Source organism: Castor canadensis, chromosome 14 (genome assembly GCF_047511655.1).
Source record: "Castor canadensis chromosome 14, mCasCan1.hap1v2, whole genome shotgun sequence".
Lineage (NCBI taxonomy): Eukaryota > Metazoa > Chordata > Mammalia > Rodentia > Castoridae > Castor > Castor canadensis.
Genome location: NC_133399.1, coordinates 36,475,831 through 36,547,919, shown reverse-complemented (window position 1 = coordinate 36,547,919; position 72,089 = coordinate 36,475,831). Strand labels below are relative to the sequence as shown.

The following is a 72,089-nucleotide window of genomic DNA, read 5'->3' as shown; positions in this document are numbered from 1 at the left end:
TCAAGTAGTTGGGATTGCAGGCATGAGCCACTGGAATCTGCATTGCTCAGGTCTCCTTTATCATGGTTTATCTTGTGTTGAGAAATTGTATCTTTCACAGAAATGTGCTCTAGAGGATATGTATTCACTGGTCACCTCCAAATGTGCATGTTCATCATGAATTCCTGCCTTATTATCATGCTGGTTCTGGTGTCAGTGTTCATTAGCATAGTGACTATTATGCACCACAGTAGATGGCATTGTGACTGCCCTTAATAGATCCACAAATTCTACACCTCTTCTGTGACCTTGCTAAAGATAATCAGCTAGCCTGTCTTAAGACCCACATTAGTGACTTTTTGGTTCACTTTTGCCTGCCATATTGGATAACAGTACTCCCACATTCAAATTGTTTCTTCTCTTTTGATAATGCCTCAACTGACAGAAAATATGAAGTCTTTCCACTTGTGGAACTCATCCCTAAGTTGTTTTCTTATTAGGAAGGACAGGTTTTGCCTCGTCTGTTAATGATTCATCCAGGAAGACTGAAATGACTTCAATGATGTAATCTGTGGTCCTTCAGATGATTAGCCTCTTAATCTACAGACTGAGGAACAGAGATATGAAGGAATCAGCCATAAAAATGAAATATTGCTGTTGAAAACATGGATGGACCTAGAGGATGCTATGTTAAATGAATATTATGAGCATAGAAAGACCAAAATAGTATTATCTCACTCACATTTCTTACACTGCTTGGGATTGAACCTGGAGCCTTGCACATACAAGAGTTGTGCTGTACCAGTTCAGTTATGTCCTAGTTCTCATTATTTTGCTTTTGAGACAGTGTCTTGCCACTACTGTGCTGGACTCAAACTCATGATCCTCCTGCCTCCACCTTCCAAGTAGCCGAGATTACAGCCATCAGCCAAAACAGCCATGAATCTAAAGCATTTTAATCTCACTTACAGATATTCCATTTAAATAATAGAAATAATATGATTTCTATAAATTTCTTATTATATAAATGTGCATTCAAACTTAAGAATGAATTTTGAATTTTGTGTTTTCATATTCTTACCTGGTGCATCATAATTAATTGAGTTTACCAGGAATTTATAATTTTTTTCACTTCCATATGTTTTTATGTTGCTCATGATATTAAATATAAGGAGCATATCTGATGGTATTGAAATTTTGATTAGTATTTTTTTAATTCTGGGAGTAATACTGTTTCAGTATTCTCATCCATGTCTTCTGAAGAAATTAAAAGTTCGTTTTGTATGTGTGATAGAATTACTGGCTATAATAGAGTGTATTATCTCTGTTTAATGCTTCCAAAGAACTTCCTAAATGGCTTAAACATTTTACTTTCCTGTTAGTTATGGTGTTTACTATCATCTGTAAGACACTATCACATACTGACAGTCTCATGAGTATAAAATGGTATTTTATTAATCCACATTTCTCTCATTCTGAGGTTGGGAAGCATTTTACATAATACATTCCACTTTTCTTTCTTGAGATAAATTCATATATGATATTTCCATTGATATATTGATAGATTGTTTTAAAAAATTATTTCATAGGAGATTTTTAAAAAGTTAATCGAATAGTTACCTTTTAATTTTGTATAGTTAAGTTACTCTATGCTATTATCCTTACTGGATATAGAATACTGGGTCCATGGGTCAGATGTTCTTGATCTCCTCAGAGAAAGAGTTCCAGGATAGACATGGAGGACATTTAAGCAGAGTAGGTTTGTTAATGCAAAGCAAAGTGAAAGCAAAAGGAAAAGGAAAATACAACTTTCATATTTTCAAGTTGGAAAGGCTCAAGAAGGAGTATTGTGCTGGGTCCCAAAATTGAAGCACTAATTGGGGCATGCCACCATGGAAGCTGTCAGTCCTAGAGATCTGGGTTAATGTTTAATTAACTTCCAAAGACTGGTGTCTTATCAATCCCTATCATAGGTTGGACAGAGGAGTTCTTGGCCTTAAATGGTCAGCCAGGTCCTGCCATTTTCAAGGAAATAGGAGATGTCATTTTCCAAGGGACACAGCAGATGTGGGTCAACAAGCCCTTTCTGTATTTCTTGAGTTGTTCCACTAATGGTAATGTTTTAATCAACATCTAAGCCATCATTCTCAGACATTGTGTTTCCTAGTTCCCAAACTAACTCATTATTGCTACACAGAAAAAAATTCTTAGTGAGACTGGAAAACAGAATATGAAGTATATGACATTTTAAAATAAATTAGACTATACATAAGCAGATTAATATATATTTATAAACACATATATGCATATATAAATATATTGTGGATACTATGTAAACAAGAAAATGGTTGGTGCATAAACAATCTTCATCTGTTTTCTATGCATTTGAGAATACTACCCTCATCCATAGACCATTACCCCATGAATGTAACAACTATAAAAGCATGTAAGGGATATAAGAAACTTTGAATGTTTACTATGACATAACTCAAACAATGAGGTGTAATTTTACAATCACATCTGTGGATCAAATGTTCAGGTGTTTATAAACTCATAATGTATAAATTTGTCAAGTGTTATCAATACAAAACAGAAATAACTAACTTTATAGTTTCAGCAAGTGTCATATGGAGGTTCACCTGAAATGTCAAATGGTATAATCTAAGAAATTCTGTAAGTCAATATAAGATTCATGGTTAATGTTCTCAATACAAACCAGAAAAAAACACAAAACAGCATATGATTCCTTCAACAAGCAATTGACAAATTTAAATATTCCAGGAAATCCATGGCTCTGACTTACTTCATTTCATAAAAGAAAAAAATGAGTTTAGTTCCTCTATTCTGACATAAGTTTCATGGCACAATGGTTCTGCATCTTGTTTATACAAATAAAAACCAAAATACCACCTCCCAGCACACCATAAGCTGCAAACACATAACTATTTTTTGTGTCAGTATATACTTAAACCTGTGAATACATCACATTGTATCAGAAGCCACAGAAACATGAGCTTATAAATCCTACTGGATGGAATCCCCTCACCTGAGACTATAAAAGAAGGAGCTCCAAAGACTGAAACATGGACGTCACACTGACCTGTCACACAGTCACCTGTCATAAGCCTTGTCCAGGAAAATTGCCACAGCAAAGGACATCATCTCTGTCCCCCAGCTCCTGATCATGTGTGATTTCTGCTCCCCATGACACACAACCAAATTAAAAGTGACACTTGAAACTTCTGCCACCCTGCCTTGCATGTCGTAACTTAGAATCATGAACATCCATATGCCAGTGGTGCATAAAATTGTAAAATCTATTATTTTATCCTGCATAGGAGCTTTTCTTTGCATCTTTATTACGTCACTCATTTGTATTCAGTGCAACCTCTTTGATCTTTGAACTCTGCTGCCCACTTTACCCTATGGTAGCTACTTTTATCTTTTTTGTTTGTGTGAATGCACAGAATACAAGTATATTATACATTAAAATATATTACATATAACAGTGTGAAGTGCAATCTGTGATCTGAACATTAATACTAGTAATTAAGATTACAATAAAAGAACCTGTGATTGTTGATATCTGTGACTCCAAGTGCAATTAGGAGAACTTAGTGAATTACATCCAATGAAATTGACGTGGCTCTTGAAATAATTGCTATTCAGCAAATTCTAAGACTGTGGATAAACATAAATGTGTTCATCTGTTTTTGTGACATAGCCAACTACAACATAAAGCAAGATATGAAATGACTGTAAAAGATATAATACAGGGGTAAGGAGAGGTTGATCACTAGAGTCCTTGTCAGGTGCTTTGGAATCTGGAAAGTATATGAAAAGTATAGTTGTAAGGCTGATAAGAAGCCACTTTGAGCAGGGTTATTACATGATCAGAATTGTCTTTAGTAGAGCCAGTTAGGTGCAAGCAACTGCATGCAGATTATGTCTGAATAGAGACAAGATAAATGCTATCTGTGAGCTCTAACAGTGAGTTAGGGCAACCTAGACTCTTGAGGTTTGCAAAGGATAACAAAGCTATTTGGTGGATGAGTGGATGGTTAAATTGTTACTTCAGTGATTCATGCATTTTGGTACACAAATATTTGAAGATTTTTGGTATAACTGGCTATGAATGTAATGCTCTAAGAAGAAAAGTATTCACTGGTGTTTTATGTCATTAGTAAAAGACACATGTGCATAACTGGGTCTGCTCCACAGCACACTCACTCACACGTACACACACACACACACACACAATATAAGGTTGCATTAATTTCTTTCTATTTTATGACCAAATTATAATCCACTGTGTATATTTACCTTATTTTCTTTGTTCATTCATTTGTTGATGGGCAGCTACACAGACTGTATGACCTGGCTGTTGTGAATAGTGCCAAAATAAGCGTGGGTCACAGGCATCTCTATTGTAGGCTTTGATTTCTTTGGGTATATTCCCAGGACTGGTACAGCAGGATCATATATTAGTTCTACTCTTAGTTTTTTGAGGAACCACCATTCTTATTTCCATGGTGTCTATACAATTTATATCCTCCCCCAACAGTGTCCAAGGGTTTACCTGTCTTCACAATGACACAATATTTGTGTTTTGGTTTGTCGATAATAACACTCTAACTGGTAAGATTGAGTCTCAGTGTAGTTTTGATTAGCATTAATTTATGGATAAAGAATGGGCGAACAGTTTTCATGTATTAATTGCCTGTTTGTATTCATTTCTTTGAATTAAAATTAAAATTGCCCATTAAAATTACTTGTCCATTTACTGATTAGATTATTTATTCTGTTGTTGTTTCAGTAATTCTTTTTAGTTATTTACAAATATACTCATATATTTGTATTTTTCTTCCTAATTCCTGTCACCACATAATGAAATTCACCACTAAGACTTTCTAATCACCTAAAAGAGTACCCAATAATTAAGGTCTCAAAAATATTTAGCCTCTTTTTATTGTTATAGATCCAATAAAATGCAGAGATACCCAGAGTTGGGAAGGAAGATGTCTATACATAAATCTTGGAGTGAATTTTGCAGAAACAAATTTGAGTAAAATAGCTCCAGGCTATTGTTTAGAATTCCTGGCACAGCTACATAAACCTTGAGTAGTACACAGAACTTCCTTTTCACCCTATACTTATTTGTCAGCAGTTTTCAGACTAGTCATAAATGTGAGGGGGGAAAACAAGAAAGGGAAGTTGGTTAAAAAGAAGATAAATAATACTCAACATTTTCTTTAACTTTAGAGTAGGAAACAAATCTGTGACACTTGTAATGTTATAAGCAGAAATTGCAAGTTCTTGTTCAATTGCAGACCCAGAAAATCATCATTAAATAAGGAGTGGGAAAATTACATGCTATTTTAAAGCCATTCATTTCTGAATGATTTACATATTTTGGAAATTAAATTCTTGTCAGATGAAGAAGTGTATAGATTTTTCTATTCCCAGTAGTCTGTCTCTTTCCTAAGGTAATTGTTTCCTTTTTTGTGAATTTTTTTAAATTGATACGAGCATATTTACAATTTGTACTCAACTATTGGGGTCTTTTTCAGAAAGTTATTGTGGATGTCTATATTTTAAAGTATTTTCCCAAAGTATTTCTATCTGTCAGGTCAAAGATTGTCATCTGATCCATTTTAAAATGTGTTTTGTACAGAGTCAGAGAAGGGATCTAGTTTCATTCTTCTACATGTAGATTTCCAGTTTTATCAGCAACAGTTACTTAAGAGTCTGTCTTTTCTCCAAGATATATTTTGGCAGCATCGTGTAGACCTAGATGGCTGTAATTGCATGATGTTATTTCTTGGTCCTCTTTTCTGTTCAGTTCATCTACCTGTCTATTTAGTGTCAGTAACATACTCTTTTTTTATGATAGCACTGCAGTCAGGATCTGTGATACTTCTACCACTGCTCTTTGTGCTCAGGATTGCCTGGGATATTTAGGGTGTTTTGTGATTTTATTTAAATTTTGAACCCTTTTTCTATGGACATTCTATCTTGCAGTGTGTTTCCTGATCTCTTCATAACAAACTCTATCTACTTCTCTTATTTTGGCCCATATTACATGAATTCTATTGCATGAAATAAAATTATATACATGTATGATTGATCAATTCTCTGACTGATCAGTTCCTTCAATCCATATTGCCTTCCCATTGATGAGGAAGATAGGAATACTGGGAATACTTTCTTCTACTTCTGACATAGATACTGGAAGTCTAGTATCTGCAAGTTCAACTACTACAGATAATAATGTGTTACTGGAACCTACCTGTAAATTCACCAATGTTGCAAATACTTTTCACTTCCTTTCTCTAAGGATTTGATTTATTCACACCCTTACTATATACAATTGACTCTTTTCCCTTCTTATATTCTTTGTGATTTGTTTCTCTTATTCTTTATTTCCTCTACTACTTCTATCTTCCCTATCTCCTAAGTATTTTTCAGTTATGAGTATATCTGAAATGGAACTATAATTCAGCTTCTTTACTTACATTCTCACTGTAAGCTGCTGTTCAAAGTTTAGAAGATATACAACTTGTTTGCATTTCAAACCTCTTTTACCTTACCACTCATTTAGTATGTACGTTAGCTATTAGTATACATCAGTGTTCATGTTTTTAAAGAAACATTGTCACATGCCTTTAAAAAATTCTTACCTTCTCTTTCTTCTTCTGATTCTGGTTCTAGTTCTTCTGATTCATATACAGCCCCAGGTAACCGAAAACCACATTTCTGTATTATATGCTCAGCAATTCCCTGTCAAAATTAATATCAATAAAGAGTTGCAAAGTTTCCTTAAACATTTTACAAATGTTTTATATATATAAATACTCAATTTTGAAAGCAACTTGACTTTCAAACACTAATTCAATAGAAAGCTCAAACATGGACTCTAGATTAATCCAATCTTTCACCTTCATGTGGCTACTGTTTCTTGAAATAAACTGGAACATGACAGGAAACATACAAGAAAAAAATATTTATTTGGACATTTTAATAAAGAAACCCACTTCAGAATACTCATTATGGTAATTAATTCAAAGAATAAGATGGTGTTTTACAAAAATACATATGTGAACACGTTCTGAATAGTACAATTACTTTAATAAAGTATTGGACAATAGAGGCAAATGTGGATTCAAAGCATCCACTGTTTTAAACTCTAAACAAGAAGAGTTGAGTATAACACAGGAGAGAGTATATTCTGAAGAGCAAGAGAGGAAGAGCATTGGGAATCACAAATGAAGAGGCAGGATGGCAGAGAAGCATAGAGAACCCAAGGAAACAGAGAAAAGTAGCAGAGTTCCAAGCCCATCCCAAGCTTCCTCAAAAGAAGAGGGGAAAACATAATCACAGGGTAAGCTACAAAGTCCCAGTGACAGACTGGAAAGCCTAGTTGTGAGATAAGATGTCATTTCCTGCAATCCTCAACTCAGTGCAGAATTTGGTCAGATTATTGACTGCTTTGGTGTGGAAGACTAACCTTGATGAAGGAAACCATTCTGTCACTTCCCTTATCTCACAGGGGTATAGTACGATGCCATCTAGACTGAGGGCCTACTTTTTCAGATTCAGTTTCAGATGCAGTTCATCTGGGGGCTTGCAAACAAGGAAAGATCAGGGCTGATTGAGCATTAGTACAACCTGCCACAGGGTCTGGGTAAGAGACAGCTATGAGAGGTGGTTGTAGAGATTGAAAGGGTCTGACATGGTCCTGCAGTGATGTTCAAGGAGTAGGGAATACTGTGAGAAAAGAACACAGCTGTCAGAACCCCTACCTTACCTTACAAAGAGCACTTCCATTGCATGAGGATCATAGCTGAAATAGAGAACAAAGCTTGTGTGGGACACATTCCTTGGCTTCCAGGACCTTCCACCTGGCTGCTTGTGCTGGCTACTAGGTATGTTAGAGGACCTTGAGCCCAAACCCTCCAAATCACATGATATCCAAAGCCTCCTTCACCACACACACACACACACACACACACACACACAAGTGGGGAGATAAACTGCTGTGCAGGATCTGAAATCATTTCACTCTGGCATGTGTTTCCCAGTTGAAGCTGAGGGACACAGACATTAGGCCTTCCAACTCATGTGATTTCCATAGTCTTGACTCTCAAATAGGGAGGTTTACTGCTGGGAAGGGTATGAAAGCATCAAGACCCACCTTCAGAACTGCAAAGCAGTATATAATAGAAGGCACTCTGGGTGAAGTGCCCAAGCCCACAGACTCTGAATCATATAACTCTCACAGACTTTTAGGTGAAAGGCTAGATGGGATGTGTAAGCCTTGGGAACAGCAGGCAGAATGATTCAGTTCCTGAATTCTCCCCTAGGCAGTGCACAACTCAGTCCTTTGTTTGCTACCCCCACTCTCTGCTGCATTTAGGGGTGACATCAAGGTGTGGATGCTTGATAGCCCTGGGGACACAAAGTAGGTGAGGAGGCTATGGAGCCATTGGGAACCTGAATGCTCCTCAATATGTAAAACTCTCTTCAGCCAGCAATAGTTCTCATAACACAAAGAAGGGACACTTCTATAGTGTAGTGAGAAATAGCACCTCATCCTGACTTCTATACTGTCCTTCAAGAGGACTGACAATATTTCTACTGGACTACTATTGTTCATTCAAACTTAAAATCCAATGACTTGGTCTATGATGTACAAATATCTATGCAAAACCACAAGAAATAGGAAAAATAAATTCAAGGCAGTAAAAACCCCTTCCAAATGTTATAATTCCATTATAACAAACACTTATGTCAATGTAATGAAAGAAATTTCAAAGAATTAAAATAAATGTCTGTAAGAATGATCAATGAAATTAAAGGGGAAAGAATTAATTCCTAACAGATTTCAAGAAAGCTAAAAGAATGAGGTGAATGAAATAAGAAAGAAAATGCAGGCATGAAAGAAGGATTCAATAAAATATAGAAATTCTGTAAAAAAATGAAATTGACATTCTGGAATTAAACTCATGAAGTCAAATAAAAATCTCAGTTGAAAGTCTCTTCAGTAGACTGAATCAAATCAAAGATGATATCAGAACTTGAAGAAAATGTAGATGTGTTAGAACATGCACATGAAGATGGAAGAAATAACCTAAAGTAAGAATGGATCATGCAAAACCATTGATACATCATTAAAAGAGCAAATCTATAAATCATGGGCAAAGAAGGAGGAGAAAATGTGTACGCTAAAAGCATAGAATATATATTCAATAAAAAATAGCAGAAAACTTCCCAAACTTTGAGAAACTAAGTATAGGAGGCTTTTGTCATTCAAAACAGACAAGACTAGAAATGAAAGTCCCACATTATATTATATTTAAAACATTAGGCACAGAAAACAAAGGGAGACTATTTAAAGCTGCAAGAGAAAATCCTCAATGGCAATCCTAACAGCAAAACCATAAGAATAACAGCAAATTTCTCAAGAGAAACTTTGAAAGCATGGAGGGCATAGAATGATGTGTTTCAAGATCTGAAAGAAAGTAACTGCCAGCCTCAACTACCCAGAAGAGTGTTCCTTTGTAAATGAAGACCATTTCATGATAAACAAAACTAAAGAAACTACTAACCATTGTACCAGCACTGCAGAAGAATCTAAAAGCATCCTACAAAGAGAAATGAAACCCTGATAATTACAGAAAGGAACCTCACTGTACAGGTCAATAAGCAAATGACAGGTAAGGAAGAATCAAGCACCACAAAACCAATAAAATTCCAGGAATAATTACACACATTTCAATGATAACTCTGAATGTAAATTATCCCAATTTGTCAATCAAAAGACACAGACTGGCAGGGGGATTGCAAAAAAGTATTTATTGTTTGTTTTCTGGAAGAAATTGAGGTACACAAACATAGACTTAGAGGGAAAGTATGTGGAAAAAAATTTTCCAAGCAAATTGAGCCCAGAAGTAATCAGGAATAGCCATATTCATATCTGATAAAGCAAATATCAAATAAAAATCAGTCAAAGGAGCTACATCATATTGATGAAAGGTCAATTCAGCAGGAGATAACAACTGTAAATATATCTGTATCAAAGTCTCCAGACCCAATTTCAAAAAGCAAGCATGGGTGGACAAAAAAAAAAACACAGACAGACTCCAGCACAGCAATTGTGGGTGATTTTAATGCTCCATTATCTCCAATAGACAGGTCATTCAGACAAAAAAAATCAACAAGGACACTTCAGAATTAAATGATGTTACAGATGAAATGACCTTAACAGACATCCACAGAATGCTACAGACAGCAGCCACAAAACTGACATATCTCTCAGCAGCCCATGTGACTTTCCCCAAAATAGATCACATCCCAGGACCTAATGCAAGTCTTCCCAAATATAATAAAATTGAAATAAATTTCTGAATTTTATCAGACAACAGGGAAATAAAACCAAAAATAAATAACAAGAAAAGCTACACAAAACACTGAAACATATGAGACTGAGTGACTCACTTTTACGTGATCACCTGGTCATCAGAGAAATGGGGGAGATATAAAAAACATCCTAGAATCAAATGAAAATTGAAACACAAATTATCAGAAACTGAAGGATACATCAAAGGCATAGCAATAATGAATTTTATAACTATAATTTCTTTCATAAAATAAGAGCAATATGAAAAATATCCTAAGACACACCTTAATCTCTGAAAAATAAAGAGCTAAACCAAAAATAATAAGCTAAGCCAAAAACCAATAAAGGGAAAGAAATGATAAAGATTTAGTCAGACATTGATAAAACTGAGACTAACTGACATACAAAGAATCAATAAAACAAAATGATAGTTCCTTGAAATGACAAAAAAAAGTTTGAGGAGGGATTCCAAGATGGCAACTAGAGGGAGGAAGCAGAAAACGTGCTTCCTAAAGTAAACTCTTGGAGAGATGCTGCAGATACACCTGGCAGGAAAACCACCAAGAAGAGGCAAAACTCCGACACCTCCACACCCCGAGCCTGCACATAGCATCCCCACGCCACATTAAATGGAGAAACCACGAGGGCTCCTGCATTGCCAGACACCAGCTCCTACCCTGCTTGAGAGAAGCAGACCACGAGGTGAGCAAATTAGTGGCACACAGTACTCCCTGAGACAAATCAGCATAGCCCACTGGACAGACAGAAACCAATCCAGGGAAAAAAAACTGAATAATAAACAAGCAACTGGAAAACAAAGACACATAACAAAGAGAGTGGGGCACCCTGAGTTCTGGAGACAGGGGGAGGGGCACTCCTTCACGCAAACTGTAAATAAACAAGCAAGTCAGAGAAGGCAGGAGTGGCAGCACCCGCCAGCAACCTTGGAGTGGGGAAAGCTTGTACAGTGGCTGTCTTGAGGAAAGCTCCACCAGAGAGGGGGGAGGGGTACTCCCCCACATGAACTGTAAATAAACAAGCCAGCCTGAGAAGACAGGTGTGGCACCACCTCCCCCAGTGTGCTTGGAGAGGAGAAGGCGTCGAACAGCACCTAAAGTGTGGCATGCTCCACCGCAGAGTGGAGGAGAGGCACCTCCCCAAATGAACACTAAATAAAAAAGGACTTCAATTGCAACAGGCGAGTAGGGCTGTATACTGGAGCAAACAAAAGGGGCATGCATCCAAGAGAACTCTAAATAAACAAAGCCTGCAGGGCTAGGTGGGTGTAAAGCTCATTCCTGAGATCTGCAATAAATAAAGCCTGCAGCAGCAGCTGGCTGACAGTAGCTGGCAGGGGAACCACAGCCTCAGACAGACATTCACAAAGCTGTCTCCAGACTCCATTTTCTTCCTTTGATGAGACTGAAACTGTATTACATTTGAACTTCATATTTTTTCCCCTTTGATGAGACAACGACAGAACTACTACTCAGACACCAACACCAGGACTGGATGCTGAAGAACTAACACCAAAACTATTAAGACTGAAACTATATTGGATTTGAACTTGGGAAATTTTATTTATTTGTTTGTTTATTAATTTATTTATTTATTTTATCCTCTCTCTGTCTCTCTAATGCCTGTTTAGCTCACTGTGGATTAGTACACTATCTATCCCTGCTTACTTCTTTGGCTCTGTTTTTTGTTTTCTTTTATTTGTTTTTCTCCCTTTCTCTTTACCTTCTTTGCTTTCCATCTACTCTCACCTTATATTCTAGATATCATCATCATTACTACTATAAACTAGACAATACTGAATTACACACACTACAGGAACAGTAACAGTAGCAAGGGCAAGGATGGGGAGACAGAAAACAGAGGGAAAACAATTTCCCCCCAATAATAAATTAGTACAGGAACAAGAGGGAAAAGAAAAAAACAGATACTCAGGTCCAGACTCCAACAAAATGAAGATAAACTATGCCAAAGAACCCAATGAAGCCCACACGTACTATCTGAAAGAAGAAATCCTGCAAGTAATGAGAATTTTATAGAGATGATACTGGATATGGTCAACCGAAATGTACAGGAGACACTCCAGAAATTCCAAGACAACAAAAATAGAGAATTTGAGAAAGCACAAGAACAAATAAAAGAAACTATAAAAGCACTGTATAAACACCAAAGTGAAACAAAGAACACCATAAATTAAGAGACAAATGAACTCAGGACAAAAATAGACATTATCAAACAGGAAGAAACTCAGGATATGGAAAACCTCAGAAAAAGCAATGAAACAGAAATGCAAAACTAAATGGAAGGCCAATCGAGCAGACTAAAGCAAGCAGAAGACAGAATCCAGGAACTTGAAGATGAAATGCTAATTAAAGGAAAAACCGAAGAACTATTAGTTAAACAACTCAAAACCTGTGAAAAGAAAATAAGAGAATTTACTGACTCCGTAAAAAGATCAAACCTGAGAATCATGGGCATTAAAAAAGAAGAGGCGAAAGCAAAAGGAATGCATAATATATTCAACAAAATAATAACAGAAAATTTCCCAAATCTAGAGAAAGATATTCCCATACAGATGCAAGAGGCCTCCAGAACACCAAAGAGACCAAATCAAAATAGAACTACCCCACGGCATATCATCATTACAACAACAAGTACAGAAACTAGGGAAAGAATATTGAAGGCTGTAAGAGAGAAAAAACAAATAGCATACAAAGGTAAACCCACCAAAATCACAGCAAACTTCTAAAGAGAAACGTTAAAATCAAGAAGAGCGTGGGGTGAGGTCTTCTGGGTACTGAATGAAAATAACTTCAACCGAAGGAATAAAAGGAATACAAATAGGTAAATAAACTGTCAAAATATCCCTATTTGCAGACTACATGATCCCATACCTTAAAGACCCAAAAAACTCTACTCAAAAGCTTCTGGACATCATCAATAGCTATAGCAAGGTAGCAGGATATAAAATCAACATAGAAAAATCATTAGCATTTCTATACACTAACAATGAGCAAATGGAAAAAGAATGTATGAAAACAATTCCATTTACAATAGCCTCAAACAAAATCAAATACCTAGGTGTAAACCTAACAAAAGATGTGAAAGACCTCTACAAGGAAAACTATACACTTCAGAAGAAAGAGATTGAGGAAGACTATAGAAAGTGGAGAGATCTCCCATGCTCATGGATTGGTAGAATTAACATAGTAAAAATGTTGATACTCCCAAAAGTAATCTACATGTTTAATGCAATTCCCATCAAAATTCCAATGACATTCATTAAAGAGATTGAAAAATCTACTGTGAAATTTATATGGAAACACAAGAGGCCACAAATAGCCAAGGCAATACTCAGTCAAAAGAACAATGCAGGAGGTATCACAATACCTGACTTCAAACTATATTACAAAGCAATAACAATAAAAACAGCATGGTACTGGCACAAAAACAGACGTGAAGACCAGTGGAACAGAATAGAGGACCCAGATATGAAGCCACACAACTATAAGCAACTTATCTTTGACAAAGGAGCTAAAAATATACGATGGAGAAATAGCAGCCTCTTCAACAAAAACTGCTGGGAAAACTGGTTAGCAGTCTGCAAAACACTGAAACTAGATCCATGTATATCACCCTATACCAAGATTAACTCAAAATGGATCAAGGATCTTAATATCAGACCCCAAACTCTTAAGTTAATACAAGAAAGAGTAGGAAATACTCTGGAGTTAGTAGGTATAGGTAAGAACTTTCTCAATGAAATCCCAGCAGCATAGCAACTAAGAGATAGCATAGATAAATGGGACCTCATAAAACTAAAAAGCTTCTGTTCATCAAAAGAAATGGTCTCTAAACTGAAGAGAACACCCACAGAGTGGGAGAAAATATTTGCCAACTATACATCAGACAAAGGACTGATAACCAGAATATACAGGGAACTTAAAAAACTAAATTCTCCCAAAACTAATGAACCAATAAAGAAATGGGCACGTGAACTAAACAGAACTTTCTCAAAAGAAGAAATTCAAATGGCCAGAAAACACATGAAAAAAATGCTCACCATCTCTAGCAATAAAGGAAATGCAAATTAAAACCACGCTAAGATTCCACCTCACCCCTGTTAGAATAGCCATCATCAGCAACACCACCAACAACAGGTGTTGGTGACAATGCGGGGTAAAAAGGAACCCTCTTACACTGTTGGTGGGAATGTAGACTAGTACAACCACTCTGGAAAAAAATTTGGAGGCTACTTAAAAAGCTAGACATCGATCTACCATTTGATCCAGCAATACCATTCTTGGGGATATACCCAAAAGACTGTTACTCCAGAGGCACCTGCACATCCATGTTTATTGCGGCACTATTCACAATAGCCAAGTTATGGAAACAGCCAAGATGCCCCAGCACTGACGAATGGATTAAGAAAATGTGGTATCTATACACAATGGAATTTTATGCAGCCATGAAGAAGAACGAAATGTTATCATTCGCTGGTAAATGGATGGAATTGGAGAACATCATTCTGAGTGAGGTTAGCCTGGCTCAAAAAACCAAAAATCGTATGTTCTCCCTCATATGTGGACATTAGATCAAGGGCAAACACAACAAGGGGATTGGACTATGAGCACATGATAAAAGCGAGAGCACACAAGGGAGGGGTGAGGATAGGTAAGACACCTAAAAAACTAGCTAGCATTTGTTGCCCTTAACGCAGAGAAACTAAAGCAGATACCTTAAAGCAACTGAGGCCAATAGGAAAAGGGGACCAGGTACTAGAGAAAAGGTTAGATCAAACAGAATTAACCTAGAAGGTAACACCCACGCACAGGAAATCAATGTGAGTCAATGCCCTGTATAGCTATCCTTATCTCAACCAGCAAAAACCCTTGTTCCTTCCTATTATTGCTTATACTCTCTCTACAACAAAATTAGAAATAAGGGCAAAATAGTTTCTGCTGGGTATTGGGAGGGGAGAGGGAGGGGGTGGAGTGGGTGGTAACGGAGGGGGTGGGGGCAGGGGGGAGAAATGAACCAAGCCTTGTATGTACATATGAATAATAAAAGAAAAATGAAAAAAAAAAAGAAAATAACTTCAACCCTACAATACTTTACCCAAAAAACTATCACTCAAAATAAATGGAGCAATAAAAGTCTTCAATGAGAAGTAGAAACTAAAACAACATATGACCACAAAGCCACCACTGCAAAAGATTCTTCAAGGAATTCTGCACACAGAAAGTGAAACCCAACATAACCAAAAAGGGCAGGCAGTACCAAACTACAAGAAAACAAAAAACAACAAGTAGAGAGTAACATCGATTTAGGTACACACAATCAAACCCTAAAACAACTAAGACAACTAAAAGTCAGAAATCACCACATACCTATCAGTACTAATACTTAATGTTAATGGACTTAATTCTCCCATCAAAGAGGATTAAAAATGAAGATCCAACAATTTGTTGCTTACAGGATACCCATCTCATCAATAGAAATAAGTGTAGGCTTAGGATGAAAGATTGGAAGAAGACTTACCAAGACAATGCTCCCCCAAAATAGCCAGGAGTGGCAATAAGTATCTCAGAGAAAGTACACTTCAACCTTACATTGATCAAACGAGATAAAGAAGGACATTCCATACTAATAAAAGGGGAAATAGACCAAAAGGAAATAATAATCATCAATCAGTATGCACCCAATGTCAATGCACCCAATTTCATCAAACATACCCTGAAAGACCTAAAAGCATATATAAACACCAACACAGTGGTTGTGGGAGACTTTAACACCCCATTATCATCAATAGATAGGTCATCCAAGCAAAAAATCAATAAAGAAATCCAAGATCTAAAATATGCAATAGATCAAATGGACCTAGTAGATGTCTACAGAACATTTCATCCAACCTCTACACAATATACATTCTTCTCAGCAGCCCATGGAACCTTCTCCAAAATAGATCATATCCTAGGGCACAAAGCAAGCCTCAGCAAATATAAGAAAATAGAAATAATACCGTGCATACTATCTGATCACAATGCAGTAAAAGTAGAACTCAACAACAAAAGTAAAGACAAAAAACATGCAAACAGCTGGAAACTAAATAACTCATTACTTAATGAAGAAAGTTTATAGCCATGAGTGCATATATTAAAAAGACTGAAAGATCCCAAATCAATGACCTAATGATACATCTCAAACTCCTAGAAAAATAAGAACAAGCAAATCCCAAAACAAATGGGAGAGAAATAATAAAAATAAGAGCTGAAATCAACGAAATAGAAACCAAAAAATCCATACAAAGAAGTAATGAAACAAAAAGTTGGTTCTTTGAAAAAATAAACAAGAACGATAGACCCCTGGCAAACCTGACTAAAATGAGGAGAGAAAAAACCCAAATTAGTAGAATCAGGAATGCAAAAGGGGAGATAACAACAAACACCATGGAAGTCCAGGAAATCATCAGAGACCACTTTGAGAACCTATATTCAAATAAATTTGAAAATCTAAAAGGACAGATTTCTAGATACATATGATCATCCAAAACTGAACCAAGAGGAAATTAATCACCTGAATAGACCTATAACACAAAATGAAATTGAAGCAGCAATCAAGAGTCTCCCCAAAAAGAAAAGTCCAACCCTGATGGATTCTCTGCTGAATTCTATCAGACCTTTAAAGAAGAACTGATACCTACCCTCCTTAAACTGTTCCACGAAATAGAATGGGAAGTAAAACTGCCAAACACATTTTATGAAGCCAGTATTACACTTATCCCAAAACCAGGCAAAGACACCTCCAAAAAGGAGAACTATAGGCCAATCAACTTAATGAAAACTGATGCAAAAATCCTCAACAAAATAATGGCAAACCGAATTCAACAACACATCAAAAACATTATTCACCACGACCAAGTAGGCTTCATCCCAGGAATGCAGGGGTGGTTCAACATACGAAAATCAATAAATGTAATAAACCACATTAACAGAAGCAAAGACAAAAACCACTTGATATCTTAATAGATGCAGAAAAAGCCTTTGGTAAGATCCAACCTCATTTCATGATAAAAGCTCTATGAAAACTAGGAATAGAAGGCAAGTTCCTCAACATTATAAAAGCTATATATGACAAACCTACAGCCAGCATTATACTTAATGGAGAAAAACTGAAACCATTCCCACTAAAATCAGGAACCAGACAAGGATGCCACTATCTCCACTCCTATTCAACATAGTACTGGAATTCCTAGCCAGAGCAATTAGGCAAGAAGAAGGAATAAAAGGAATACAAATAGGTAAATAAACTGTCAAAATATCCCTATTTGCAGACATGATCCCATACCTTAAAGACCCAAAAAACTCTACTCAGAAGCTTCTAGACATCATCAATAGCTATAGCAAGGTAGCAGGATATAAAATCAACATAGAAAAATCATTAGCATTTCTATACACTAACAATGAGCAAACGGAAAAAGAATGTATGAAAACAATTCCATTTACAATAGCCTCAAACAAAATCAAATACCTAGGTGTAAACCTAACAAAAGATGTGAAAGACCTCTACAAGGAAAGCTATACACTTCTGAAGAAAGAGATTGAGGAAGACTATAGAAAGTGGAGAGATCTCCCATGCTCATGGATTGGTAGAATCAACATAGTAAAAATGTCAATACTCCCAAAAGTAATCTACATGTTTAATGCAATTCCCATCAAAATTCCAATGACATTCATCAAAGAGATTGAAAAATCTACTGTGAATTTTATATGGAAACACAAGAGGCCACAAATAGCCAAGGCAATACTCAGTCAAAAGAACAATGCAGGAGGTATCACAATACCTGACTTCAAACTATATTACAAAGCAATAACAATAAAAACAGCATGGTACTGGCACAAAAACAGACATGAAGATCAGTGGAACACAATAGAGGACCCAGATATGAAACCACACAACTATAACCAACTTATTTTTGACAAAGGAGCTAAAAATATACGATGGAGAAATAGCAGCCTCTTCAACAAAAACTGTTGGAAAAACTGGTTAGCAGTCTGCAAAAAACTGAAACTAGATTCAGGTTTACCACGCTATATTAACTCAAAATGGATCAAGGATCTTAATATCAGACCCCAAACTCTAAAGTTGGTACAGGAAAAAGTAGGAAATACTTTGGAACTAATAGGTGTAGGTAAGAACTTTCTCAATGGAACCCCAGCAGCACAGCAACTAAGAAACAGAATAGACAAATGGGACTTCATAAAACTAAAAAGCTTCTGTTCAACAAAAGAAGTGGTCTCTAAACTGAAGAGTGGGAGAAATATTTGCCAGCTACACATCAGACAAAGACCTGATAACCAGAATATATAGGGAACTTAAAAAAATAAATTCACCCATAACTAATGAACCATTAAAGAAATGGGCAAGTGAACTAAACAGAACTTTTTCAAAAAAAAGAAACTCAAATGGCCAAAAAACACATGAAAAAAAGCTCACCATCTCTGGCCATTAAGGAAACGCAAATTAAAACCACACTAAGATTCCACCTCACCCTGTTAGAATAGCCATCATTAGAAACACCACCAATATCAGGTGTTGGTGAGGATGTGGGGGAAAAGAAACCTTCATATACTGCTGGTGGGAATGAAAACTAGTGCAATCACTCCAGAAAAAAATTTGGAGGCTTCTTAAAAATCTAAACATAGGGAGGATTCCAACATGGCAGCTAGAAAAAGGGAGCAGAAAGCATGCCTCCTAAAGTAAAATCATGGAGAGACACTGGAGACACACCTTACAGGCAAAACCATGGAGAAGAGGCAAAACTTTGACCTCTCCATACCCCCAGCCTGCACAGAGTATCTCCACTTCACATTAAACAGAGAAACCAGGAGGGCTCCTGGGCCACCGCAAGACACCGGCACCCAGATGGCTTGGGAAGACGCAGACCACAAGATGAGCTAAGTGGTATGTGGTACTCCCACAGACAACCCTGGGCCAGATCAGCATAGCCCCCGAACAGATTGACCCCCAGCCGGGTGAAAAAAGAGAAACTGAGTAATAAGCAATAAGAGCAATAAAGACACATACCAAAGAGGGTGGGGCACTCTGAGCACTGAAGGGGGTGGAGTGAAACCCCTCACAGAACTGTAAATAAAATAGATCAAAATAGAACTACCCAACGGCATATCATCATTAAAACAACAAATATAGAAACTAGGGAAAGAATATTGAAGGCTGTAAGAGAGAAAGAACAAGTAACATACACAGGTAAACCCATCAGAATCACAGCAGACTTCTCAACAGAAACATTAAAAGCAAGAAGAGCTTGGGGAGAGATCTTCTGGGCACTGAATGAAACTAATTTCAATCCCAGGATACTCTACCCAGCAAAACTATCATTCAAAATAGATGGAGCAATAAAAGTCTTCCAAGATAAGCAGAAACTAAAACAGTATATGAACACAAAGCCACCACTACAAAAGATTCTTCAAGGGATTCTGCACACAGAAAGTGAAACCCAACATAACCATGAAAGGACAGGCAGCACCAAACTACAGGAAAAGAAAAGGCAAGAAAGTAGAGAGTAACCTCAACTTAGGTACACACAATCAAATCTTCAAACAACTAAGACAAATAAAGGACAGGAATTACCACATACCTATCAGTACTAACACTTAATGTTAACGGACTTAATTCACCCATCAAAAGGCACCGTTTGATGAAATGGATTAAAAAGGAAGATCCAACAATTTGTTGCTTACAGGAGACCCATCTCACCGACAGAAATAAGCATAGGCTTAGGATGAACGGCTGGAAGAAGATTTACCAATCCAATGGCCCCCAAAATCAGGCAGGAGTAGCAATACTTATCTCTGCCAAAGTAGACTTCAAACCTACATTGATCAAATGAGATAAAGAAAGACATTCCATACTAATAAAAGGGGAAATAGACCAAAAGGAAATAACAATTATCAACCTATATGCACCCAATGTCAACGCACCCAATTTCATCAACTCCATACCCTGAAAGACCTAAAAGCATATATTAACTCCAACACAGTGGTTGTGGGAGACTTTAACACCCCATCAATAGATAGTAAAGAAATCCAAGATCTAAAATATACAATAAAGGGAATTCCAAGATGGTGGCTAGAGGGAGGAAGCAGAAAGCGTGCCTCCTATAGTGAAATCTTGGAGAGATGCTGGAGACACACCTTGCAGGCAAAACCACCAAGAAGAGGCAAAACTTTGACCCCTCCACACCTCCAGCTGGCACAGAGAATCTCCACTTCACATTAAATGGAGAAACCAGGAGGGCCCCCAGACCACCAGTCACCTACGCCCAGATGGCTTGGGAAGACGAGGACAAGGTGAGCTTTGTGGTACCGCGGTACTCCCACAGACAAGCCTGGGCTAGAGCAGCATAACCCCCTGGACAGGCCAACATCCACCTGGGCAAAAAAGAGAAAGTGAGTAATAAGCAAAAGAACAATAAAGACACGTGGCAAAGAGGGTGGGGTGTCCTGAGCGCTGAAGGTGGGGGGAGGGGAATCCTTCCCAGAACTGTAAATAAAAAAGCGGGGCCTGGCTAGAGAGGCTCCGGCAGGAGCGGGAGCGTGCGCCCAGAAACAGGAGCGGGAAAGCTTGTGAGAGTGGTGGAGGGAGGAAAACTCCACAGGAGAGGAGGGAAGACCCACTTCCTACGTGAGCTGTAAACAAACATGGCGGCTGGCAGGAGCAACAGCACCACCCAGCAATCAGGAGCGTGAAAGCTTGTAAAAGTGGAGGTGGGAGGAAAATGCACAGGAGAACGGGGAAGACCCACTTCCCAACTGAGCTGCAAATAAACAAACGGGCCAGGGAAAGCGGGTGCAGTGTCACCTACTCCAGTGTGCTTGGAAAGGGGAAAGCTTGTAGCAGCGGCTCACGCACAGTAGAACAAAGCCTACAGGGACAGGTGAGTGCTAAGCTCACGCCTGAGATCTGCATAAATAACGCCTCCAGCAACAGCAGGCTGACAGCAGCGGGCAGGCAAGCCACAGCCACAGATACCATTCTCAGAACTGTCTCCAGACTCTTTTTCTTCTCTCTTCCTACTTTTGATGAGAAAAAAACCAAACTACACTTGCATGCTGAAAAACTTACTGAAACTGTATTGCATTTGAACTTGGGACACTTTGTGGGGTTTTTTTTGTGTTTATGTGTGCAGTTTTGTTCTACTTTACACATCCCCTTTGATGAGACAACTACAGAACAACATCTGAGGCACCATCTCCAGGACTGGAGACTGAGAGACACCAAAATTATTAAGACTGAAAATTCATTGCATTTGAACTTGGAGGGTTTTTTTCTATTTTTCATTTTGTTTAATTTCATGTATGTATATATATATATTTCTTTCATTTACTTATTTTTTATTTTTATTCTTATCTTTATTTTTTATTTATTTTCAATCCTCTGTCTCTCTAATGCCTGTTCAGCTTACTGTCGATTAGAACACTAACGCTCCCTGTTTATATCTTCAAAACTTTTCTGTTTGATTCTTTGTTTTGTTTTCTCCTACTTGTCTGTTTATTTGTTTTTCCCTTTTTCTTTCACTTCTTTGGTTTCAATCTCCTCTCACCCTTCCATTCTAAATATTACCATTGTTATTATTACAAGTTAGAAAACATAATTGCACACAGTACAGGGACAGTAACAACACCAAGGGCAATGACGGAAAGACAGAAAAAACAGGGAAACCAGTTTCCCCACAGCAAAAAATTAGTACAGAAACCAGTGGGAAATGAAGAAAACAGATACTCTGATCCAGACTCCAAAAAAATGAAGATAAACTATGCAAAAGAACCCAATGAAGCCCACAAGAATAATTTAAAAGAAGACATACTACAGGTACTCAATGAGAATTTTAAAGAGATGATACTGGATAGGGTCAACTAAAATCTACAGGAGACACTCAAGAAACGGCAAGACAACAAAAATAGAGAATTTGAAAAAGCACAAGAAGAAATAAAAGAAACCATAGAAGCACTGTATAAACACCAAAGTGAAACAAAGAACACAATTAATAAAGAGATAAATGAACTCAGGACAAAAATAGACAACATTAAAGAGGAAACCACCCAGGATATGGAAAACCTCAGAAAAAGGAACAAAACAGAACTGAAAAACAAAACGGAAGGCCAATCCAGCAGAATAGAACAAACAGAAGACAGAATCTCAGAACTTGAAGATGAAATGGTAATTAAAGGAAAACCCGAAGAACTATTAATTTAACAACTCAAGACCTGTGAAAAGAAAATGCAAGAACTCACCGACTCCATCAAAAGACCAAACTTGAGAATCATGGGCATCGAAGAAGGAGAAGAGGTGCAAGCGAAGGGAATGCATAATATATTCAACAAAATAATAATGGGAAATTTCCCAAATCTAGAGAAAGGTATTCCCATACAGATGCAAGAGGCCTCCAGGACACCAAACAGACCAGATCAAAATAGAACTACCCCATGACATATCATCATTAAAACAACAAGTTCAGAAACTAGGGAAAGAATATTGAAGGGTGTAAAAGAGAAAAAACAAGTAACATACAAAGGTAAACCCATCAAAATCACAGCAGACTTCTCAACAGAAACATTAAAAGCAAGAAGAGCATGGGGTGAGATCTTCCAGGCACTGAATGAAAATAACTTCAACCCCAGGATACTCTACCCAGCAAAACTATCATTCAAAATAGATGGAGCAATAAAAGTCTTCCAAGATAAGCAGAAACTAAAACAATATGTAACTACAAAGCCACCACTACAAAGGATTCTTCAAGGGATTCTGCACACAGAAAGTGAAACTCAACTTAACCATGAAAAGACAGGCAGCACCAAACCACAGGAAAAGAAAAAGCAAGAAAATAGAGAGTAACCTCAACTAAGGTACACACAATCAAATCTTCAAACAACTAAGACAACTAAAGGACAGGAATCACCACATACCTATCAGTACTAACACTTAATGTTAACAGACTTAATTCACCCATCAAAAGGCACCGATGATGAAATGGATTAAAAAGGAAGATCCAACAATTTGTTGCTTACAGGAGACCCATCTCACCGATAGAAATAAGCCTATGCTTAGGATGAAAGGCTGGAAGATTTACCAAGCCAATGGCCCCCAAAAGCAGGCAGGAGTAGCAATATTAATCTCTGACAAAGTAGACTTCAAACCTACTTTGATCAAACGAGATAAAGAAGGACATTCCATACTAATAAAAGGGGAAATAGACCAAAAGGAAATAATAATCATCAACCTATATGCACCCAATGTCAAAGCACCCAATTTCATCAAACATACCCTGAAAGACCTAAAAGCATATATTAACTCCAACACAGTGATTGTGGGAGACTTTAACACCCCATTATCATCAATAGATAGGTCATTCAAACAAAAAATCAATAAAGAAATCCAAGATCTAAAATATACAATAGATCAAATGGACCTGCTTGATGTCTAAAGAACATTTCATCCAACTTCTACAAAATATACATTCTTCTCAGCAGCCCATGGAACCTTCTCCAAAATAGATCATATCCTATGGCACAAAGAAAGCCTCAGCATATACAAGAAAATAGAAATTATACTGTGCATACTATCTGATCACAATGCAGTAAAAGTAGAACTCAACAACAAAAGTAAAGACAAAAAACATGCAAACAGCTGGAAACTAAATAACTCATTACTTAGTGAACAATGGATCATTGATGAAATAAAAGAGGAAATTAAAAAGTTCCTGGAAGTCAATGAAAATGAAAACACAACATACTGGAACCTATGGGACACAGAAAAGGCAGTCCTGAGAGGAAAGTTTACAGCCATGAGTGCATATATTAAAAAGACTGAAAGATCCCAAATCAATGACCTAATGATACATCTCAAACTCCTAGAAAAACAAGAACAAGCAAATCCCAAAACAGATAGAAGGAGAGAAATAATAAAAGTAAGAGCTGAAATCAATGAAATAGAAACAAAAAAATCATACAAAGAATTAATGAAACAAAAAGTTGGTTCTTTGAAAAAATAAACAAGATTGACAGACCCCTGGCAAACCTGACTCAAATGAGAAGAGAAAAAAACCCAAATTAGTAGAATCAGGAATACAAAAGGAGAGATAACAACAAACACCATAGAAGTCCAGGAAATCACCAGAGACTACTTTGAGAGCCTATATTCAAATAAATTCAAAAATCTTAAAAGAAATGGACAGATTTCTAGATACATATGATCATCCAAAACTGAACCAAGAGGATATTAATCACCTGAATAGATCTATAACACAAAATGAAATTGAAGCAGCAATCAAGAGTCTCCCCAAAAAGAAAAGTCCAGGACCTGATGGATTCTCTGCTGAATTGTATCAGACTTTTAAAGAAGAACTCATACCAACCCTCCTTAAACTGTTCCACGAAATAGCAAGGGAAGGAAAACTGCCTAACACAGTTTATGAAGCCAGTTATCCCAAAAAGGAGAAAGATAGGCCAATCTCTTTAATGAACATTGATGAAAAAATCCTCAATAAAATAATGGCAAACCGAATTCAACAACACATCAAAAAGATCATTCACCATGACCAAGTAGGCTTGATCCCAGGAATGCAGGTGTGGTTCAACATATGAAAATCAATAAACATAATAAACCACATTAATAGAAGAAAAGACAAAAATCACTTTATCATCTCAATAGATGCAGAAAAAGCCTTTGATAAGATCCAACATCATTTCATAACTAAAGCTCTAAGAAAACTAGGAATAGAAGGAAAGTACTTCAACATTATAAAAGCTATATATAACAAACCTACAGCCAACATTATACTTAACGGAGAAAAACTGAAACCATTCCCTCTAAAATCAGGAACTAGACAAGGATGCCCACTATCTCCACTCCTATTCAACACAGTACTGGAATTCCTAGCCAGAGCAATTAGGCAAGAAGAAGGAATAAAAGGAATACAAATAGGTAAAGAAGCTGTCAAAATATCCCTATTTGCAGACGATATGATCCTATACCTTAAAGACCCAAAAACTCTACTCAAAAGCTCCTAGACACCATCAATAGTTATAGCAAGGTAGCAAAATGGATCAAGGATCAAAGTTGGTACAAGAAAGAGTAGAAAATACTCTGGAATTAATAAGTACAGGTAAGAACTTTCTCAATGGAACCCCAGCAGCTCAGCAACTAAGAGATAGCATAGGTAAGTGGGACTTCATAAAACTAAAAAGCTTCTGCTCAACAAAAGAAATGGTCTCTAAACTGAAGAGAACACCCACAGAGTGGGAGAAAATATTTGCCAGCTGCACATCAGACAAAGGACCGATAACCAGAATATATAGGGAACTTAAAAACTAAATTCTCCCAAAATTAATGAACCAATAAAGACATGGGCAAGTGAACTAAACAGAACTTTCTTAAAAGAAGAAATTCAAATGGACAAAAAACACATAAAAAAATGCTCACCATCTCTAGCAATAAAGGAAATGCAAATTAAAACCACACTAAGATTCCACCTCACCCTTGTTAGAATAGCCATCATTAGCAACACCACTAACAACAGGTGTTGGTGAGGATGCAGGGGAAAAGGAACCCTCTTACACTGCTGGTGGGAATGTAAACTAGTATAGCCTTCAATATTCTTTCCCTAGTTTCTGAACTTATTTTAATGATGATATGCCATAGGGTAGTTCTATTTTGATCTGGTCTGTTTGGTGTTCTGGAGTTCTTTTGCATCTGTATGGGAATAGATTTCTCTAGATTTGGGGAATTTTCTGTTATTATTTTGTTGAATATATTACACATTCCCTTTGCTTTCACCTCTTCTTCTTCGATGCCCATGATTCTCAGGTTTGGTCTTTTGATGGAGTCAGTGAGTTCTTGCATTTTCTTTTCACAGGTCTTGAGTTGTTTAATTAATAGTTCTTTGGTTTTTCCTTTAATTATCATTTCATCTTCGAGTTCTGAGATTCTGTCTTCTGTTTGCTCTGTTCTGCTAGATTGGCCTTCCATTTTGTTTTGCAATTCTTTTTTGTTCTTTTTTCTGAGGTTTTCCATATCCTGAGTCCCTTCTTCTTCAATATTGTCTATTTTTGTCCTGAGTTCATTTATCTCTTTATTAATCATGTTCTTTGTTTCACTTTGGTGTTTATACAGTGCTTCTATGGTTTCTTTTATTTCTTCTTGTGCTTTTTCAAATTCTCTATTTTTTTTCTTGGAATTTCTTGAGTGTCTCCTGTACGTTTTGGTTGACCATATTCAGTATCATCTCTACAAAATTCTCATTGATTACCTGTAGTATTTCTTCTTTTAGATTGTTCTTGTGGGCTTCATTGGGTTCTTTGGCATAATTTATCTTCATTTTGTTGGAGTCTGGATCTGAATATCTGTTTTCTTCATTTCTCTTTGGCTTCTGTACTAATTTTTTGCTGTGGGGAAACTGGTTTCCCTGTTTTTTCTGTCTTCCCATCATTGCCCTTGGTGTTGTTATTGTCCCTGTACTGTGTGCAATTAAGTATTTTCTAGCTTGTAATAACAATGGTGATATTTAGAATGGAAGGGTGAGAGGAGATGGAAAGCAAAGAAGTGAAAGAAAAAGGGAAAAACAAATAAACAAACAAGTAGAAAAAAGCAAAACAAACAGACAACAAAAAAGTTTCAAAGATATAAACAGGGAGATATAGTGTACTAATCAACAGTAAACTGAACAGGTATTAGAGAGACAGAGAGAGGATTGAAAATAAAAAATAAATAAATGAAAAATATAGTAATGAAAAAATAAAAAATATGTATATAAAAAAATCTCCAAGTTCAAATGCAATAAAGTTTCACTCTTAATAATTTTGGTGTTCATCCCTCAGAAGTAGTCCTATCCTGGAGATGGTGTCTCAGAAGTAGTTCTATCGTTGTCTCATCAAAGGGGAAAAACACTAAAAAAAAACAAAAACAAAAACAAAAACCAGCACAAAACAAAAAAAACCCACAAAGTGTCCCAAGTTCAAATGCAATACAGTTTCAGTAGGTTTTTCAGCATGCAAGTGTAGTTCTGTTGTTGTCTCATCAAAGGAAGAGAGAAAAAAAAAAGAGTCTGGAGACAGTTCTTTGAATGGCTCTCTGGGGCTGTTGCTCACCTGGCCACTGCTGTCAGCCAGCTGTTGCTGGAGGCTTTATTTGTGCAAATCTCAGGACTGAGCTTAACACTCCCCTGGCCCCTCAGGCTTTGTTTACTCAGAGTTTTCCTGGGCTTGACCACCACTGCTATAAGCTTTCCCTTTCCAAGCACACTGGGGGAGGTGACACTGCACCAGCTTTCTCAGGCCAGCGTGTTTATTTACAATTCACATGGGAAGTGGGTCTTCCCCCCTCTCCTGTGGGGTTTTCCTCCCACTGCCACTTTTACAAGCTTTCCTGCTCCTGGTTGCTGGGCAGTGCAACTGCTCCTGCCTTCTCTGGCTGGCTTGTTTATTTACACCTCACGTGGGAAGTGGGTCTTCCCCCCTGTCCTGTGGAGTTTTCCTCCCACTGCCACTTTTACAAGCTTTCCCATTCCTGGTTGCTGGGCATATGCCACCACTCCTGCCTTCTCCAGCCCGCTTGTGAAGGATTTTCCTTCCCCCCTTCTTCACCACTCAGAGCACCCCGCCCTCTTTGCTACGTGACTTTTTTGTTGTTATTGTTTATTATTCAGTTTCTCTTTTTTCCCTGGGAGGGGGTCGGTCTGTCCAGGAGTCTATGCTGATCTGGCCCAGGATTGTCTGTGGGAGTACCACGTACCACTTAGCTCACCTTGTGGTCCGTGTCTTCCCAAGCCATCTGGGCACTGGCATCTGGCGGCAGTGCGGGAGCCTTCCTGGTTTCTCCATTTAACATGAAGTGGAGATGCTATGCGCAGGCTGGAGGTGTGGAGGAGTCAAAGTTTTGCCTCTTCTGGGTGGTTTTTCCTCCACCCAGCGTCTCTCCAAGATTTTACTTTAGGAGGCATGCTTTCTGCTTCCTCCCTCTAGCTGCCATCTTGGAATTCCCCTAAAAATTCTTAACAAAATATTTGCAAACCAAATTCAGCAACAAATTTAAAAGATCATGCACCATGATCAAGTAAGTGTCATTCCAAGAATGTTTCAACATATGCAAATTAATGCAAATAATATAGCACATAAATAGAATAAATGAAAAACTCTCATGAACATCTCAATAGATACAAGAAAAGCCTTTGACAAAATTCAACATTGCTTCATGATAAAAGCCGTGAAGAAGCTATAAGAACAGAATGGTTTCACCTCAATATAGGAAAGATTATATATAAAAAGCCTACAGTCAACACCATCTTAAATGGGCAAAAACTGAAATCATTTCCTCAAGTCAGGAACGAGACCATGGTGTCCACTTTCCACACTCTTATTAAATATAGTTCTGGGATTCCTAGCCAGAGCAATAAGAAAAGAGAAAGAAATAAATGGACTCAAATAGGGAAAGAAGTCCCTGTTTGCCAATGATGTGACCTTATGCTTAAAAGATCATAAAGACTCCACCTAAAAATGGCAGTATTTGAAAAAACACTTTCAGCAAAGTCACAGAATATAAAATTAACATACAAAAATCAGTAGCTTTCATACATCCAACAATGAAAGGGATGAGAAAGAAACCAGGAAACCATTCCATTCAAAAATAAAATACATAGGAATAAGCTTAACTGAGGAGGTGAAAGACCTCAACAGCAACAACTATAAAACCTTGAAGACAGCAGAAGATGGAAAGACCTGCATGCTCATACATTGGCAAAATTAATATTGTGAAAATGGCTATACTTTTGAAAGCAATTGACAGATTCACTGTAATTCCCACCAGTGTCATATCTTCACAGAAATAGAAAAGCAATGCAAAAAAAATTAAAATTAAAACTGAAGTATAAAAGACCCTGAACAGCCAAAGCAATCCTAAGCAAACAAGCAATGCTGGAGGTATCACAATACCAGACTTGAAATTATACTACAGAGCCATAGTAAAACCAGTAAGGTACTGGCACTATATATATCTATAGATATATATAGATATAGATATAGATATATAGATATATAATAGAAGACCTACAAATAAAAACACACAGCTATAGCCAATTGATTTCTGAAAAAAACTGTTTATCTACAGTAACTCTGCTCACCCCTCAGGGCTCTATCTCAAGGCTTCCCCACTCACTGTGTTCCAGCACACAAGCAGTTTGGTGGAGGAGGGCAGTAGGAAAGACGCCCCTCAGAGCCCAGGGACCTTGGGCCTTGGTGCTTAAAGAGCCTGCACCCCTTTTCAGCCACAGGATGGTGATTTCCATTTGTCACAAGTTTTGCAACTTTCACAGGACTCTGCCCAGCACAATGAGCTGTGTTCTCTCTGGGCCTCACATCGGGATCTGCTGGAGGGTTGGCAGCTGCTGCTTCTGCAGCAGGACCCAGGACCTCCAAGCATGCCTCAAGGCCTCACTCCTGTTATATAGGCCCAGTAGACTCCAACTAGTGGAGGCATCATGGTGCCACCCACTCTGCACAGCCTGCGGGGGCTGTCTCTGCTGACAGTGGGTGCTGGGTCCTGCCCAGCCCAGACCAGCAGACTGTGCGGCTGTTGCTGGAAGTTGTCCAGCACCCAAATGGGTGACCCCTTGGACATGGGCATGGCAACCACAACTCCCATGGCCCAGGGATCCAGCACAGTAGGGACCATTCATGTCTTGGGGACTTTTCAGAAACCTGCAAGATCTATGAGTGTGCCTCAGTGGCTGTTATAACAAATGACCACTGACACAGTGGCTCCCCCAACACATTTGTTTTCTTGTGGCTCTGGAGGTCAGATGGCTGCAATAAGTGCCATGGGGCCAAAGTTACAGCATTGATAGCAACAGCTGATTCCTCTAGATATTTCTAGGAGAATCCACTGCCTGAGTTTTCCCAGCTTCAAGAGGCAGCCTCATGGTGACCTATGCTGCATCCTTACAGCAAGCTTTCTGACCCTCAGCTTCCTGTCACCTTCTCAGGAGGAACCTGTGACAACACTGGGCCTGGAAGATCCAGGTGGTCCCCATCTCTTAACCCTATCTTCCAGATCCTTTTTCCCTGAGAGGTGACATACCAATAGGAACCAGGATACAGGACAGAGCCATCTTCAAGGGACTGATGTTCCGCTTCCATGATCCTTTGGCAGTCCCCTTCTCCCCCCTCCTCTGCTTTACCTCTCAGGCAAAAGGACCAACACACACACAGCAGTTCCTCCCTGACCCCACCTTCTCTTCCGAACAAGATTTTTTTTCCTTTTCTATTACATTTGTATTAGCATATATTACATTTTTATTAGTATATAGTACAGGGAGATTTCATTATTACATTTGCATATGTGCTTACAATGTATTTTAATCGGACATAAATTCTTTTTTTCATTGTTGTACTGGGAGTCACTTTCTGTGTGCAGGATCCCTTGCAGAATCTTTTGTAATGGTGGCTTTGTGGTCACATATCGTTTTAGTTTCTGCTTATCATGGAAGACTTTTATTGCTCCATCTATTTTGAATGATAGCCTTGCTGGGTAGAGTATCCTGGGGTTGAAGTTATTTTCATTCAGTGCCCGGAAGATCTCAACCCACGCTCTTCTTGCTTTTAATGTTTCTGTTGAGAAGTCTGCTGTGATTTTGATGGGTTTACCTTTGTATGTTACTTGTTTTTTCTCTCTTACAGCCTTCAATATTCTTTCCTTAGTTTCTGAACTTGTTGTTTTAATGATGATATGTCGTGGGGTAGTTCTATTTTGATCTGGTCTGTTTGGTGTCCTGGGGGCCTCTTGCATTTGTATGGGAATACCTTTCTCTAGATTTGGGAAATTTTCCGTTATTATTTTGTTGAATATATTACGCATTCCTTTCGCTTGCACCTCTTCTCCTTCTTCAATGCCCATGATTCTCAAGTTTGGTCTTTTGATGGAGTCGGTGAGTTCTTGCATTTTCTTTTCACAAGTCTTGAGTTGTTTAATTAATAGTTCTTCAGTTTTTCCTTTAATTACCATTTCATCTTCAAGTTCTGAGATTCTGTCTTCTGTTTGTTCTATTCTGCTGGATTGGCCTTCCATTTTGTTTTGCAGTTCTGTTTCGTTCTTTTTTCTGAGGTTTTCCATATCCTGGCAGTTTTCTTCTTTATTGTTGTCTATTTTTGTCCTGAGTTCATTTATCCATTTATTCATTGTGTTCTCTCTTTCACTTTGGTGTTTATACAGTGCTTCTATGGTTTCCTTTATTTCTTCTTTTGCTTTTTCAAATTCTCTATTTTTATTGTCTTGGAATTTCTTGAGTGTCTCCTGTACATTTTGGTTGACCCTATCCAGTATCATCTCTATAAAATTCTCATTGAGTACTTGTAGTATGTCTTCTTTTAAATTATTCTTGTGGGCTTCATTGGGTCCTTTGGCATAGTTTATCTTCATTTTGTTGGAGTCTGGATCTGAGTTTCTGTTCTCTTCATTCCCCTCTGGTTCCTGTACTAAGTTTTTGCTGTGGGGAAACTGGTTTCCCTGTTTTTTCTGTCTTCCTGTCATTGTCCTTGGTGTTGTTACTGTCCTTGTACTGTGTGTAATTAAGTATTTTCTAGCTTGTAATAATAACAATGGTAATATTTAGAATGGAAGAGTGAGATGAGATGGAAAGCAAGAAGTTAAAGAAAAGGGGAAAACAAATACACAGACAAGAGGGAGAAAGCAGAACAAGGTATCAGACAAGAGAGTTTCAAAGGTATAAACAGAGAGTGTTAGTGTACTAATCGACAGTAAGCTGAACAGACATTAGAGAGACAGAGAGAGGATTGAAAATCAAAGAGAAAAAAATAAAAAAATAAGTAAATGAAAGTAATATCTATATATAAAAATGAATTAAAATAAAATGGAAAATAGAAAATTAAAAAAAAAAAAACCAAAAAACTTCCAAGTTTATATGCAATGCAGTTTCAGTCTTAATAATTTGGGTGTCCGTCTCAATCTCCAGTCCTGGAGTTGGTGCCTCAGATGTTGTTCTGTAGTTGTCTTATCAAAGGGTATGCATAAAGTAGAACAAAACTATACACCACACACACACACACACACACACACACACACACAAAAGCCCCACCAAGTGTCCCCAGTTCAAATGCAATACAGTTTCAGTAAGTTTTTTGGCTTGCAGGTGTAATTCGGTTGTTCTCTCATCAAAGGTAGGGAGAAAAATAAAAAAAAGCATCTGGAGACAGTTCTGAGAATGGTATCTGCAACTGTGGCTTGCCTACCTGCTGCTCTCAGCCTGTAGCTGGCGGCGTTATTTATGCAGATCTCTGGGGTGAGCTAGCACTCACCTGGTCCCACAGGCTTTGTTTGCTCAGAGTTCTCCTGTGCGGGAGCCTCTGCTACAGGCTTTCCCCTTTCCAAGCACTGGGAAAGGTGACACTGTCGCCACGTTGTCAGGTCTGTGTGTTTATTTACAGTTCGTGTGGGAGGTGGGTCTTCCCCCCTCTCCTGTGCAGTTCTCCTCCCAGTGCCACTTTCACAAGCTTTCCTGCTCCTGCTTACTGGGCGGTGCTGCTGCTCCTGCCAGCCGCCATGTTTGTTTACAGTTCACGTGGGAAGTGGGTCTTCCCTCCTCTCACAAGCTTCCCCGCTCCTGGTTGCTGGGCGTGCACCCCGCTCCCGCCAGAGGCTCTCCAGCCTGCCCGGCTTGTTTATTTACAGTCCCGGGAAGGATTCCCTTCCCCCAATCTTCAGCGCTCAGGGCGCCCCACCCTCTTTCCAGCGTGTCTTAACTGTTCTTATTGCTTAGTACTCAGTTTCTCTTTTTTTTCCCAGGTGGAGGTCAGTCTGTCCAGGGGGCTATGCTGCTCTGGCCCAGGCTTGTCTGTGGGGCTACCATGGTACCGCAAAGCTCACCTGGTCCGCGTCTTCCCACACCGTATGGGCGCCGGCCACTGGCAGCCCCAGGGGCCCTCCTTGGTTCTCCGTTTAACGTGAAGTGGAGATTCTCTGCACCGGCTGGAGATGTGGAGGGGTCAAAGTTATGCCTTTTCTCAGTGATTATGCCTGCAAAGTGTGTCTCCAGCATCTCTCCAAGATTTCACTATAGGAGGGTCGCTTTCTGCTTCCTACCTCTAGCCGCCATCTTGGAATCTCACTGTACTGGGAATACATTATGACATTTACCAAAGTTCTTGCAATATATGATAGTTGAATTCACCCACTCTTTGAGTCTCCTGTTCCTTCCCCCCCATTCCTGGAATAGTTTTTCCATTTTCATACGTGAGTATAATATTTCCACCATTTTTATTGGCCCTGTTTCCTGTGCCCTATAGTCTCCTGCAGCCAGGACCTTAAGCAAAATGAAACCACAGTGCCCTCTGTTTTCAGATTGCAAAGGATGTCAATGTGGGCCTGTGAAGCAGGGAACTGGGTGCAGGGCCTTCTGGTCTTACTAGAGTTTTCCCTGCATCCAGTCATCTCCACAGAGTGAGCTAGGGCACACTCTGACACACAGGGAACAAGGGAACAGGGACCTTAGCTCCTTTCTTACAGCCACATTGCAGCTTCCCACCCAGCCTCAGCTAAGGCTCCTGGCCTGGCCTCCATTGGCCTCTCCTCTCCTCCCTCTGCCTGTGGCTTACCCTCTAAGAGGCCCAGGCTCTGACCTTGTGGCCTCTGTACACTCTGCAGTCAACCACTGAAGAGGGGGCCTTTGTCCAGAATCCTCATGCCACCTACTGAAGACTCACAGTGCTGTCATGGTGGCTACTACCACCACCACTGAATCTGGGCCCCACATGACATCCTGAGGAGCTGGTCTTCAGCTGTTGGCCCAGCCACTGAAGACTTTTTCTACTGAAAAAGTTCCATGCATTCACCATAACTAAATAAAATATGCTTTTAAATCATTTAATGTATTTATCTGCTCATTTATGTCTTTGGCAAAATTGTTGAGGCTGTTTTTTAGATTTATTCTATCATGTGTACCTTAGAATTGTAGAATTGGTTTGTCATGTGCTGTAATAAATGTTCAGTAACTCAGGCTGACAATGTATTGAATTAGTAGGTAAATTCGAGGGGAGAAACAGTGATGACCAATAGCAAGTTTTCCTTTCCATGTTCAGGTACACCTTTCCACCTATGCTATCTCACCTATATTAATCCTCTGTTCAACAGACAGGTATATATCCTACTTTGATATGTTAGATACAAACAGAATATAATGTCAATAAATGTCACACTTTTCCCTGGGTATCTTATATAATATATAAAATAAAACTGAGAGATAGAAGGAAAATTGCCTTCTCTCCCAAGTTATTTCTTCTGTGTAAGAAAAGCATAATTTCTTGTATCGAACTTGAGTTAACTTGCCGGTTCTTATATTTAGGTTGTTGGATTTTTAGGACAATTCAAGCATGTGATCTTGTAATGGCCTCTTATAATCATATTTTTCAGTCTTTTTTCATCTCCCTTCTTTTTATCTTAAGTTGCTAATATGTTGTGATTACATAGCTGACCATGGGCTGCCTCTGTTACCTCTGTATCAGGTGGGAAAGCTGCAAAGATTTTACCATCAAAAATGATGTACATGTTATACTTTGGGCCACAGTCTTTATTTAATGAAAACATTTCCTAGGAAGTAGGCACTCAGAATGTGCTGGAGAAAGAGTGTGCCCAGAAAAGTAACAGCAGCTAATTATTGAGCAAGGTTCAGGTAACTGTCCACTGACATCTGACCAAGAAAGCTTGCCTAGCTGCAGAATGAAGTGTGAGTCAGACATAAGGAATACTTCTTCTAGAACCAAATTGGTTTTAAACCACGGAGAGGAGTGGAAGACACTGCCAACCTGGGCAAGGCTCTGGGAAGAGGAGATCAGGAGGTCACAGCCTGCAAGGATAGAGTCCATGGAACAGTGGTAACCACTACCCCCCATCTCCAGCATCAGACCTTACAGGTAGAAATCTTACGTTCTGCACTATCCATTTCTGCCAAGTAATAACCACTACCCTACCCCAGAGAAGAAGCCCTCTGGTGAATGACACAAAGAAAAATAGGAAGCCAAACCAACAAACTTTTTCCACTTGGCAGCAGGCTGCTGAATCAGCCACAGAAAGAAAACTCAATGGACAATTTATACTGAAACCTCACTGTTGACATTTAGAGGATGGGAAACCATCTCTTTGATTATTTTATTTTTGTGTTTTAGTTTTAGTTTTCCCTTGTATTATTTTTCCATTTTCCTCTTTTCTTTGACAGATCACTTTTTAGGGAAACTTTTTAAACCACACTGGTTGGTTTAAGTGTTTACAAATAATTTTTTATCTTCTTATACAATTTTCTTTTTGTTGCTATAATTTGCTTGTGTTATTTATTCAATTAGAAACTCATTTCCTTGATCTCCTTTGACTTATTTTTTTTCCATTTTTTATTGTTGTGCTGAGTGGGGGCACATTGTGGCATTTACAATAATTCTTTCAATATATCAACTATATCATACTTGAATTCACTCCCTCTATCATTCTCCTTTACTTCCCCTTCCCCCATTCCTGGAATAGTTCCAACAGGTATCATTTACATTTACAGATATATATATATATATATACACACACACACACAGTAGTTATACTATATTCACCCTCCTCCACCCTTTCCCCACATCCTCCTCCCTCCCACTGGTACCAACTCCCCCAGACAGGACCTGTTCCACCCTCCTGTTCCCCAATTTTGTAAAAGAAAAAACAATCTTTTTGCTTATTTAAGATAGCTACACAGGGAGTTTCCTTGTGGCACTTCCACGTATATGTATGTATTGTAGCCCAAATTGTTTCATCTCCTCTATTTTTCTTCTTTCTTCCTTAGTCCCTTTCTTATGGTGGTTTCAACAGGTGTAAAAATTCATTTTCTATAGAGAGTAAATCAACTATATTACCTTCTTAATGTCCTTCTTTTACCCTCCCTCTCTCATATGTGACCTCCCTTTAGTGTGACCTGTTTTTCATAATATTGCTATATTTGTATTAGGTGTATATTTCATATATGAGAGAAAACATGTGGCTTTTGGCTTTCTGAACCTGGCTAACTTCACTTAAGTTGATGTTCTCCAATTCCATCCATTTGCCTGCGAATGACAGCATTTCATTCTTCTTTGTGGGTGAATAAAATTCCATTGTATATAATACCATATTTTCCTAATCTATTCCTCAGTAGTGGAGAACCTTGGCTGTTTCCATAGTTTAGCTATTGTGCATAGGGCTTCAGGTGCCTTTATTGTAACCTGACTTACATTCCTTCAGGTATATCCCTATAAGTGGTATTCCTGGATCATATGGCAGTTCTATTTTTAGTTTATTGAAGAGCCTTCATACTGTTTTTCATAGCGCTTGTACTAATTTGCATTCCCACCAACAGCGTATAAGGGTTCCTTTTTCTCCACATCCTTGCCAACATTTTTTGATGCTTGTGTTCTTGATGATAGCCATTCTAACAGGAGTGAGGTAGAATCTTAATGTGGTTTTGATTTGAATCTCCTTTATGGCCATGGATATTGAGCAATTTCTTCATGCATTTTAGCCATTTGGACTTCTTCCCTTGAAAAATCTCTGTTCAGATTTAGGTCACTGAGTATAGTTTTTTAAGCTGCCTGTATATTCTGGTTATCAAATCCTTGTCAGTTGTATACCTGGCAAAGGTTTTCTCCCATTCTATGGACAGCCTCTTCAATTTAGAAATCACATATCTTTTGTTGTGCAGAAGCTTTTTTATTTCATGTACTTGGCCTATTTTTTACCTATTATTCTAGCTGTCATTTTTATTATTGTTATTTTATCTTTTAATGTATTTTTACACAGGCTTAGAGACAGGCTTTCCCCACATGGTCCCGCCTGGCCTGCCATTTACACTATCCCTGACTCAACATCCAGAATACAGTGCTTGTAGATGTGACCCAGCAGATCCAATTTTTAATGCTTAATTTTTAGCCACCACTTCTTCTCTGTCCTTATTTCCTAATTTTTATTCTCTCTCTGTCCTCAATTAGATTAGTTTGCTAGCGCTCTTAATTTGTGTTCTTTCTCCATTAATCTTTGTACAAATTTTCATTATTATTGTTTTTAACTGGTTGTTTGCTACATTTTATTAATATTGTTATTGTTATTATTTGCTGTTATTAATATGATTGTATTTATCATTCTCACATCATCCTTAGTTGGATTCCATCTATCTATTCCCATCCTCTTTCTCATTCTCCCCAATTTTCTTTTTCCTCTTCTCATTCCATTTTGATTATCTCTATATCTCTTGTAATATTCACCAGTACTATGCCTCTTTATTTTTTTATTCCTGTTCATATTTAAAAGTATCTTCTAAGTTCACATAGTAGTATCTTTCTCCCTATCTTTATTAGAGTTGTGGTAAAATTTTTAATTAGTTATTACTATATTTTCATGGTGGGCATATCTAGCAATTGTGGTTGCCTTTGTAGATAGTTTAATCCTCTTTAAGCATTGCTATGAGATAGGACCAGTACATTAGGCAGGTCCAGTGAATGAGCTATTTCCCCAGTCCAGTGGTGAGAAACTGCACATCAATTTTGCCATTAAACAGTTCCATCTGAATATTGCAAATTCTTCTACTGAAAGAATACAGGATATTAAAACCCTCCAGCCATTAACTTGGTCACAGATGTGCAAATCCCAACATAGAATGCAGCATGAAAAAGCAAGGCAACATGACTCCTTCAAAAGTCAACAATCCCACAATAATGGATGGTAATGACAGTGAAGGGGATGAAATCCTAGATAAGGAATTCTAAAGAATAAGACTGATCAATGAACTCAAAAAGACATGAATAAACACTTGTATGAATTCAAGTGGAATAAATATAAACAATTTGATGAAATAGGAAAAACAATGTAAGATATGAAAGAGAAATTCAGTGAAGAACAAGAGAAATAGACTATTGCAGAGGCAAGATGACAGCTCAGTAACATCCCCTGGCATCTTTCCTCACAAGCACACCCAAGTGAACAGTTACTCTCATACCAGACTTCCTCCTGAATAGGCAAAGAAATGAGGACTGGCTGAAAATTAGATGTGATTACACCAGTATCTCATGAACATGCTGGCATGTGCTGAATGGTGGACACAAATGAATGGTGGACACAAAATGGTGGGTGTTAGTAGGCATAGAATGATCATAGAGTCTGGCCAGGAGGGAGTCCAGTGAGTGCAGCCATGATGATTGGTACCCCAAGCCATACTGGATAGCTCTGATATGGAAACCATGGGACTGCACCACATCATCACAGAAACCCCCTATGCATCTAAAGATAGAGTCTTGAAGTCAGTACAGTCCTGCCATTCTGACAGGTGCATCTAGGAAATCAATGTAGGGTTAAGCCCTGTGACAGCGGTGAGAAGGTCAGGAAACCGAGAGTCCAGCTCTGCAGTCTCAGGGTGGAGAACCATATAGGTGGGGAATTGCAGAGTCTGCGAGTTGGCAGGGCCTGGGAGACAGAGAACACACAGGTCAAGTAGAGAGATAAACAAAAGTCTGAGAAGTTAGGAGCCCAGGCCCTGGGCACCAGCACAGGAAACTGAAATCAGAATTCTGGGATCTATATTTCTATACTGTTGCCCCAGTTCAGGACCCTGAGCACATTCTCCCACTAGTCAAAATCCCCAAACCAGACAGCCCCTACTGCCCTAACCAGCCTTTTTGGCTGAAAAAAAAAACTCTTCTGGGGAGGAAAGGCAGCCAAATTCCAATAACAAAGAAAAAATTTACATTTTTTTCGTTTGTCTTTATGGGGTTTTGGTTTGTTTGTTTTTGACTACTTTTGTTCTTTCTTTCTGGCTTTCTTGTCTTGTTCTTTTTCTTCCTTGATTTTTTTTTTTTTTGCAGTCACTAAAGGTAAGCCACAACACCCACATTTTAATACTCAATTTTATTCCCTGTGTATTCCTTCCCTTCCTAATCACCCTGTCCACTTATACTTTATTTCTGGCAACAATTAGAGTAGTTTGCCCTCTTATTATTTTTTTCTTTCTCTAGTCCCTATGCCACAATCATTCTTTGTTGTCAATATTTTGGCAGATATTTATACTGCCAGATTATTTTAGTTCATTCTTTTTCTCTTTTCTTTCTCACTCTAACTTTCATCCCAATCTTTTTTATCTCCTTCTTTCTCAATACATCCTTCTATTAATTTTAGCCACCTCCCCTTCCATGCTTATTACATCATACATCTTGTACTATTCACTAATATTATCCCTCTATCTTCTTTTCTTTACTACCCATATTAACTATGCTTTCATAGTTCATGAAGTATTATCTTTGCTTGTTTATTCCTCTACAGATCCTACAGCAGTAGCAGTGACTGTGTTTAATAAAGGATTGCTGTATCTTCATACTTGATGTGTTTATCAAATGTGACTGCTTCTTAGCTAATTTTCTTTTCTTTGACTGGAGTAGGGGTCTGGAGCCAGTGTCTTCATCACTGTGGACAAAATGTTTGACTATGGAGCCACACCCTCAGTCCGGTGGTAAATACACCATAACCATGCCATGACCTAGACCTGCATAAACATTGTGGATGGGAACTCACAGAAGAGAGACAGGTGAATGGAGTGGGGGGTGAAAATGATCAAGGTATTTCACATTTATGTATAAAGGTAGAATAAACAAACCCATTAAAACTTGATTTTAAAAAAGAAGAGGGGGAGAAGAAAGTAATAAGGTGAATCTGATGAAAGTATGTTATATACATGAAATATAACAATGAAATCCCTTTGTACAATTAATATATGCCAATAAAAAAATCAGAGAGCTCTCAAACAAATTAGTAAACAAGAACCAATCTTACAATTACTGGGTGAATAGAAATAATAAATATTCCAGGTGAAATTAATGACATAGACACTAAAGAAACAACACAAATAACCAATGGAAAAAAAAGTTGAGAGAGAATTCCAAGATGGCGGCTAGAGGTAGGAAGCAGAAAGCGACCCTCCTATAGTGAAATCTTGGAGAGACGTTGGAGACACACTTTGCAGGCATAATCACCGAGAAAAGGCATAACTTTGACTCCTCCACATCTCCAGCCGGCGCAGAGAATCTCCACTTCACGTTAAACGGAGAACCGAGGAGGCCCCCGGGCCGCCAGTGGCCGGCGCCCATACGGCTTGGGAAGACGCGGACCAGGTGAGCTTCGTGGTACCGCAGTTCCCCCACAGACAAGCCTGGGCCAGAGCAGCATAGCCCCCTGGACAGACTGACGTCCACCCGGGAAAAAAAGAGAAACTGAGTACTAAGCAATAAGAACAGTTAAGACACGCTGGAAAGAGGGTGGGGCGCCCTGAGCGCTGAAGATTGGGGGAAGGGACTCCTTCCCGGGACTGTAAATAAACAAGCCGGGTGGGCCGGAGAGGCTCTGGCGGGAGCGGGGCGCGCCAGCAACCAGGAGCGGGGACGCTTGTGAGAGGAGGAAAGACCCACTTCCCACGTGAACTGTAAATAAACACGCAGGCCTGACAACGCGGGGCAGTGTCGCCTTTCCCAGTGCTTGGAAAGGGAAAAGCCTGTAGCAGAGGCCCCCCTCCCCCGCACAGGAGAACTCTGAGCAAACAAAGCCTGTGGGACCAGGTGAGTGCTAAGCTCACCCCAGAGATCTGCATAAATAACGCCGCCAGCTACAGGCTGAGAGCAGCAGACAGGCAAGCCACAGTTGCAGATACCACTCTCAGAACTGCCTCCAGACGCTTTTTTTTTCTTTTTCTCCCTACCTTTGATGAGAGAACAACCGAATTACACCTGCAACCCGAAAAACTTACTGAAACTGTATTGCATTTGAACTGGGGACACTTGGTGGGGCTTTTTTTTTTTTTCTCTTCTGTGTGTGTGTGAGTGTAGTTTTGTTCTACTTTATGCATCCCCTTTGATGAGACAACTACAGAACAACATCTGAGGCACCAACTCCAGGACTGGAGATTGAGACGGACATCCAAATTATTAAGACTGAAATTGCATTGCATATAAACTTGGAAGTTTTTTGGTTTTTTGGTTTTTTTTGTTTTTTTTAATTTTCTATTTTCCATTTTATTTTAATTCATTTTTATAAATAGATATTACTTTCATATACTTATTTTTTATTTTTTTTATCTTTGATTTTCAATCCTCTCTCTGTCACTCTATTCTCTGTTCAGCTTACTGTCGATTAGTACACTAACACTCCCTGTTTATACCTTTGAAACTCTCTTGTCTGATACCTTGTTCTGCTTTCTCCCTCTTGTCTGTATATTTGTTTTCCCCTTTTCTTTAACTTCTTGCTTTCCATCTCAGCTCACTCTTCCATTCTCAATATTACCATTGTTATTATTACAAGCTAGAAAATACTTAATTACACACAGTACAAGGACAGTAACAACACCAAGGACAATGACAGGAAGACAGAAAAAACAAGGAAACCAGTTTCCCCACAGCAAAAAATTAGTACAGGAACCAGAGGGGAATGAAGAGAACAGAAACTCAGAGCCAGACTCCAACAAAATGAAGATAAACTATGACAAAGGACCCAATGAAGCCTACAAGAATAATTTAAAAGAAGACATACTACAAGTACTCAATGAGAATTTTATAGAGATGATACTGGATAGGGTCAACCAAAATGTACAGGAGACACTCAAGAAATTCCAAGACAATAAAAATAGAGAATTTGAAAAAGCAAAAGAAGAAATAAAGGAAACCATAGAAGCACTGTATAAACACCAAAATGAAAGAGAGAACACAATGAATAAATGGATAAATGAACTCAGGACAAAAATAGACAACAATAAAGAAGAAAACAGCCAGGATATGGAAAACCTCAGAAAAAAGAACGAAACAGAACTGCAAAACAAAACGGAAGGCCAATCCAGCAGAATAGAACAAACAGAAGACAGAATCTCAGAACTTGAAGATGAAATGGTAATTAAAGGAAAAACTGAAGAACTACTAATTAAACAACTCAAGACCTGTGAAAAGAAAATGCAAGAACTCACCGACTCCATCAAAAGACCAAACTTGAGAATCATGGGCATCGAAGAAGGAGAAGAGGTGCAAGCGAAGGGAATGCGTAATATATTCAACAAAATAATAACGGAAAATTTCCCAAATCTAGAGAAAGATATTCCCATACAAATGCAAGAGGCCTCCAGGACACCAAACAGACCAGATCAAAATAGAACTACTCCACGACATATCATCATTAAAACAAGTTCAGAAACTAAGGAAAGAATATTGAAGGCTGCAAGAGAGAAAAAACAAGTAACATACAAAGGTAAACCCATCAAAATCACAGCAGACTTCTCAACAGAAACATTAAAAGCAAGAAGAGCGTGGGTTGAGATCTTCCGGGCACTGAATGAAAATAACTTCAACCCCAGGATACTCTACCCAGCAAAGCTATCATTCAAAATAGATGGAGCAATAAAAGTCTTCCATGATAAGCAGAAACTAAAACAATATGTGACCACAAAGCCACCATTACAAAAGATTCTGCAAGGGATCCTGCACACAGAAAGTGACACCCAACTTAACCATGAAAAGGCAGGCAGCACCAAACCACAGGATAAGAAAAAGCAAGACAGTAGAGAGTAACATCAAGTTAGGTACACACAATCAAACCTTCAAACAACTAAGATAACTAAATGGCAGGAATCACCACATACCTATCAGTACTAACACTTAATGTTAATGGACTTAATTCACCCATCAAAAGACACCGTTTGACAAAATGGATTAAAAAAGAAGATCCAACAATTTGTTGCTTACAGGAGACTCATCTCACCGACAGAAACAAGCATATGCTTAGGATGAAAGGCTGGAAGAAGATTTACCAAGCCAATGGCCCCCGAAAACAAGCAGGAGTAGCAATACTTATCTCTGACAAAGTAGACTTCAAACCTACATTGATCAAACGAGATAAAGAAGGACATTCCATACTACTAAAAGGGGAAATAGACCAAAAGGAAATAATAATCATCAATCTGTACACACCCAATGTCAACGCACCCAATTTCATCAAACATACCCTGAAAGACCTAAAAGCATATATAAATGCCAACACAGTGGTTGTGGGAGACTTTAACACTCCATTATCATCAATAGATAGGTCATCCAAACAAAAACTCAATAAAGAAATCCAAGATCTAAAATATGCAATAGATCAAGTGGACCTAGTAGATGTCTACAGAACATTTCATCCAACCTCTACACAATATACATTCTTCTCAGCAGCCCATGGAACCTTCTCCAAAATAGATCATATCCTAGGGCACAAAGCAAGCCTCAGCAAATATAAGAAAATAGAAATAATACCATGCATACTATCTGACCACAATGCAGTAAAAGTAGAACTCAACAACAAAAGTAAAGACAAAAAACATGCAAACAGCTGGAAACTAAATAACTCATTACTTAATGAAAAATGGATCATCGATGCAATAAAAGAGGAAATTAAAAAGTTCCTAGAAGTCAATGAAAATGAAAACACAACCTACCGGAACCTATGGGACACAGCTAAGGCAGTCTTGAGAGGAAAGTTTATAGCCATGAGTGCATATATTAAAAAGATTTAAAGATCCCAAATCAATGACCTAATGATACATCTCAAACTCCTAGAAAAACAAGAACAAGCAAATCCCAAAACAAATAGAAGGAGAGAAATAATAAAAATAAGAGCTGAAATCAACGAAATAGAAACCAAAAAAACCATACAAAGAATTAATGAAACAAAAAGTTGGTTCTTTGAAAAAATAAACAAGATCGATAGACCCCTGGCAAACCTGACTAAAATGAGGAGAGAAAAAACCCAAATTAGTAGAATGAGGAATGCAAAAGGGGAGATAACAACAAACACCATGGAAGTCCAGGAAATCATCAGAGACTACTTTGAGAACCTATATTCAAATAAATTTGAAAATCTAAAAGAAATGGACAGATTTCTAGATACATATGATCATCCAAAACTGAACCAAGAGGAAATTAATCACCTGAATAGACCTATAACACAAAATGAAATTGAAGCAGCAATCAAGAGTCTCCCCAAAAAGAAAAGTCCAGGACCTGATGGATTCTCTGCTGAATTCTATCAGACCTTTAAAGAAGAACTGATACCAACCCTCCTTAAACTGTTCCATGAAATAGAAAGGGAAGGAAAACTGCCAAACACATTTTATGAAGCCACTATTACACTTATCCCAAAACCAGGCAAAGACACCTCCAAAAAGGAGAACTATAGGCCAATCTCCTTAATGAACATTGATGCAAAAATCCTCAACAAAATAATGGCAAATTGAATTCAGCAACACATCAAAAAGATTATTCACCACGACCAGGTAGGCTTCATCCCAGGGATGCAGGGGTGGTTCAACATACGAAAATCAATAAACGTAATAAACCACATTAACAGAAGCAAAGACAAAAACCACTTGATCATCTCAATAGATGCAGAAAAAGCCTTTGATAAGATCCAACATCATTTCATGATAAAAGCTCTAAGAAAACTAGGAATAGAAGGAAAGTTCCTCAACATTATAAAAGCTATATATGACAAACCTACAGCCAGCATTATACTTAACGGAGAAAAATTAAAACCATTCCCTCTAAAATCAGGAACCAGACAAGGATGCCCACTATCTCCACTCCTATTCAACATAGTACTGGAATTCCTAGCCAGAGCAATTAGGCAAGAAGAAGGAATAAAAGGAATACAAATAGGTAAAGAAACTGTCAAAATATCCCTATTTGCAGACGACATGATCCTATACCTTAAAGACCCAAAAAACTCTACTCAGAAGCTTCTAGACATCATCAATAGCTATAGCAAGGTAGCAGGATATAAAATCAACATAGAAAAATCGTTAGCATTTCTATACACTAACAATGAGCAAACGGAAAAAGAATGTATGAAAACAATTCCATTTACAATAGCCTCAAAAAAAATCAAATACCTAGGTGTAAACCTAACAAAAGATGTGAAAGACCTCTACAAGGAAAACTATACACTTCTGAAGAAAGAGATTGAGGAAGACTATAGAAAGTGGAGAGATCTCCCATGCTCATGGATTGGTAGAATCAACATAGTAAAAATGTCTATACTCCCAAAAGTAATCTACATGTTTAATGCAATTCCCATCAAAATTCCAATGACATTCATCAAAGAGATTGAAAAATCTACTGTTAAATTTATATGGAAACACAAGAGGCCACGAATAGCCAAGGCAATACTCAGTCAAAAGAACAATGCAGGAGGTATCACAATACCTGACTTCAAACTATATTACAAAGCAATAATAATAAAAACAGCATGGTACTGGCACAAAAACAGACATGAAGACCAGTGGAACAGAATAGAGGATCCAGATATGAAGCCACACAACTATAAGCAACTTATCTTTGACAAAGGAGCTAAAAATATACGATGGAGAAATAGCAGCCTCTTCAACAAAAACTGCTGGGAAAACTGGTTAGCAGTCTGCAAAAAACTGAAACTAGATCCATGTATATCACCCTATACCAAGATTAACTCAAAATGGATCAAGGATCTGAATATCAGACCCCAAACTCTTAAGTTGATACAAGAAAGAGTAGGAAATACTCTGGAGTTAGTAGGTATAGGTAAGAACTTTCTCAATGAAACCCCAGCAGCACAGCAACTAAGAGATAGCATAGATAAATGGGACCTCATAAAACTAAAAAGCTTCTGTTCATCAAAAGAAATGGTCTCTAAACTGAAGAGAACACCCACAGAGTGGGAGAAAATATTTGCCAACTATACATCAGACAAAGGACTGATAACCAGAATATACAGGGAACTTAAAAAAATAAATTCTCCCAAAACTAATGAACCAATAAAGAAATGGGCACGTGAACTAAACAGAACTTTCTCAAAAGAAGAAATTCAAATGGCCAGAAAACACATGAAAAAATGCTCACCATCTCTAGCAATAAAGGAAATGCAAATTAAAACCACACTAAGATTCCACCTCACCCCTGTTAGAATAGCCATCATCAGCAACACCACCAACAACAGGTGTTGGCGAGGATGCGGGGAAAAAGGAACCCTCTTACACTGTTGGTGGGAATGTAGACTAGTACAACCACTCTGGAAAAAAATTTGGAGGCTACTTAAAAAGCTGGACATCGATCTACCATTTGATCCAGCAATACCACTCTTGGGGATATACCCAAAAGACTGTTACTCCAGAGGCACCTGCACATCCATGTTTATTGCGGCACTATTCACAATAGCCAAGTTATGGAAACAGCCAAGATGCCCCAGCACTGACGAATGGATTAAGAAAATGTGGTATCTATACACAATGGAATTTTATGCAGCCATGAAGAAGAACGAAATGTTATCATTCGCTGGTAAATGGATGGAATTGGAGAACATCATTCTGAGTGAGGTTAGCCTGGCTCAAAAGACCAAAAATCGTATGTTCTCCCTCATATGTGTACATTAGATCAAGGGCAAACACAACAAGGGGATTGGACTATGAGCACATGATAAAAGCGAGAGCACACAAGGGAGGGGTGAGGATAGGTAAGACACCTAAAAAACTAGCTAGCATTTGTTGCCCTTAACGCAGAGAAACTAAAGCAGATACCTTAAAGCAACTGAGGCCAATAGGAGAAGGGGACCAGGAACTAGAGAAAAGGTTAGATTAAAAAGAATTAACCTAGAAGGTAACACCCATGCACAGGAAATCAATGTGAGTCAATGCCCTGTATAGCTATCCTTATCTCAACCAGCAAAACCCCTTGTTCCTTCCTATTATTGCTTATACTCTCTCTACAACAAAATTAGAGATAAGGGCAAAATAGTTTCTGCTGGGTATTGAGGGGGGGAGCGGGAGGGGGTGGAGTGGGTGGTAAGGGAGGGGGTGGGGGCAGGGGGGAGAAATAAACCAAGCCTTGTATGCACATATGAATAATAAAAGAAAAATGAAAAAAAAATATGTTAAAAAAAAAAGAAAAAAAAATAAATAAAAGGAGTCCACATATATTGGGAAAAGAGATATAAAAAATAAAAAAAAAAGAAAAAAAAAAAAAAAAGAAAAAAAGTTGACTCGTTGGAAAGATAAGGTTGATAAACCCTGACTTAAACTAAGCAAAAGAAGAATGGAGAAGGCTCAATTTAGTAAAATTAGAGATGAAAAGGGGGTATCAAAATACCAATGAAATCGAGAGTATTTGAAAAGTTAAATTCTAATGAAAAATAATTTGAAAAGTTATGTTCTAATGAACTGGAAAATCTAGAAGCAAAGAATCAGTATCTACATGCATTTGACCTACCAAAATTAAAACAAGGATGTAAAGCACATAAACAGATCTACAACAAACAATGAGGTTGAAACATAATAAAAAGTCTCTTCCCGGGTGCAGGTGGCTCATGCCTGTAATCCTAGCTACTCAGAATGCAGAGATCAGTAGAATTTTGGTTCAAAGTCAGCACAGACAAACAGTTTCTGAAACCCTATCTCAAACCCATCACAAAAAAGGGCTGGCCAAGTGACTCAAGTAGTAGAGCAACTGCCTAGCAAGTGTGAGGGCATGAGGCCCTGAGTTAAAACCCCAGTGCTATATACAGAGAGAGAAATCTCCCAACAAAAGCCCAGGATCAGAACAATTCACTGCTAAATTCTACCTGACCTGTAGGAAAGAACTAACACCAATGTGCCTCAATCTATCCCATTAAAAGGAAGGAACACTACCAAATTCATTCATAAAACCAGAATTACCATGATACCAAGACTTTATAAAGGAGCAAGGAGGGGAAGGGGAAGGGGAAATTAAGGGGAATGGGCAAGGGAAAGGGAAGAGAAGGGAAGGGGTAAGGAAAAGGAAAGGCAAGGAATGGAAAGAAAAGATAAGTAAGTATGGGAAAAGAAAGGAAAGGAAGGAGAAAAAACAAAAGAAAATTACAGATTTCCCTGATGAGCAAAAACTCAATTCCCAATGAAAACCTTGCAAAATGAATTAAACAACACATTAAAAAGTACATACATCATGATCAAGTTGGTTTCATTCCAAAATACAATGGATGGCTCAACATAAGCAAATTGATTAACATATAAACAGAATCAAGGGCAAAAAAAATACATAATCATCTCTTTAGATGCACAAAAAAACCTTTGACAAAACTCAACATCATTTCATGTTAAAATATAGGAAAAATAAAGAATAGAAGGAAGATGCCTCAACATAATAAGGTATAATGAGTCCACATTATAGCTAACACCGTAACAGAGAAAAACTGAAACCATTTCCTCTAAAGTAAGGAACGACACAAGTGTGTTTACCCTCCCTACTCTTATATTCAATATAGTGCCAGAACCCCTAACCAGACCAACCATGCAAGAGAAATAAAGAGGAAACAAATAAGGAAGGAAGAATTCAAATTATCCCATTTTCAGATGATATGAGCTTATAATCCAAAGACTCTAATAAGTCTACCAAAAACAACTCCTAGATCTTATTTTCCTATTCTATATATCAGAAATGAATGAGCGGAGAAATAAATCAGTAAAACAATCCCACTCACAATAGCCTCAAAAAATTGAATACAAAGAAAGTTAGCTAAGAAGGTGAAAGAGTTCAGCTACATTCCCAGTCCTGCTGTCCTTCACCCAACTGCCCACCCCCTTCTACCTATACTGGAAGCCCTTGCCTGTATCCCAAGGGCTCCCTCTTACCAGTAGGGAACAAGGAAAAGTTCCAGGAGAGAAGGCAGAACCCCTCCCCCATATATGAGACTACAGAGTGAAAACCAGGGAACGATCCCAGGAAAGGGAGGGACAACTGAGGTCAAATGTGACAATTTTCTACTTGGCAAGAAGGGCACATGGAGAGTGATTCAGGCAAGAGGGAAAAGAGTAGGCAAAAGTCTTAGGATAGGATGCCTGTTCTCCCTCTTCTCCCTTACCCATACATAAGGCCTCTCATTCCTGCTGGAAATCAGAAAGCCAGATTGAATGGTTACCTTCTGATTGATATTTTCAGGACACATGACAAGGTACTAGAGAAGGACTCCTGGGTCTTGGCTGTCTGTGCTGAGTGGTAGATAATGATGTGCACTTGAGATTCTGTGTGCGTGGAACATGGGAGGGGTTCTGCAATCAGTGAGCTGAGTCACAGGTCCCTACTCCCTCTCCAAATTTGGCACTTTGGAGATAATCCTGAATAGATGGGGCCCTGAGGTAGGGAGAGAGTCCTGCTCTCCCTTTGCATTGTGAGGTCTTCAGAAGACTGAGACTGGTGGGGTAATGTCATAAACCACTGGCCTACCCCTTTCCCTCTCTGCCCTGACAGGGCCTCTTCTCCCCTGATTCCCCCCACCCCAGTGAAAAGTGGTCAGCCTTGCTGAACAGCCTCACCAGGCCACCTGCAGTCATGGATGTAAATGACCCCAAGCTCCAGGAACCCCAGCCTTCCCCAGAAACCCCCAGGCCTGACCTGAAACCCAGCTCAATCCTGGTGAACAAGAGTCTGCCGCAAGACTCCCCCAGCATGGTGGGCAACAGGGTGCTGCCAAAGACAGGAGCTGTGGTTATTGACATGGGCACCGGTATCTGTAAGGTGGGCTTCGCTGGACAGTCCCTACCCACCTACACCGTGGCCACCATTGTGGGCTGCCAGCCCAAGAAACAAACCACTGAGGGACAGCCAGAGCTGGAAACATTTATTGGAAAGGCAGCCCACTCACACTCGGAGCTGAAGCTGGTGCAGCCTGTCCGCAATGGCATAGTGGTGGACTGGGAAGCAGCCGAACTCATCTGGCGCCACATGCTGGAGCATGACCTCCAAGTGGCCACCCAGGACCACCCGCTGCTCTTCTCTGATCCACCCTTCAGCCCCACCACCAACCGCGAGAAGTTGGTGGAAGTGGCCTTTGAGTCACTGTGCTCACCAGCCATGTATGTAGCATCCCAGTCAGTGTTGTCAGTCTATGCCCATGGATGTGTCAGTGGGCTAGTGGTGGACACTGGCCATGGAGTCAGCTGTACGGTGCCTGTCTATCAGGGATACAACCTGCCCCAGGCCATTGAGCGCCTGGACCTGGCCGGCACCCACCTGACCGCCTTCTTAGCAGAGATGCTGCTGGGATCTGGCTTCCAGTTGCAACAGCAGGACCTGGACACTGCGGAGAACATCAAGCACCGTTACTGCTACGTGGCTTCAGATTTCCAGAAGAAGCAGGCACAGATGGACCAAGACTGCCAGAAGTCCCTGAAGCTACCAGATGGACGTACTGTCACACTGGGAAAGGAGCTGTTCCAGTGTCCAGAGCTGCTTTTCCATCCCCCAGAGATCCCAGGGCTGTCACCCGTGGGCCTCCCCACCATGGCGGAACAGAGCCTCTGCAAGGTGCCCCAGATTCTGCGACCTGACATTGCCCAGAACGTGCTGCTGTGCGGAGGCTCCTCACTTTTTACTGGGTTTGAAAGTCGCTTCAGGGCGGAGCTGCTGCTCTCTCTGCCCCCGGAGACCCACGTGGTGGTGGCCGCCCAGCCCACCAGAAACTTCTCGGTGTGGATCGGAGGGTCCATCCTGGCCTCCCTGCGCGCCTTCCAGTCCTGCTGGGTCCTGCGGGAAGAGTATGAGGAACAGGGTCCCCACATCGTGTACCGCAAATGCTACTGACCAGCGATAGGGTGGGAAGGGGTGTGGACAGTAAAGCCTCCCAACCTACTCAGCTCTGATCTGTTGTCCTCTGAGCTACTCCATCTACCTAATCCCACCCACACACTTCTTAGGTTCTGACCCTACCCAAAGACCCACCCAACTGAGATTCCCCTAAAAACATCTGGCCTAAAGTATTTCCCGTGATCTATTCCTTGAGAGACCTCAGTTTTGACCTCTAAACCTACCTCCCCCATAACCAACCTTTAACACAACACCCTCTTCTAATCCTGTCAATCAGGAATCTTTAGGCCACACACACATCCAAGACACCCTCAGGTTAGAAAGACACACATTGGCCAGCCCCCAGACATCCTCAGATACTGACCCCTAGTCCCACCCCCATAACAGGTCACTTTGGATAAAAACTTCCAAGAGTCCCCTGGTCTCTAAATCCCCAATCCACACTTCTGATAGTTTCCTCAAACGCATCCCCCCTACCCCCCATAGGGTGCTCCACAAACCCTTCCAGAATTCTTCCATGACTCTCCAACCCCTAAGTGTAATCCCATGATCTGAACCCTATTTTCTAATCTTCCCAAGTCACCCTTTAGGTTCCACTGGTTCTCAAAACCCTATCCTAGTTCACCCACAGACTCTGCACAGAAGTGTTGAGTCTTCATCTGCCACAGAGACCCATGTTCAGACCTCAAGGGTCTCCCATACAATGACCACTAAAGGATCCCTGGTATCCAAAACTCATGGCTGAAACTCTCCCCTCCCCACCTCGTGATTTGTTTCCTCAAACCTCCCTCACAGGAGGCCCTTTCATTGATTTTCCTGTAACGCATCTCCTGTCCAGACCTCACAAAGGACACCAAGTTCAAGACCTCAAAACCAGGATTGATTCCATTACTGTAAGCTCACACCCTTACTCTGTTTCCCCCAGAAATATTTACACCATCTATATCCCCAGGCACCATCTGACTCCACTCATCCCATAGACTCCACACACAAGTGCTGAGTCTCCATCTACCCCAGAGACCCATGTTCTAACTTCAAGGCTCTCCCATACAATGACCACTAAAGAATACCTAGTATCCAAAGTTCATCTCTGAAACTCTCCCCTCTCCCCCTCATGACTTATTCCCCCAAACCATCCACACATTTGCCCCATCATCAGTGTTCCCATAAACCATCTCCAATCCATACTGTACAAAGAACACCAAGTTCAAGACCCCAAAACCTAGGATGGCCCCTTTTACTGTAAGCTCACTGTTTCCCTCAGAAATACTCCCATACTGTATCACAGGACCCAATCTGACCCTACTCACTAGCCCCTCAAATCCTCGCAAGAAAGCTCTGGGCTTCCCAAATTTAGACCCTACTCTCAACCTCAGGAACTTCCTATGTTGACACCATTAACATAAGCCTTCCTCCATGTTGTGACTTCCCAATTCCCCCCACAGAATCTCTTCAAAGACACATTTCCAGAGTCATACCACGTTGAACTCCAGGACGTACCACTCTGGATCTTTCACAGACTTCCTACAGCCCACCCCAGGAACAGTCCCCAGGCCCTCTCCTATCAGTCCAGACTAGGATACCTAATGATGTTCTGAGAGCTTCCCAGTCCTCTGTGACACTTAGGCAAATACTCTAGTGAGAGCTCCTATCTGACACAGTCTCCCTCCACCTGCTCCCACACAGGTCCCCAGGGCCAATTGTCTCAGACGCTCCAGCCTCATTTCCTTCCATTCTGTTACAAGTTTATTCAGAGCCAAGGACCATCTCCACCTACATCTCATATCCTATTTCTGAGACTTACGCCCTCCATCCCACCTGAGGAACATCTGCCCAGTTTATCGGTACTATAAACACATACTGCCAGAGTTTACCCAAGTCCTCATAAGGTCCCCAGGTCCCCAGTTCCCCCAGGAATCATTTATTCCCTCATCAGTCATTACACAGCATCTGTCTACGTTGCCCAGGCTGGTATCAATATTCCCACTTCAACCTCCCCTCCCATGTAGCTGGGACTACAGGTGTACAGGTGTGTGCTGCACACAATTCCTAACTTTTTAGACCTTGCCTTCTTGCTGTGTTTTTTTTCTTTTTTAATTATGTGTGTCTCTACTGCTGTCTGGTTCTCTATATCTTTCTCTCTCTCTCTCTCTCTCTCTCTCTCTCTCTCTCTCTCTCTCTCTCTCTCTTTCTCTGTCTCCCCCATTTCCCCATGAACCCATCTGACCTGCTCCCCCAAGTTTTCCATCAGAAAACAGTAATGGGTGAGGGTCCTGCTACCCAACCCATTCACTTCCACTGGAGCCTGGGGACTGGGCTAATTTGAGTCCTCCATTTGGGGAAGGGCAGACAGGCCAAGATCCTCAGATCACAGTCCTGCTGAGTTGGAAACACACACACACACACACACACGCACACACACTGTCATGGGGTCCCCTTCCCTTAAAGCAGCTTCAAGCTATGGATATACAAGAACTCTCCCCCTCTCTGCACCTGCTTGTTTAAGGATATAAGCAGATACTTATTCTTCTTCCCACCAGGAGGCAGCACATCCAAGTTCAAGATTCCAAGGACTGCATTGAATTTAGTACAAGGTCTGAAACAAGCCAGTTACCCAGACCTGAAGCAAAAACCACCACAAGTGAGAGGGGAATGGGTAGGGAAGAAGAGTGAGGGGAATGGGAGGTAAAGAGAAAGAGATAGAAGAATTAGGAGAAGAGAGCTAGTGGGAGAGACAGAGAGGGAGAGAAACAAGGGAATAGGAGAAGGGAAAGAGGAATAGCTTGAATCTCAAATATAACAGGCAGTGGGGGTGCAGAAAATCACCCCTAAGCCCCCAGCCTACTAACAAATCCACAGGGCCCTCATTTAAACCAAGCCACACTTCCCTGAGCTCTAATCCTTACCTTGGCCATAAATGTCATATATAACCCTGCTGACAGGAGCATTTACACACTCCCAGTGAGAAAGAGGTGATTATTGCAAAGCTATTAGAAATCTCACCTCCTCCTATGAATCACAGGTAAGGCTCTACCCAACACCCATCCCTAGCTCTGAGAACTGAGAACCCCCAAGATCCTGACACCCATCATGCCCGCCATCCCCTAGAGTCTTCATTCTCCCAAGCTCAGTGTCCCCACTTTCCTCAATTTCTGGTTAAAGTCATTCACACATCCATTCCTCAAACATTCATTGATCACACACTGTGCTGAAATCTATGGAAAGCACCATTATGAAGACCTGGGTTCTCTGTCCACCAGATTCTCTGGGAAGAGACTGACCAAACAAAGTAAGTCAGTCGCTTCTCTGTTTTATACACATTTCTTCCAACTCCCAACAAGCTGGAATCTATTCTTTGCACTGATCCTGGAGTCCTTTCTTTCCAAATACCCCTGAAACAATCTACCTTTCTCCATGCTCTGTCCCCAGCTCTGCCCTCTTTATTGATTGCCTGGATATTATAGGAACCTCTTCTTGGGTATCCTGGTCACCCTCCAGAGAACCTATGTAGAGGACTTTTGTAGAGAACATATTATCCCCTGCTTTGAACATGCTGGCGGATTTTCATCCCTTGCAAAGAAAACCAAGTTCTTTCTATACCCCGAGCTTCACTGATCTTTCCAGCCCTCTCCTAGGCTGTTTTCCCATCCCTTTTACCATAGTCCTTTTCTTCCAGTCATGGACCACAGAGTGCCCCTGACGTCAGGTAATGTTGAAACCCTAACCCCCGGGACTACAGTTTGTGAGTGTGTGTAGAGACAAGGCAAGGTCTTTCTAGAGGAAATTAAAGTTAACTGAGAGCATCAGGGTGGGCTCTAATCCAGTCTGACCTGCATCCTCATAAGAGGAAGACATTAGGACACAGATATGTGCATAGAGACAACTATATGGGGACACAGTAGATGATGGCCATCTAAATTCAAGAAAAGGAGCCTCAGGAGGAATACACCCTGCTGGTAGCTTGATATTGGATTCTTTTTCTTTTACTATTTTCTGCTGGTTTTTTTTTTCACAGAATCTCACGTGTAGCCCAGGTTGGCCTCAAACTTGAGATCCTCCTATTTCAGCCACCAGAGTGCTGAGATTACAGGCGTGTGCCACCACACCCAGTTTGATCTTCAATTTCCAACCTCCACAACTATGAAAAGATAAATTCTGTGGTTTAAGTCACCCAGTACTTTGTTAGAGGAACCTGAGAAAACTAATCCAGATTTTGGTGCCAAGAGTGATTCTAAAGGTACTTACAAATATCAGTCACAACCATAAGACCAGTTACAGAACTGAGAGCTAAAATAATTGTCACAAGTATCTCTCCCTTGATTGTTACACACATGTATGAGTATAAAATACTTTCTTCTACTCTCCTCTCCTACTCCCTTATCACATAAAATGTACCAATATTCAATTATAGTTTTTAAGTATTGTGAACTTCACATGGTACTATTTGGGTTGTGAGAGATCAAGGGGAGAGTAAGACATCACCTAAAAATGATACACCCTCTTCTAGGGAAAGGATTTGTTAGTTTCTGGTTGACACAAGATGGTTGTATCATGTTTTTTTTTTTTGTTTTTTTTTTTTTCAGTATTTGAGAATGTTTTATTTTTCACATATCTTACAGAATAATACATACTTATAATACATACTTGTGATCATATTACAAAATTACATACTTGTAATCATTGTACAGAAACGTTTTGCACTATTTTTTTCCACCTACATAGAAAACATAGCTTCTTTTTTTTTTTTTTAATAGTTCTTTTTTTTTTTTTTTTTTTTTCATTTTTCTTTTATTATTCATATGTGCATACAAGGCTTGGTTCATTTCTCCCCCCTGCCCCCCCCCCTTACCACCCACTCCACCCCCTCCCGCTCCCCCCCTCAATACCCAGCAGAAACTATTTTGCCCTTATCTCTAATTTTGTTGTAGAGAGAGTATAAGCAATAATAGGAAGGAACAAGGGGTTTTGCTGGTTGAGATAAGGATAGCTATACAGGGCATTGACTCACATTGATTTCCTGTGTGTGGGTGTTACCTTCTAGGTTAATTCTTTTTGATCTAACCTTTTCTCTAGTTCCTGGTCCCCTTTTCCTATTGGCCTCAGTTGCTTTAAGGTATCTGCTTTAGTTTCTCTGCGTTAAGGGCAACAAATGCTAGCTAGTTTTTTAGGTGTCTTACCTATCCTCACCCCTCCCTTGTGTGCTCTCGCTTTTATCATGTGCTCATAGTCCAATCCCCTTGTTGTGTTTGCCCTTGATCTAATGTCCACATATGAGGGAGAACATACGATTTTTGGTCTTTTGAGCCAGGCTAACCTCACTCAGAATGATGTTCTCCAATTCCATCCATTTACCAGCGAATGATAACATTTCGTTCTTCTTCATGGCTGCATAAAATTCCATTGTGTATAGATACCACATTTTCTTAATCCATTCGTCAGTGCTGGGACATCTTGGCTGTTTCCATAACTTGGCTATTGTGAATAGTGCCGCAATAAACATGGATGTGCAGGTGAAGATGGTTGTATCATGTTAAGTGGAAGTGTGACCTTACCACTGCTTTGATTTGGAGATTAAGCAAGGCTTAAGAAAACGCATTTGGGTGCCAAGTTGACAAGATATAGGTGTATACTGCTGAATTTTGTGTGCCAATCTGACTAGCCCGTGGTACCCAGTAATTTTGTCAATTAGTATTCTAGATGTCTCTGTGAAGGTATTTTTTAGGTGTGATTAAAAGTTAAATCAGCAGACTGAGTAAAGTAGATGACCCTCCATCATGGGGGTGAGTCTCATCTAATAAGAAGGCCTTAACAGAGAAAGATTGATGTCCCCAAAGGAAGGAAGAGTTCTGGTAAAAGTTGCATTCAAATTCAAACTGCTGTTCTTCCCTGGGTCTCCAGACTCCTGTCCTGTCCTACCCTGCAGAGTTTGTCAAAGCCCACAACCACATGAGCTAATTCTTAGGATCTCTCTCTCTCTCTCTCTCTCTCTCTCTCTCTCTCTCTCTCTCTCTCTCTCTCTCTCCCACCATTCACAGCCTATTGGTTCTATTTCTCTGGCTACAATACACACCAAGCCATGACCTGTATCATGACCTGTGCACGATATACTCTCTACTCAGAATGCCTCTTCCCACCTCCAACATTATCAAAGGTGACCATACTTCTTAGTATGACACAAAGCTCAGATGTCACTTTTTAAAGATTAAAACAGTTGACTTCACCTAGGCAAGGTGGTGCACACCTGTAATCCCAGAGATCAGGGGCTGGCAGAGTGGCTTCAGTGGTAGAGCACCTGCCTAGCAAGCATGAGACCCTAAGCTCAAACCCCAGCACTACCAAAAACAAAACCAAACACCAGCACTCAGGAGGCTGAGACCGGAGATCATGAGTTCCAAGCCAGCCTGACTACATAATGAATTTGAAGCAAGCCTTGACAACAAAGTCAGACTCTGTCTCAAAAAATATATAAGCATTAAGAAATATGGAAAGTAAAAGTTACTCCAAACAATGTCAAAAGACAATGACAATAAGTAGTCAAAAATAACAATAAATAAATTTTAAAAAGAAATGACAAATGGAAAAATTATTTGGAACTTGTATTATAAAGTGACAATGTCTGCCATATATAAAGAAACCACCAGTAAGAGAAAAATTACCTCTGTCCCCGGAAATGCTTTAACAAAGGACGTGGACATTGAGCTTATGGAGAAAGACAAATAGCCCTTAGACACATGGAAAGATGTCCAATTTCATAAGGGAAATGAACATTACAACTGTACTGCAATATGGTTTCTAACCCATCAGATTGGCAAAGATCAAAGATTTGACCACACTCTCTGCTGAAGTGTTAAGAAACTGGCACGTCTAACCTGGGCAGTGAGAAGGGCAATGGGCCCAGCCCCTGGGAAGGACATGGTGCAGTAGCTATGTAGGTGACAAACACATGTGTCTCCTGGCTCAGCTCTGGTGCTTCCCAGGACTTCTTCAATCAACTCTTCGCAAATGATGTAAACTGAGGTATCGATTCCACATGGCAGTGCTTTATGGCAGCAAAATGCTGGAAAAGAGCTATTTAATGGTCTCTGTGACCCAATTATATCATTTGTGTTCAAATAAGTGAGGAGCTGGGGGGACAGACCAGTAGTAGAGCACTTACCCACCACATATAAGGTCCTGGGTTCCATCCCCACCACCACAGAAAAATCACTCAGTCAATAAGTCCATTTTTAAATAGGATTAGAGAAATACCACGTAGCTCTAAAAAAGAATCAACAAGCTTTGCTCTGAGACATGCAGTGAGTTCCACCATATATTTTAAGTAGGGCTGTGGCTGTTGCTCAGTGGAAGGCCCTGGAATTCATTCCCAGCATCACAAAGGAAAGAAGAGATTTTAAGGGGAAAGACAGCAGCCCAGAGCCGTACTTTACTATTAATGTAAAAAGAAGAATAAATGGCTGTGCAGATATTTGTGTGAAATGCAAGAAATATTTCTGAAAGGTCACACAGGAAATATGCACAATAGCTACTTGGAGATCAGTCTTTTTCAACCTTTCTTTTCTTTTTCCCCCTAAAGAACATTCTAGACATATGAGTGAGGTCATGCAGTATTTTTTAAAGGGACGAACTTTTTTTTCTTTTTTTGAGTTGCTGGGGTCCTGCAAGCCAGATCTTTGAACATGCTGGGCAAGCACTCAACCACTGAGCTACATATTCAGCTCCAAAGGAATGAATTTCACATATGGGAAATAATCTTAATAATATTGCATCAAGCTCAGCGTGGTGACTCAAGCCTGGAATCCTAGCTACATAAGAGGTAGAGATCAGGAGGATCGTTCCTGGTTTAAGTCCAGGCCTCCACAAAACCCCATTTCAACCAATGAATAGGCACACCTGTCATCCCAGCTACCAGGGAAGCACACATAAGAGGATCACAGTCCAGGCTGGCCCAGTCAAAAGTGAGCCCCTATCTCAAAAATAACTAATGTAAAGGGGACTGGTGGTGAGACTCAAGTGGTAGAGAACCTACCTAGTAAGCTGGCTATCCTGAGTTCAACCCCCGGTTCACAAAAAAAATTTACATCCAGACTGGAGATGTAGCTCTGTGGTAGAGCACTTGCCTAGCATGCAGGAGGCCGTGGGTTCCATCCCCAGCAAAAGAAAAAGAAAAAGGAAGGGAGGGAGGGAAGAAAGGAGAGAGGGAGGAAGGGAGGGAGGAAAATATTACACTGGAAAAGCTAGCATTGCAAATAGCGAAGAATAAACTCACCAAAGTTGAAAAAAGAAAACCCGCTATAGACTACAAAAAAAGAAATAATATAAAACATGAAAAGGGGTTTTGCACTGAAATATTATTCGATTAACGAGATGTAGAGTCCTCACATATTTTGCTGGGGGAGAGGGAGCAGTATCTCGTTCACTATGTCCCTAGTCACAGTCACGCCCCCAATCACAGCAATGACCCTGACAGCAGCCACGCCCCTAACACAGCCTTGGGAAGGAAGCTGCCAAGCAAGCTCTCCGTGGAGAGCCAGGGGCGCGCTTGTCAGGATCCTGAGTGAGGCTGGCCCGGGAAGGAGAGACCTGGGGAGAACAACTTAAGAAGCCACAAAGCTGCCAAGTCACCGGCCTGCTTCCCACGGAAGCCAGGAAGTCGCCACCACAGCCCCCGCCAGCAGTGGGGCACCTGCACCTCCCGGGCCCTCGCTGCCCAGGCCACTGCACAGGAACCAGAGGACTGAAGCCAACAGCTCCGCCAAGCGCAAGGGAATGACACCCAACCCGGGAGAAGTTCAATTCCTCATAGACAGAGAACTGTGGTGTTAGCGCGATTGTTCCCACCGCCCCCCACCCGTGTCCCCAGCTGTGCACCTGGGATCTTCTAAAACCTCTGGATGGCACGCGTGGCTCAGAGGTAGAGCACTTGCCTAGCATGCTCAAGACCCTGCGCTCCATCCGTGGCATGGCGTAAATAAATAAATAAAATTAAAGTTCACTGGAGAGAAGCGAGAAAGAGAAGAGGAGGGATGGGCTGTGTGACAAGGCTATTGTCCCAGAACCCCACTGATAACTGACCACGTGGGCAGCAAAAGAGTAGAAATTGGACCCAACCCACCTGATTGGCAGTTAGTCTCAAGGTACTCACCTTGCCTCCTGAATCCCTCAGCCATTCTCTCCAGCCCACTACTCCCTCTGGGACTAGGACCCCCTCCTTCCCTCATGGACACCCTGTACTCCTTCCTTCCCTGGCCAGGCTACCCCCCACTTTGGACCCCTATAAATCTCTTAGGGGAAAAGCAGATCTCTCTCTCCACCATGGAGCCCCATGGCCCTGGGGCTAATCAACTACCCCCAAGCCCCACTGTGGGTAAACATGAGGCTCTTCTAACACCTCCATTTTCCCCAAAGCACTCTGCATTCCGCCCCCTCCCCCCTCCCACCCACTTCCCTTCCTTCCCTCACACAAAAGCACCTTTCCTCCCACCTCAGGACATTTGTACCTGCTGTTCCTTCCACCTGGAACACTTTCCCTCCTCCCATCTTACCCTCATTAGCTCCCACCCCTCCTTGTTCTCAGGGAAGCTTTGTGTGGCTAGCCAGTCCTGTGAGATCCACATGGCTGCAGATTTGAGTCCAACTTAACTTTTATCAGGCTCGTACATTATACCCGTGTGTGCAACCTGACTCGTGCCAGCTTCTCCTGGCCCAGGGCAACTTTCAGGAGGGCACAGGCTGTGTGTGCCTTGTTCAACACCTTACCCAGGAAGTGAAGCTCGCCAACAATCACAGGGCTTCTGAACAGTGAAAAAGAGACAGCCAATAAACAGGGAAGGAAATAAGGATTTCAGAGCCTGGCATGCCTGAATCCCACACTTGGGAGGCAGAGGCAGGGAGATCATGAGTTCAAGGCCAGCTGTACTAAGTAGTGAAATCCAGTCTCAAAAATAAAAATAAAAGCCTGGCCCTGAGGTACATAAGGGGAGTCCTCTTGCCAGACTGTCTTTAAGCTAGGACATGAGCTTTCTTCTGCCTTTGGGTCTCAGGCTTTGGACTCAAAGTAGAATCGTGAGCTACCCTGGGTCCCCAACTATTGACTACAGGTCCTGGGATTTGTCAGCCTCCACATTCCTGTGAGCCAATGCCTTGTAATCTTTCTTTCTCTGCCTCTGCTTCTCACTCACCACCCCCCAATCTGTCTCTTTCTCTCCCTTTGTCTCTTTCATCTCTTTTTATATATTTTTTTCCTCTCTCTTTCTCTCTCTCCTCTCTGTTCTATGACAAGGCTTAACACACCCTCCAAATCCCAAATCTTTGTCTCATAATCAGGTGGCCAAACTCCTTGTTCCGTTAACCCATCAGAAAAAAATTATCAGCGGTACTTTGCTTATATTTCTCCCAGATGCCTAGACTGTGACCCATCTCATCCTAAGCCAGCAGGTAGCCCTCCTGAGAGCATACTGGCTTCCGGGTAAAACACCCTCTGATCTCTGACCTACTCTCCCATCACAGTCCCTGGTCCTGCTGCCCTACCACCACCACCTGCTCCTTTCTAAGTTTTATTCCTCACCACGAAAGAAAGGCCCTTTCCCTAATTCTTATTTGTTGTTGTTTGTTTGGGGAGGTTTGGGGTTGGGGTGGACCATGCATCTCTGTGTAGCCCAGGCTGTCCTCGAACTCCCGATGTTCCTCCCTTACCCTCCCAAATGCCAGGATCACTGGCACCAGGTGCACCAGGACACCTGGCTTTTGCCCAATTCTTGACAATTCTTACGCTCAGTGTGTTCTCCATGCTGCAGCAGTCCCAATCCCTTTCCTTTGCAATGATCCTTGTGGATAGTTTCTCTTTCCTAAGCCCAGAATTGCTTTTTTATTTGACAGTCACAGAGGAAGACTTTGGTTGTGATTTGTTTTTCTAAGAGCAATAAGGAACCATAGAAGGATGAAGTGCAGGGAGGGGCATGATCTGGTGCAACCAAGTGGATTCTGGGAAACCGTGAGGGGGCAAAAGATGGCAGCAGGACTGAAAAGTGAACAGTCTCCAAGAGGCATTTTGGAGGACAGAAGCAGGAGAGTTAAAGGCAGATGTCTGGAGGTCCACAAACCTGTGGTGGGATGAGAAAATTATCATCCTCATCCCACAGAGGGGGAAACCAAGGCCCAGGAGGTAAAGCAAAGGCATCAGAAGCAGGCTGGAGCCCTCTCCCCTCTGTCTGGGCACCCAGGCTGGGACTGGGTTTCCCGGTCTTTCTCCCCCCACCCAGGCCCTAAGACAGGAAGACAGTGGCCTGAGCTGCCCAGGTGGGGGTGGGGGAGGTGAGGAGGAACCCAGTCAAACCACAGAGCAGGAGTTCTCAGAACTTAGAGTATGGTGAGGAGGGGGAGGCAATGGCTTCTCCCAGGCCATCATAGCAGGGACAAAGCGTTGACAGGGACCACATTAGTGGCCTCAGGGGAAGGGCTTTGGTATTTTCACCCCCACCTCCTCCTGGAGGATTCAGTCTCCCAGGCTACAGGGAGGCCCTAAAGGAGGGACTTAAGGGATCCCCTGCACAACCAGGCTCAGGACGCACATGTAAGTGTCCTGAGCTCACACATGTCATGCCCACCGCTGCCCACTCTGATCTGAGCACAGCTGTATATTGATCACTCGCACACACACCAGCAAAGCCAGGGCTGGCAGGGGTCCCTCATCCCCTTCCACAGGAGGGCTGTGTGACCAGGCAGAGACCCAGTGAGGGACCATCTCCCCCCACATGTCCTTGGCACTCTGCATCTCTGCAGCTCCTCATCTCTCTGTCCCTTTCAGTCCCATAGATAGTCATCCATTCTCTGCACATGGCAGACTCGCCTACATTTTTAAACAGGTGAAATTCATGTAACATAAAATACATCAGGTGAATGATTGCAGCCCAGTGCAACCTTTAGTATATACACAATATTGTGCAGCCATTACTTCTGACTGACTCCAAAACACTTAAATCACCCAAACGAAGGCACTGTTCCATGCCTGGGCATGGTAGTACACGCCTGTAATCCCAGCACTCAGGAGGCAGAGGCAGGAGGATCACAAGTTGAAGGCCAGCCTGGGCCATATAGTCAGACCCTATGGGAAAAGAAAGAAGGGAAGGGGAGGGGAGGGAAGCCAAGGGAGGGAAGGGAAGGGAAGGGAAGCCATCCCCATGAGCCATCACTCCCCATCCTCTCCTTCACCTAGTCCCCTGCACCACCCATCTGCTTTTTGTCCCTGTGGATTTGCCTGCTCTGAATTTCTGTATGAATGTTCTCTGACCACATATGACCTTTGTGACCAGATCCTCAATGACTCACATTCTCTCGGCCTCAGTTCAAATGTCACCTCCTCAGGGGAACAATCCTGGAGTGCCCAGTCTCCTACTCACCAGCCCACAGCCCTGGGCAACATTCCACGTGGTCCTGATCACTCATTTGTTCATGGGAAGGTATCTAATCCCTCTACAAAGGGCAAGCTGAGAAAGGCAATAAATAGGTTTCACTCTCTCTGAAAGTTTGTGATTAAATCAGTGAATCAATAAATAATAAGGAAGGAATGAAGGCCTGCTGTATGCTCTTTGGCTCATCTCCTTCTGCCTGATAATGCTTCTTTATCCAACCTCAAGTTCAATTTGACAATGTTTCCCATGAAATATTGTCTCGTGGCACAGAGGTCATACTGAGGGACAATTCCTATCCCAAAATCAGGGCTCTTGCAGTGAACACAACAGGCCCCATGGGGCTTCATCATCCTCCAGGCAGGAACAGACCATAAAACCTGGTGACACAGGACTTAACCACAGGTGAAATTGTTACCAAGAGGATCGTTCACTATTCAATTCATTGATTCAGTCAATGACTACTTACTGAGGACCTAAAGATGGAAGAGAAAGACTCGTGGAAAAGCATTTCAGGTGGAGGGAACAAAGAGCACAAAGACCTGAGGCAAGATAGGACTTCAGGAAAGAGAGATGCGGCTGGTGATGTCAGTGCAGTGGTGAGGGAGCATGGCTCATGCACCAGTCATATGAAGTGAGGCAAGACTTGTGACTGCTCAGAGCCTCAGTTTCCCCCTCTGTCCATGGGGATCATAATAATGAAGCCTTTAAAAACAATATCCAGAGAAAACCATCAGCACAGTCATTGCATCGACCCAGGTAGTCAAACAATGAGCCCACTTGTCCGAGGTGACAGACCATCAGGAGTCACAATAACTGCAGGTATGTTTAAACCTCCAGGTCCTTCCTGTTCCCTGGTCGTCCTTCATAGCCCTTGCCCCTAGTTCTCCAGCTAGAGCCACCTTATCGTCTTCTCTCCAGCTCTTCCTGTTCACCTGAGTCCCCCATGTTGCCTATTCCTGGCCACTTCCTCAATGACCAGACTTCCTCCCACCTTCACCCTCTGGGTTCCTCCACATGCACCTGACCCCACTCCCTCCCACTCTTGTCAAACATGATTTCTTAAGCCAGGTGTGGTGGTACACTCTTGTGAATCTAGCACTTGGGAGGCTGAGGCAGGAGAATTGTGAGTTTGAGGCCAGCCTGGGCTACATAATGAGGCCCTGTCTCAAAACAAACAGATTGGTGGCAGATAGCTATATAAAATAGAAGAAAGAAACACCTGTGTTTTTGCCTCCATGATTCCTCCTCGTGGGGCAGCTTTACCCACTCTGCCCTTCATAGCTGAGAAACAGGCATTAGAAGAGTCCCCTGGTTCTGAGGGCAGGCAGTCTGTGGCCACCCATGGGAGATGAGTCACGTCATTTCTGTGGTCACTTGCCACCCCACCCCCACACCAGACAACAGGACAGCTCTCTTGAACTTGTGTGGTGAGTTTATTTATTTTCACTCAGCCTCACACACCACAGGATGGAGGTTTGGAGACAGTTATAGCAGAAATAAGCTCAGAAACTCCCCGACACCGCCACCCGGTCTTACTCACAGAGGAAGCCAAAGTCTTTACCTTGACGCACAAGGCCATGCACAACTTGTCCCTGTCACCTCCCAGCCCTCACCTCCTCTCTCACCCCTACCCCTTGCTTGCTCTGCTCCGGCTACATGGACCAGCTCCATGTTCCCCAAAACACCAGCCAGGGTCATGCCTCAGGACCTTTGCACAGGCTGTTCTCTCTTCCTCGGGAATGCTTTTCTCTGTGTATGACTGTTGGTCTCACCTCCCTCAACCCTGCTCAAATGTCACATCCTCAGCAAAGCTCTTCCTGATCATCCTATTTCAATTTTTATAACACGCCTCTCCCTTTCCCAAGCCCATTACCTCTTTTTTCCCTATGACACTTATCATGATTGGTCCTATTATACATCATTCTTATTTGTTTTGTTTCCCTTTTAATCTATCTCTCTCACTAGCTGTAAGAACCACAAAGGCGGGAGACACATCTATTTTCTCCATTTCTCTTTCTCCAGCCCCTAGAACATAAAGACAGAAGACTATCTTTGTGACCTGACACATAGAAAGAACATAAGACAAAAATGTAACAACCATAAAAGAAAAGATTAAAGGCCAGCTGTGGTGGCACACACCTGTAGTCTCAGCACTCAAGAGGCTGAGGTAGAAGGATCTATTGAATCCAAGGGTTCAAGGGCAGTCTGGGCTCACCTTGGGCAAGACCTCATCTCAAAAAGAAAAAAAAATTAACAAATAAAAGATTGGTAAATTTGGTTACAACCAGTTTTCAAACTATTGCACAAGAAAACATGCTGTGAATAGAAGGAAAAGATGAACTGGATGAAAAGTCTGTGATGGTACTATTTAATAAGTATGTATTGTGGCATATATAGAGAGTTCTGAGAAATCAATAAGAAAAAAGATAAGTATTGGGGGTGGGGGCAGGGGGGAGAAATGACCCAAGCCTTGTATGCACATATGAATAATAAAACAATAAAAAAAAGAAAGAAGATAAGTATTGCCACAGAAGAGGCAATTTGTAGAAGAGAAAATTCAGTGGTAAATGGATATTGGCAAAGATGTTCAGCAGAGGAATGCAGGTTAAAGCCACTCTAGCCAGGTGCTAGTGACTCACACCTGTAATCCTAGCTACTAAGGAGGCAGAAATCATGAGGATCACGGTTCAAAGCCAGCAAGGGCAAATAGTTCTTGTAACCCTATATTGAAAAAAAAAATCATCCCAAAATAGGACTGGTAGAATAGCTCAAGTGGTAGAGCATCTTCCTAGCAAACAAAAGGCCCTGAGCTCAAGCTACAAAAAAAAAAAAGCCACTTTATACCCTCCTCATTGGCAAAAGTCAACAAGCCCATCAAAACCAAATGTTGGCAAATATGTACAGAACACAAATTTCCTTTGCAGACAGGTAAATGCAAACTGATAACACCACTCTGGAGAACACTTTGGGAATATCACAGACAAACACCCCCAGGATCCACAACCCCACTCTTCAGTATGCAGCCCAGAGCAGGGATCCATAAACATGACCCACAGACTAAATCTGGCCACATCTGTTTTTATCAACAAAATGTTAGTAAAGCAAACTTCTGTGCATCTGTTTATATATTGTGTGTGACTGACTTCATACTATAATGGAGCAGCGGGTAGTTGCAATAGAGGCTGTCTCCCAAAACCAAAAGTACTTAACAGTAAATGTGAAGTACTACCTTTATCCAGCCCTACTCTGAATAAATGTTTTGTGACTTGTACTGAGTTTGTGCTGAGATTTTATTTAAAAGTATGCTCTGACCCAGTCATTCTGGGAGTGGCCTGAGACGCTGCATTTATAATAAACTCTTGGGCAATCTTGAGGTTGCTGACCCAAGGACCCCAATTTGAGTATAAAACACAACACAGGGTTCAGATGACATGTGTCTGAAACCTTGCTAACAAGACAGAGAAATGTGGCCACATCAGCTTCTTCAACTCTGCCCCCAGAAATCACGAAGGCAGAAACTTTCACTTCACATTTATTGTACATTCTACATAGACCAGGTACATCTGCAGCAGGAAGGCAATTTTATACATTAGTATCCAAAGGGATCTCACCAGCCTGGAAAGATGGGTGGTTACATAATGTCCTAAAATTCAGTCCCCAAGGCAATCATGTACCTGACACACAACCCAAGGAGTACATGGAGAATCCAAGATGGGTGATGAGTCCAGAGTTCTTACAATGCAGTTTCTAGGAAGCCACATGGAGGGTCACCAGCTGCCCACTGACTTTCTGAGGACAGAGGCTGCACCTGTGTTCCCAGGGCCTAGCACAGTATTAGCGTAATTGACACATCTTGGATCAGTGATCTAGGTATTTGTGTGACTTTCTTCTTTCCATTAACCTCCGGTCTGGATCACTATTTCATCATTCAGTTACTTATTGACATATAATAGGGGCTCAAAAAAATCTGTAACATATATTATATATATTATATATATATGATGAATGAGTAAATGGTTTATATTCAGTTCCTGGAGCCAGCCATCACATACAAATAGCATTTACAAAAAAAATAACAACCAGGCCAGGGTGAAGTGAAGGAATTTTGAAGCATGAAAGGACTTTCCTCATAAAAACAGAACTTCTCTGGGTCAGGAAACATGACAGCTATCTACACAGGAAGGGAAGAAACAGGAGTTACACTTTGAAGTGCTATGTACAAAAGAAATGAAATCTAGTCTTCTCAAATAAGAGTACTGGTCTCCACTTTAGAAAGAAGGAAATGTAGTCTTATTCTTTCATGCCCACCATCTCCAAGGAGAGTGACAGAAGAGAGATGGAGGTCTGGGTGGCCCCCAGGACTAACAGGATCAGATTAGAAGTTTATAAGAAGTGGGTTTTGGCTCGGGAGAAGGAATCACGAATGAAGTAGCTTTGGAAGAAGTGAGTTCCCGAAACCCAATGACCACTTACTGGTAGACTCTAGTGGAAATTCTTTGACTTACAAAGATCTCTTTGGGCTTTTCCAACTAGAATATCCTCCCACCACAGTCTACCCCCTTTCAGTTGTGGGTGCTGCCTAGGGAGGAATAGGTTTGGGCCACCCCCTTCCAGACAGGCTTCCTTCCAGCCTCCCCAGGACATTCTTGGGGGATGTGATTCTCCATACCAGGCCCAAGAGTTGGGTAGGAGGTGGGTCACTGGGTCCTCTCCTCACCCACACGCAGGGGAAGCAATTGAGCCATTGGTGCAGGTCCTCAGAGTGAGAGGGATTGGCCAAGGCCCCTGGCCAACTGCTGGGGCCATGACCACCAGATTGAGAAAGCAGCTGCCTGGGTCCTACTTCTCTGCCAGGAACAGGGATGAGAGAACCTGAGTTTGCCCAGTCCTGACCCTGGACCAGAACAAGAGCAGTGAGCAGAGGAGGCATCTATGGCTATAATATGTAGGCAGAGTCAGGCACCTGGCCTGTGTGGTGATGCTTCCCACTGTACTAGTGAGAAGGAGATACCTGCAATGCCTCTTCCCTGCACCATGTGTGACCATAAACATGGACTGGCCTAGAACTAGCCCAACCCCACATCTGGGGAGCAATTGATGACTAATCTGGTCAGGGCCGTCCAGTGCTCAGCCACAGTACCAGTGTAGAGAGCCCCCCTACCTTAATAGCTTTCCCCCTGATTGAAGCTGGGGTCTTTTTATCCAGAATCTAATAAAATCTCTGAAATGGTTATAGAGAGGAGGGGACCCAGGAAGAGAAACTGAGGAGGGAAGGGGCTTTGATGAGTTCTTGGGATCTGGGGTTTCTGGAGATCCTCCCTGTAGACTAACACTTTCTTCTGCACAATTGGGAATGTGTTACCTGGTCCTCAAGGTCAGGGAGAAGCTGTGTGTGACCCTACACACACACACACACACACACACACACACACACACAGTATTACTGACCTGTTCCAACAGCACAGGACCTGCTCCAAGTCACAGAAAAAGTCACCCAAACAGATTAAGTCTGGTTCCCAATCTAAGTGTAGGCAAACCCCCAACAGAACCCAAAGAATACAGAATTCAAATACAAAGACATTATTTTCTCTGTCAGTATGGCATTCAGTAGGCATCTCCCCAGCTCCCCATGCCTATCCCCAGAAAAAAACTCCCAAGGCCAGGAAGATGTCTTCACACTTGTCACTCAGCTGGGCACTGCCAGAGGGTCCAAAGATCATGAGTGGGTGGGTAAAGAGAAAAGTGAATTGTAAATAAATGTATGAGTGAATAAGAGAATGAATGAATGAATGTGGAACTTAAAAGCATATAAATGAGTAATTAATGATTAAATGAAAAAAAGGAGAATAGACGGATGGATGCAAAGATGAAGAATGAGTGAACGAATGGATGGTTGGGCGGTTGGATGGATGGGTGATGAATGGATGGGGTGGATTGATAGGGGGAGGACTGATGAGTGGACAGATCGGTAGACAGAAGGATGGATTACAGATCGATAAATGACAGATAGATGGACTGACCGATGGAGTGTGTATAGGTAGATGGAAGTAAGGATGTATCATAGATAAATACTTGATGAATAAATGGATGGACAGATGGTGGGTGACTGATGTGTGAAGGGGTGGAGAGATGCTTGTGTGAATGGATGAATGAGTGGAAAGATGGTAGATGAGATGTAGGTGGATGGATGGATAGATAGATAGATGGATAGATGGATCAATAAAAGTGATGACCCAAAGCACAAATTTTAGAGCAGGATAATATCTACGAAGAAAACCAAGATAGGATCTTATTTGCTCCACCTAGAGAGGCCTGGTCTGGACTCTAGGAAATTGACCTGCACAGTCAGGGCACCTCCTCCTACTTCCCAACAGCCTGCCCCAGTTCCGGGGCCAACTCACTCATCCCCTATACAAGCCCATGTTCAGTTCTAATCACTCCATTATAAGCCTGGCCTGCCCAGGGGAAGCCCTCAGAGAAGTCCCTGGCCATCCTCCCAGCCCCGACATACCCTGCCTGAGGCTTGGGTTTTGATCCGCAGTTTGTGGGGCAGGGAGGGCTGAGTCAGCCCCTCAGGACTGTTCTCTGGAACAGGGCAGACGACCCCAGTAGAAAGCCCCATGGGATCTACAGAGGAGGTCAGCAACACATCTGAGGACCCTGAGGCCTGGCATCCGGTGGGCATGGGTGACCACAGCCCCCAACAGGGCTTGAGCTCTGGTCTGGGTCTCATGTGCCCATCCAAGAAATGACAACCATAGAATGCAGCTGGAAGAGCAGCCTGCAAGGTCATATCAATTCTCTTGGAGATCAGGGACTCAGGCTCCTGGGAAAACCTAGGGGAAGCAGCCAGGCCTGTCCATCCATGAGCCACCAGGCATCCCCGGCACCCTGGAATCTCAGCCTCCGTGGAATATGGCCTCAAGAAGCAGCTGTGGGAACCAGGCAAAGATGACAGTGTATCATCCCTGGGGTGGGGGTCCCCAGTCCACGGAGACTCCCACAGTAGGGCCTGCAGGGGCAAAGTCCGGGGACCACCCATGGGGGACAGGAGGCCAAAACGAAGCTTGAGCGCCCGCAGCTCAGCCCTGAGCAAGGAGTTCTCCTCCAACAGTGTGGCCAATCTGCCTTCAATGGCCACATCATTGAGACGTCGCTTTTCCCGGGACCTCTTGGCTGCTTCGTTGTTCTTCCTTCGCTTCTCCCAATAAATCGTGTCCTTCTTCTCTTCAGGCATGAACTCCCTCTGGCGACGCATGGCTGGGCCCCTGCCCCGAGCACCCCACAGGGCCTTGCTGGGACCCTGAGATACATCTGGCAGGCCCAAGACACCCACATCCATGGCTGCCTGGGACACCTGAGGAAGAGCAAAGAGGTCTGGGATTAGATGCAGAAGGTTGACCCGGACACCCCTCCCTTTAAGTCTCTACCACCATCAATGAAGGGGCAGGTGGAGTGGAAGTTGGGATGAGACTGGGGTGGAGACCAAGAGAGAAGTGGAAAGGGAAACTTGGTGGGATGGTTTGGTGCCTGATGACGGAGTAGGTGAGGCCATCAGGGACAGGGACACCTGCTGGAAGAGGCTGAAGAGTTCCCCATAGTCATCATGGAGAGTTGGTTAGGTGCTGCATCCTCAGGAGGACATTCTTCTTACCACTGAGAAGGTCAGAAAACAAACCAAGGGCTCAGTTTAGTCTAAGATCCAGGATAAATTCTTGGAGACCCAGGGGGAGACAGGAGGAAGTCGGGACCTAGAAAAAGAATGTGACCATGGAGTTACTCTAGCCAAGCTGGGATCACAAGTCTACTAGTCATCAGAATTGTGCCAAGATTATGCCCCAAAATCTTCGTCTATGGTCATCCTTTCATCCATCCAACCATTCTCAGCCAACTGTCCATTTGTCCATCCATCTACCCACCCACCCAATCAACTCCTCATCCATCTTTCCTCCACTCATTCACCCACCCAGCAGCTCATTTATCCAATAAGTCATTCTCTAACATCCATCCTTCTCCCCATCCAACTGTACAATCATTCATTTCATCGACCACTCATTCATCCATCCACCCATGTGCTATGGTCTGAATATATCCTCCAAATTTCATGTGTTGTGGACTTAATCCCCAAATTCATAAACTAATGGTATTTGGAATTGGGACATTTGGGAAGTGAGTGAGTCTGAGGACTCTTCCCTAATACACAGACTAATCCATTCATGGATTAATGGGTTATGGAACGAGTAGCTTTGTTATAAAAGCAAGCTCTCTCTGGCAAGCTTGCTCTGTCTCGCCATGGGATGCCCATCCACCATCTTATGATACAACACAAAACCTGACCAGATGCCAGCACCATGCTCTTGGGCTTCCCAATCTCCAGAATCATGTGTTAAATAAACTTCTAATCTTTATAAATCATCCACTCTCAGGTATTTTGTTATAGCCACAGAAAAATGGTCTAAGGTGCCCCAACTGTTCATTCACTGATGGATCCTTTTTTTAATTAATATGCTTTCACAAGGCATCTTTCCATCCACATATTCATTCATTCCTTTGTCCCATCTGTCA

General features: G+C 41.1%; 2 protein-coding genes across 2 annotated transcripts; one reads left to right on the top strand and one right to left on the bottom strand.

Annotated features, from left to right (window-relative positions):
* Positions 1-49,863: 49,863 nt before the first annotated feature.
* On the top strand, positions 49,864-51,114 carry Actl9 (actin like 9). Its single transcript, XM_074054273.1, has one exon. The coding sequence runs from the start codon at positions 49,864-49,866 to the stop codon at positions 51,112-51,114; it is 1,251 nt and encodes a 416-aa protein (XP_073910374.1).
* Positions 51,115-67,060: 15,946 nt separating this feature from the next.
* On the bottom strand, positions 67,061-71,224 carry Nfilz (NFIL3 like basic leucine zipper). The gene has a single exon (XM_074053437.1). The coding sequence runs from the start codon at positions 70,864-70,866 to the stop codon at positions 69,997-69,999; it is 870 nt and encodes a 289-aa protein (XP_073909538.1). The 5' UTR covers positions 70,867-71,224; the 3' UTR covers positions 67,061-69,996.
* Positions 71,225-72,089: the final 865 nt, after the last annotated feature.

Excerpts from the sequence above, each read along its gene's own strand:
- Actl9 (XM_074054273.1), top strand. The coding sequence starts at position 49,864 with ATGGATGTAAATGACCCCAAGCTCCAGGAACCCCAGCCTTCCCCAGAA.
- Nfilz (XM_074053437.1), bottom strand. The coding sequence starts at position 70,866 with ATGGATGTGGGTGTCTTGGGCCTGCCAGATGTATCTCAGGGTCCCAGC.